The sequence below is a fragment of the Athene noctua genome, chromosome 12, assembly GCF_965140245.1.
Source record: "Athene noctua chromosome 12, bAthNoc1.hap1.1, whole genome shotgun sequence".
Lineage (NCBI taxonomy): Eukaryota > Metazoa > Chordata > Aves > Strigiformes > Strigidae > Athene > Athene noctua.
Window position 1 is genome coordinate 15,577,660 of NC_134048.1, and position 60,948 is coordinate 15,638,607.

The 60,948-nt window shown below is 38.0% G+C and overlaps 1 protein-coding gene across 1 annotated transcript; it reads left to right on the forward strand.

The window, feature by feature from the left end:
• Positions 1 to 6,664: 6,664 nt before the first annotated feature.
• Positions 6,665 to 60,418, forward strand: CLINT1 (clathrin interactor 1). Its single transcript, XM_074916276.1, has 12 exons — positions 6,665 to 6,855; positions 35,146 to 35,250; positions 35,905 to 36,001; positions 37,519 to 37,627; positions 38,503 to 38,667; positions 42,577 to 42,751; positions 47,811 to 48,054; positions 48,565 to 48,646; positions 52,987 to 53,064; positions 57,016 to 57,311; positions 57,979 to 58,183; positions 58,672 to 60,418. Exons 1-12 carry the CDS (start codon positions 6,815 to 6,817, stop codon positions 59,031 to 59,033), a joined length of 1,959 nt encoding a protein of 652 aa, XP_074772377.1. The 5' UTR covers positions 6,665 to 6,814; the 3' UTR covers positions 59,034 to 60,418.
• Positions 60,419 to 60,948: the final 530 nt, after the last annotated feature.

The following is a 60,948-nucleotide window of genomic DNA, read 5'->3' on the forward strand; positions in this document are numbered from 1 at the left end:
AATAAAAATGAGACTAATTTTTGGCTGTTCAAACACTGCTTTCCTATCTCCCTATTTTTTGTTTGTTAGCATGCATCCATGAAAATATCTATGAGACCTTAAGAGACAAAGTTGCTGTGATTTCATTGGCCATGTTTTACCGGTTTACCGAACAGCAGTTGCCCTGGACCACAGCTTGAAGATGATTTTGATTTGCCATTTCTTTTACCTGTTTAGGGGTCTATTTAGTAGTGTCAAGAGGGAAGCATGACTACAACTCTGAGCTCTCATTGTTCACAGCTGATGGAAAGCTATTAGTTGGGGCTTTACCTGATGGAGCATGTAAGACATTTATGGTGTTACTTAATATATAGGAGAATAGCCAGACCAAAGAGAAACAAGGTCTTCGGTGAGCAATAAAGAAGATCTGTCTTCCTATAGTTTTGTGTTTCGTGGTTGGATTCTCCTGTAAGAACAAAGTCCCTCAGAAACAGGAATGCTGGTAATAGTGCTCTCCAAGGGGATTCCTAGCTATCCAACAGAACTCCTACTACAGCCTTTCTACTCCTACTACATGCTTACAGGGGCATTCATAGGGCATCTCTCTCCATACAGCTGTGCATTTTCACAAAACATAACTTCATATCCTTAAGCCTGCCACTCCTGTATCTAATTTGTTTGAAATTGGCCGAATTGCAAGGGGACTGAGAGACACAAATACAGAGACAGCAAGATCTCATAGGCTTTGTATCCTTAGGAAATCAGGCAAACAAGATCTTTCTGGCTTGGGATCTGGCACAAAGCTGAGTGACTTGGACTACAGTCAAACTGACAACGTAACAAATGGGAACACTTACGGGCTGCAACCATACCCAAGAATTCTGACCTCACTAGTCTGGCATGTGCTTCTGGTTCAGCCCTGTTCTGCTACCAGTTTTCTAACTGGCCACTGTCACAGGAATTTTGGAACTTGAAACCCAGACTGCTAACCAAGACAAACCTGTCAAAGGGCTGACTGTTACAAAAAGCAGACAATGGCCTGTCCTTTTCTCCTCCTCCTGTATAGTTTAAATGTGAGAGAGAGATGGATTGTTGTCAGTGGACAAAAGAATTTACTGGAACAGCTGCATAATAACAAATACCAGCAACAATCCAGGCTCTAGATTATTAGAATATACTGGAGCTAAAACAAAAGACTGAGGAATCTGGAGATGAGTTTCTGTGAGAACAATAAAGATACATGATTCATCTGAGAGAAGAGAATTCTAGTCTGAGGATCAGTTCTCAAATATAAACTCCTAAATTTCCCTTGGAAAGTACCACAGGCACTTAAAGGAGGTGTCTAAGGGCATGACAGAGATAGCTGTGACATCAGAACATAATTCAGAGGTGTTTTTCCCACATTTTGCACTTCTAACAGTGGGAACATTTTAAAAACTATGGCTCCAAAATCTCCTCAAGAGAAGTGTCAGATAATGCCACATCATCAGCCTGAAGGAAAGCTCAGAACATCTAATATCATCCATTAGTTGGCAATCCCCAAACCCCACATTTTCATCCTAATTTGGAGCCAGGCACACATTGCCAATTGCTAATGTGGGAGAAAATGAGAAACCAAAAAAACCCCAAGTAGCTCTGTAAAAAGTAGAACTAATGAAGACTGCTTCCCTGGGGACATTTGTCTCACAGTTGATTGGTTTGATAATTAAATAGTAATATTTTGGCAGCAGGAATTCACCCCTTTCTAGACTTCAGGGAATCCACAACAAAGAGCGACATTGTGAATGCCCTAGGCACAGGAAAAGCCAGAATTTACTGCTTACTGGACAATGGAGAACCCCGAGAAGAGAACCTTGACCTTAAATGCTTTCCATTAAGGGCTGAGCTCAGCTTGCACTACTTTTTCAGGAGCAGTAACAATAAGGTCTCTCCTATTCTGTCATTTATTTTCAGGAAACTTCTAAGAATTTTGCATAAATTTGTAATTCACTTTGAGAACTAACCACCTCTGCCTCATCTAAGTGAAATGGTTCAACTGTTTCAAAAGATTGTGAGGAGACGGAGTGAAATCCCCAGTATGGCCACAGTATGGAATCAACCTTCATTTCTTCAGGCTAGAAAATAAAGCAGCACTAGGGCTGAATGCAGACTGATGTTAACATTCAATACAGCCTCCCTGCGGCAACTTCCTGCAAAAAACTGCTGGTGTTCTCTTGGCAGAAGCAGCTGCCTGAGCGGCAGAGTTGTCCTCCCAGCTTCTGAGATAAGTCACCACCTCTGCCCGGCACTCCCAGTGTTCCACAAGCATAACACGGGCAGTTGTAGTCTTGGCTCTAAAGCTTAAAACAGGATCATTTTTACTTCTTAAAACAATGAAGACGTTTACTACCTACATTCCTTTCTAGTGAATCAGACAGGTCCTGGATATGCAAATGCTGTTAGTAAATGGGTGTAACACCTCAGTATAGGGAGAGAGAGGGCAGCGTTAGGAGGTAAAGTTGGAACTGGGTACATCACTGACAGAGCCTCCTCCGCACTCTCCCCCCAGCTTCCACGGGAGGTATTCACTGCCAGTATACCCTGTTACTGCCTGCACCCCAAGACTCTCTCCTTCTGATAACAATGTGATATGGGCTTAGGTGGTGAGTGGGGGAAAATCTACAGGCAGTTTTACAACTATAGAAGTGGTTGGAGGATTTTGCCATTTTTACCAGAGGCAGAAACATTCGGTGGCAGAGCAGGAAGACAGTTTTTGAAACAGCCCACCTAGCAACCTTCTGTTTGTAACATGATACATTTGTGTGTATGGCGTGTGTTACAGAAAGACACATTTGGATTTGGAGAAGCTGCAATTGTTCAGAGAAGCCTGGGACGCTAACCAGCCTACAGACAGAGAACATTATTTCGGTGCTACTTCTGCCCTACTGACTAATTCTTAGAACAAATAGACTTTACAAAATTCAGACTTCAGCTGTGTAAGTGGGTAAAAAGCAGAGCTTTATGAAATCATGAAAACAATTACTGCTTTAAATTAAAAGTTTGTCTCAGTCTGCTGACACCCTCCCCTGCCACAATGTGATCCCTGCCACAATGTGATTTGCCTTGACATTCCTCTTTTTTTCCTACATTTTAATTGTAAATTAATCACTGACTTGGACATCTCTCTGCTGTGCATTAATATGGTTGATATTAACAACAATATTGCTCTCCAGGCGTTTGAAATGTGCACGAAGTTTTGTGCACCAAATGGCCCATATTAACTTCTGGAATAGCCAGGTGCAAACTCTATTGCAGTGTTCAAATTAGTTCAATTTCTCTAACTGCTTCTCCTGTAATTGATGGCTCAAATTATAATAAAGTACAGTTCCTCTACATGATATATGTTACAACTACTACCTGTTATGCTGAATATTGCATTGCTTTGAAACTGCATTACCCTCTACCTACACTGATCAGATCTTTCTTTTAAAGGATCTACTTATGAACCAGAAAGTGTCTTCACATCATTCAGAAATTATACATATGCTCATGCACTTTATCAGCAGCTGACAGAATGGGGATGGCAAAATTACTGTCAGTCACGTTGCATTCAATCTCACATAAAGACCTGCTTTTTACTATACCTTAAAATTGACAATAAATGCCAGTCGTCTCTCCTTGCCCCATTACTGCATCCAGACATAGCTAGTAATGCTTAAAAGATACGCACCTTCATCTTAACTGCTTTTAAATTCCAGCTTCATTCTTTTTTCTGCATATACTCTTATTCTCCTATGCCTGCATCTGAAACACTCTCTCTTTACTATTCTCTTTTTCTGGTGTATGATTACAATGGGTCATAATTTTCTTCACATGGAAACAAAGATTTGTAAAATCCAAACAAACAAATCAACCAAATCCTGATGGCTTACTGACCCCTAACTGCTTCAGTCCAAAGGTCATCCCTGATGGGAAAATAAGGAGGCATGGGTGGATTTGACTTTGGGCGTATCTGCACCTTCAGGTGTGGCTAGAGTCTGGACCCTGGAAACTGCCTCTTGCAGCACATCGTGAGTTGGCAGGTCTGTTCCAGCACTCGGAACTCTGGGAACTGCTTGCAGCTGCTCAAGGAAACCACCACTAACAAGAACATCAGTTTCATTGCACCACAACAGAATCTGAGGAACTTGCAGTTCACCAGAAATGTGTTTAGAAATTTGATTTTGATCCAATATGGACTGAAGCCAAATTTTAAAACAACGTCTAGAAAATTAGAAAAGTCGTGTTTCTGCAAACTCCAATTATAATACTTTATTTCTTCTTTAAACGGAGATTAAAATGTCTTCCATGCCTGAAGACCAATATCCTCAGTTTATTCACAGAAAAAAAAGTGAAGGGCAGATACTGAAGAGCAAGAGTCTGCATCCAGCTTGCTTTGCCAGTTGTTACAATTTGAAATTAAGTATCTCCCTCCTCCCAGTCCATGATGGAAAGGCACATGGCAATATGCCCCATTTTTGTGGGGGCAGCAAAACTGGTGCTGAGTTCAGTTAAACACCAAACACATTCACCATAGATGTTGTGTGCAGATTAAAATATCATCTCGGTGTTCAGCAGCATTCAAAATGGCAAACTGTGTTGAGAACTGTTATGAAGGAAACTGAGAAAAAGAAAAAAAGTATCACTAGGCCGTTTAGTGTCTTCATTACTGCTTGCAGTTCTGGTTCTTCCCCTTTGGTTTCAAAATGATACAGAAGAATTGAAAAGGTATGGCACAACTTCTGAACAAGGAGAAACTAACTATACTGCAGGTCTTATGCACAGTGAAGAAAACAGCACAGTAAGAAATCTATAGATTTCTAAATTCGCAGCTGACAAGGAAAGGAGCGACAGGGAATTGTTATATACTAATTCTTGTAATATTTGAACTATCAATACTATTAAGCAGATGATTTAAAACATGCAAAAGGCACTATTTTTTCACACAACAGTTGTAACACAGAATTTATTGCCATGAGGTGCTGTGTAATCTAAAAGGATTCAAAAACCAATCAGTTCAATTCATAAAACAGAAGTCCATCCAGTGCTCCTAAACAGAAAGCTTTAACACCAGTACTCCAGAACTAAGCCCCAGAAGACTGAAAATGGGAAAGATGTATCTGGGGTTTGATCCATCCACAATCACCAGTTCCTACATTATTTACATGAACATCTAATACTTACTAGTGTTAGTGAGAGAATGCTGGATTTGATGATCTGTTCAGGATGATCTTATATTTAAATAGATTTCACTGAGATGTTCAGGAGACAGAAGCTATGAAAGTACCTATGTAAAAAGATATAATGGGATGTCAGAAAATGGGCAGGTGATCAGTTATTTAGCTCTCCTGAATAGTTCAAAGAACCAACAACTTTTAAAAGAGGTAACCTACTTAAGCAGCAAGTGCAGTTGCAGCTGATTTTTCTCATGCCCTTTTTTGCTTGCTCTGACTAAACAATTAAAAGGCAAAAAGTTTACAGATATATGTTGCCTTCAGGTAAAAGTTTGCAGATGTATATTGTCTTTAGGCAAAATATGTTAATTTATGACACAAGCACACAAACAAGAAATGTACATCAAGAATATTTTATGTACTAACTACAATACCTAGGCACTCTGTTCATATCCTGTGACTTGCAAAGAAATAGCCAACAGACTTTCACTTCTTTTGAGACGAAAATCCTGCCATCATGACTGGTCGTTCAAAATCCACACTGAAAACAAGTTGATAGAGAACAAACCTAGATGTACATAATGAAACTGTCTGACAATCCTGATTGTAAAATCATTGACTTCACTATACCCAGGGAGCAGCGATTCCTGTTCAACACCCTGCACAGGCAATATTTGAAGATTGTCTTGCAATGCTTGTTGTCAAGTATGTTAAAACAGTTAATACACTCATAAGGGAGCTTTAACGTATGTGATTGTTGGCTTTTTGCCAACTGACTTGGTCTTTCTGAAGTGGAGACAAGGTTCCTGCATGTGCTGTGCTCCGATGGACTGTGCTACCTTAGTGCACATGCTATACCCTTTCATGTTTTCATGTGTCATTTCTTGCAGAAATCCTAGTCGACCTGCAGGAGGAATCTGGAAAGTCCACTGAAAATTCACCATAGTCCTTACACTATCAGCAGCAAAACAGCAGTCATAGAATGGTGCTCTTAAATGCAATAAAAGCAGCGTATAAACCCATATTCTAGTCCGATACGAGTTTTCACCAGTATTTTGTGCTTTAATCAGCTGTTTGCATAGATCTTGTCCCTTGCCTGGCTGTGGGTCAAGAGGTTCACCACTGGCTAGACGCGGCAGCGGTGCGATGGTGGGACAGAGCCGGGCTGTACCTGCACCCCAAGCCAAGAAGGGCACAAAGCCTGGGTTCCACGGCCGTGTGTCAATGGCTGCGGAGCCCTCAGGGCGCGGCCGGGCCGGGCCGAGCTGCCCCGCCGCCCGCCCCGAGGGGCGGCCGCAGCACTACAGCTCCCGGCAGGCATTGCGCGCAGAGGCAGCGCCCTTCGCCGGAGACTAAAGTTCCCAGCAGGCTCCGCGGCCGGCTCCCAGCAGCCTTTGCGGAGCGGCCCGCGCTCCCCGCCCCGCCGGCGGGAAGACTACACCTCCCAGCAGGCCGCGCGGCCACAGGACCGCCATTTCCGGGGGCCGCGCCGCCTCCCTTGCCTGGCAGAGGCGGCGGCGAGCCGGAGCGGGCCTGGCTCGGCGGCGCGGCGGCGGCTGCCCGGAGCGCGGCGAGCGGGGCCTCCTGGGGCCGGCGGCGGAGGAGGGCGGTGAGGCCGGGAAGGTCTCCAGGCGGTCGGCGCCATGCTGAATATGTGGAAAGTGCGGGAACTGGTGGACAAGGCGTGAGTACGGCGGGGCGCGGGCGGGAGGGGCAGGGGGCCCGGGGCGGCTCGGTCGTGGCCCCTCAGCCGGGCCCGTGCTCCCCCCGCCCCCCTCACAACATGGCCGCTGCCCCTCCCCCTGCTGAGGTGGCCGCTTCACACCCACTCCGTGCCCAGCTGACCCCCTTCCCCGCTCCCCCTCCCCGTCTCCGTCCCTGCTTCCAGGGTGGCTGCCCGGTGTGGCCCTCTGCTCGCCCTCCCGGCGGAGCTTTGGCCCCTCCGGCAGGCAGGGGCTGCTTTCCAGGTAGTCTGTGGCCTTTCCATTATGGCTGGCTGCTTTCCCGCCCCTCTTGGGCTCATCTGGGCCCTTGCAGCTCTTGGCGAGCTGTGCTGCTTCTTTGGGTGCCCGCTTCTTTGCCGGGGTCCCAGGAGGCGTGTGCCCGCTTTGGTACATGAGCCCTAAAATCTGTCTCTGCAGGATTGGCTCCTGCCATGGCTCCTAGGCCCCTCAGGAAGAAACAGACAAGTCACTCAAAGAAGGAGGGGAGTAAAGAACCACCTGTACAGCAGTGAATTTTTAGAGTGCTTCCGAAGTCACCACATGCTCTCAGTGTTTTCCGCCTCCCTAAGGACAGGTCTCTACTGTAACTGCCATTGACTCAGCACCCCTGGGCCTTTCAGAGGTGGAGCATGGTGGAGAAGTGAAATGCTCTATCCCACCCCTTAAACATTTAAATAGCTTAGATATTTGCGAGTTTATTTCCTTGACTAGAACTTCCTCGCACAGTCAACCTGATTAAGGTCTTGGTTATTGTGATCACTCTGTTTCAGTTTGAGAATGTGACATCATTGTTATGCTTCTCAGCCCCTCCTTTATTTTTAGCATGAGAAAAAATTGATATGGTAATGTTTTGCCTCCTTAGGTAATAAGTTTTTAGGGGCAAACCTGGAGCACTTTTCTGTGAATTGTGGACTACTTAGAGTAATATCTGGCTGAAGTTCTGTAGATGAGTATATGCCAAATGAGATTACGTGGACTAGTAGTGGTATCTAGCCCTAGAAGTCAAAGGGCGAGTCTCTTAAAATCGAGATTCCATTTAGAACATTTTTTATTTTTGTTTCTTCAAACAGTCTTAATGTGGCCTCCTTAATATATTTAGGTTTAAAGACAGCAAACTGAAGAGAAATGGCAGCTTATTCATGATAATCAAGTATTTTGCTTATGGTCCTCTGTATTAGACTGAGACTTTTCTAGGCCAAGAATCAAGTGACATTTAAAAACCACTGTGAATAAGACTTCTCCTGAGGAGATTGTTTACTTTTTACAGCTTCTTGCATGCAAAGTCAGCCCTTGCTGAAGTAGTTTTAATAATGTAACAAATAAGGTGGATAGTAGGACAACCCAAATAGGCCTGTCTCAAATTCCAGCACCTAAAAGGACACTTTCAGGAAAATCAAGTTTTTCTGAGTTTTGCTTGTGTACTTCCATTTGTGTAGGATTACTGATCACCATTGCATTATAACACTGTCACTGTTTAAAAAATGTTCACTCTTAAGGATATGAGCATAAGTTACTAATCCAAACAGTGCATCAAAATCTGGTTTGGAAAAGACATTTGATTTCCAAAACAGGTACAAGGAGTGGACGTTTCAAATAATAAAAAATGTTTTTTGAACAAACTTCAATTTCTGGGAATAACATTATCCAAATAAAGCAGATTGTGTATTTAAAAAAAAAAAAGGGGGGGGGGGGGTGAGGCAGGGGGGAAGTGGTGCGTGCAGAGTAAATAGTATTTAGAGACATCAAAATCAATAGTCCCTTTATGTGTGGTGCAGATTTGTCATAATGTCTTTTGTCTTAAGGCCATGACTTACAAAATTCTGCAGAAGATGCTAAGTGATATTATCTGCCTCATAAATAACTGCTGGTGCTGTGACAGGAACATACTGAACTTTAACAAGAAACTCTTTCCTTAAAAAAGGAATATGATTATATGGGGATTTTGAAAATGTGCAAATAGCTTGAAATTTTGCTAGTTCAAACTTTGATAGGTTTGTAGTGGTTGTTAGTTCTGCATCTTGGTTCCGTATTCAGCTGATACTTATAATCTTAGAATTTCAGTTTACTTGTTTGGGGTTGGTTTTTGTTCCTTATTTGAGCTTCAGGTGGCTGAGAGCTTGGTTAGGTCAGGTATTTCAAGGTGGAGGACTTTTAATAAACAATTTTCAGATGTTTCAGTGTGTGAAAGTTCAGTAAATGATGATACATAGTTATGCTACCATGATTTTTTTTTTTTCAATGTCTGTGAGCTACTTCAAGAGCAAAAAACCTAAGTAAAAATGGTAACCTGTTAAAATTCCTCAAAGATTTAGAACCTAAAAATAATATACCGACTGCAAAATACACAGGAAAAATTCAAGGTTTTATTTAGTATTATTGAAGCATTTGGTATTTATGTTTTCTTCAGTGTGATAGAAATTGAGCAATCAAGTTCGTTAGGTCAATTCTGCTTTCATACTAGAATCACTTCTGTTATTTGTATTGTAGCATTTTCTGTTAACTTAAAAGTATTGATCTGCATAGTTTTGTGCATAGATAGCTATTTTTGATACTGAATTGTAGTCCTACTAAATATGAAATTTAAGAAGAGTATGTGAAAGAGTATTAGATTTAGACTGTTTTAAGATGTGACTAAATACTTTGTGTCTTGTTCTCTTTGTTAACCTCATTGTTCTTAGTTGCTAATATAACTTCCCCCTCCAAATTAAGTGCCTCGATTAGTTACAGTTGAACAGTAATACCTTGTTTCTGACTGGGCACTGTGAATATGTTTGGGGCTTAAACCAAATAACTAATAAAGCCTGTCTGTGCCTAGTGAAATTTGCTTGTCCTAAGCTTTATTCTTACCGTTTCTAAATAAATGTCAAACTTTCACCCTCCAGTTTCTTCCCAGGTACTGCAACGTGTGCAAAAGTTCTTCTAATGAGTTTCTGTTGAGTTTCTCATTAGCTTGTTTAGAAGGTGTAAGTCAACGTGTTCTTATTTCTTCTGGAATAAATTCTATTTCACATTATTATGTGAATAAACTAACTTCAGAAGGCAGCTTTTCACATTTTTTAGATGTTCACTTGTATGGGTTCTTTTTCCCCGGTAGGCCAAAACTGGATTGGAAAGTAAACAAAAGAATTGAAAAATAAATGCAGCCCTCTGTGCTCAACTTGTTTGCTCTGTTTAAGTGGCAGAGGTTTCTGATGGCTCAAGTGCAGGGTGGTGCTTGATGCAAGGTTAGAGAGTCAGGTGGCAGTTCTGAGTCACTAAGTGAGGTAGTAGACTTTCTGTTAGATTCAGTTTTGCCATAGACTTAGGTTAGCTCTGCAGTAGAAATATGTAGCTTAAGCATTATATGCAAGAGGTGGCCCATTTTTCTGACCTAACGAGCTGCATACCAACATCTTAACATGACAGAGTGCAGAGGCACACATCACATACTTTGGATAGCTTGTGAGCGTGTGAGCCATAAGAACATTTGGCAGGTGGGAAGTGTGCTGGTCACCAGCTATCCCACTGCTCTGCTGCACAGTGGGTTTTGCAGCTTTGTCTCTGGATGACCTGGTGACAGCAGTCCTGGATGTTGTGTTCATCCCATAGCAGGGGTTCAGTTACCCCATGCCTGCTCCAAAGCAGCCCTGTAGTTAGAATGAAACTTGAGGGTAAGCATTGCATTTGAACTGTTTGTGAACTATATGAGACTAAGGATCTGCAGGCTGGCCACTACTGTGTAGAAATATATGAGAAATGTCATATTTTTATTGGTATAGCTGCATCTGTACTGTGATAATCAAATTATCAAAGGCCCCAAGCAAGTATCTTCCTACTGTGTGATAACAGAACTGGCAAAAGGTATTAGGAGTCCCCAAGATACAGTTCTGGTGTCCTGGCTACGGAAATCTAGAGTATTGTGCAACTTGGTAACTTCCTTTTTAATCTTATTTGACAAGTATATGGTGTGCTTTGTGTTCCCTGTGAAATTTCTAGGGGAGTTTTACAAAGACCCCACGGCTTTTTCAAAAGGAAACAAGGAATATTAAATTCCATTTAAAACAACTTTTAGCTTGGCAGAAGCAGGAATGTATTAGCTTGGCCTCGTGGCCAAGTTCAGAAGCCAGGCCATCATATCTCTCTGGTTTTGTTGAATTCGCTTTTCTTGAAGCAGAATCTGCTGATTCTTATGTTCCTGAAATGTTAACCTAGTACAAGGTTCTCCTGCTTAAAGCAGAAGACAGCATTTGTGCGTATATAGTTAGCATGACTAGTTGGACTCCTCACAACAAAAACTCCTCTCTTAATATGTCATTGTAACAATGTTTTTGCTAACTAGTTTCTGTCACAGACATGTAGGATATGCAGCAAGCAGGATGGAAGACCTTTGGACGCATTGAGATTAGACTGCTCTGTGTATGACAGTGTGATGAGACTTTAACAGCCACTTTCTTTAAAATTTCATTACCATTCTTAGCTTTTGTGGTTTTCTACATGCATGATGAGAATATGAGAGAACTCATTTTAAGCACCTTCCACACATCAAAGGGTAAGAAATGGTCTAATTAAAAATTTGATGAAGGTTACAGATCTGGATGTAGTAAGGATGGTGTGATCCAGATGTTCATTTGAATTAGTTAAGGTGGGAGAGATGATTGTCACTGAGTTTTTTGAGCTTCTTGGATGTATATTTAAAAAGAGTAGAGAGCCTGTGAGTTTCTTGCCAGTATTAGGAAGATGACAGCCACCATCCTCCTGTTTCTTCCACACCTCTTCCAGTTCAGTTGTTTGTCCGCCTAAATGAGTCCTAACTGCTTTTAGGCACACCTTTCTAGTGACCCAGCAGGAATTTATTTGCACTCCCTCATGTAGAGTAGGAGTTGAATCATTACAGAGCTATGTTTTCATACATTTTGCAAGCATGATGAATTGCCCAAGTATGTAATATTTTAAGCTGTTTTTAAATGGAGAGCAAATCATCTTATTTAGAACTTGTTTAGAACTGATTGTAATGCTTGTATGCATACTGAATGCTGAAAGTGTTTATAACACTTGAGAATTTGTTTGTAGAGTTAGGCACTAGGGTTCCCTGTTATTTGTTCTGATGTTACATCTATGCAAGGAGGCAAGGTGTTGGTGGAAAAAGGATTAAAGGAGCTGCTGTCATCAGCTCCAATACAACTAGGTAGGGGACAAGTTCTTTAGGTTAATGAACAGCATGTTTTCTTCAGTACTTATAATTGTACAAGCTGTAAAGAGAATGGTAAATTATTGGTAAAATAGTGAAGTACAGCTTCGGTTGTCATTGCAGTTCCTAGCTGTTGTAGCCTAAAGCATGGCATGTAAATTAGACCTTGCACTTCAGCTGAGGAGTTGGGCTTTCAGGACTACCCCCACTTCAGTTTTCATCATCTGTGAAAAGATAACTGTGTCAAGTAAACCAAGTCACAGTGAGTTGATAACAGTTAAAACTCTGGATTTGCTGACTTCCAGTCTCATGATGTTGTCTGCTAGCTCCTACTATGTCTCCATTATACTTATTAATATGGTAAATGCATAGCGGTAATTTAACCTACAATTATATGGTGTACAGTTAACTTCCAGTTGCTTATTGCCTGTAGTATGCTCACGTTTGACAAACATACAAGCAGGGTTCTATGTATACTCAGCTGGGGTTTTAAATCCTCTTGCCTAAGTAATTTCTTTTTTTTAATGTGAATGTTATTGTTCTTGTTTACAGGCAATTTTCTTATGGTTCGTGGATTTGTCCACCCAGACTATTGAGCTCTTCTGTAATGAAGTGCTGGTTGCTGGTTTAGTAATAGCAGGTATTATGGTAAATGATCCGTCATACAATATATCCAGTGAAAGGGTAAATAACTAACACTAGTGCGTTGCTCTCTGACCTTTCTGTAAAGTCCCTTGCTCCAGTTCTAGGATCATTTAGTTTTCTTTATATTTAAGATTTATTTTGGTTTGCATAAGCAAGACCTTCAGAGCAGTGAACGCTTCCATCGTTTTATGTAAGGGACAGTTAACCCTCACTGCATGAGTTATCCTCCTATTGCTGCTTAAGAGATGTCCTGCTGGTAACTGCTTTAAGAACAGCATTTTGTATCATTATTACGAGCAAGGTGATGATTATTATCTCCAGCCTGATAAGGACTTGTCCTCTGCCTGGTTACCAGAGACGGAGAGAGAGAAGAAATAAGACTTGGGAACGCAAAGGAAGATTGTATTTGAACATATCATTTGGCTCTGCAGTGTGCTGGCTGCCAAGCACTTGTCACAGCACTTATTTCTTAGGGCTTTCCTCTTGCCTTTAAAAAACTTCAGAAAGAATTTGCTGGTTTTATTAAGGAATAAAAATGCTTGTAGACTTTGGGCCACGTAATTTAGTATTGGTGATAACCATCTTTGAAAGTATTATGCTCTCTTGTCTCATGTGTGTAGATATGTCATTCTCCTATTTGAATATTCAGCTGGTGGAGTAATCAAAAGTAGGCAAATATTACGAGCTGAAATATATATTAGGAGTTAGCATAATGTAGTTGTGACCAAACACACAAGTTTCATCAACACACTCTTTCAAGTGGGGCTTTTGTTAGTGCTCTTTCAAAGGTATTACTGCCATTTTACACCCTGTGGAAGCTAACAATAGTTTGTATTACCTTACATAAGGCTAGCTAAGGTGTTGGCCTTACATATTTTCAGGGAATCTAAATGATGTGTGTATGTGTGACTTCTATGTCCCTGAAGTATTATTAAAATACAGCTCTGCATTGCCTTGCCAGAAGTAAGACTTGGCTTCTGCTTGGGAAGTAAATGAAGCCGGTCAAAGTTAAGAGCCTTACCTATATCACAGGGTGCAACTGTGGTCAAAAGGATCAAGGTGCTTAACTCAGTTCTGTGCTAATTCCTCTTGGTTGTGTTGTCAGCTAGTATATTATAAAATAGTAGCTAATTTGCATAATTATTTCATATAAAAGGTGTAATTACTTCCAAAGCAGTGTGCAAACATGGAACAGACTACTGCTTTTTCTCCTCAGCCTTGCCAGTTTTGAGGTGCAACTCCAAGCATTGCAGGGTCCTAAAATGCAATCTTGAAATTCTAACCTGATTCTTGTATCCCATATCTGCCTCCATTCATTTCAGGTTTTAAATAAATTTCTGTATTTATGTGAAAATGTTAAGCTTTTGTAAAAACAGAAAGATGAGACTTTGGAGAATGAGTGAAGCGTTGCCTCACAGGATGGTAGGTTTAGAACACAAAAATGTGGTGATCTTGAGCTATATGCTTCACTTTGGAACTTTTGGAATTTATCTCATTGGTTTATTCTGAGGTTTGGGATGCAGCATGTCCACAAGTCATAATACAAGAAGTCACATTTGAAACTGGAAAATTCGTCTCCAACATGCAGAATGTGACCTGTTGCTTCAAGTGTGTTCTAAATACTTTGCTGGCATGTGCTTGATGTGAAATCTCCTCTTTCAAATTACCACTGTGTGTTCTGAACTAATATTAAGACAATCTTTAAAAAGAAGGGAGAGGTAGGAAATTGAGACACCTTGGTTTTGGAAAAAGGAGGACAGCTATTCCCTTTAGTTGCTTTTTTACTAAAACAGGTGTACAGTAGCATAAATTTCTGTTTAAAGTTGAGCATTTTACAGACTTTGTTTAAATGCTTATCTGAAAATTTTTTATAAGGCAAAACTAATGTTGGGCAAGAAAATGAAAAACTGAAATGGTAACAAATATACCAAGTGACAAAGTATTCAGTTTTGTGGTTGATCTTTTTCTATCTCCTTTATAGTGTGCTGGGTCTTACTGACATAAGTCAAATATGTGCCCTGTTATAGACAAAGATTGACAGCTGGTGTTATTTTTTCAGTTTGGAGCATGAGCTTTATTTACCTATTCCATTTGGAATAAACAGCTGTGGTATAGCTAAAACTGTATTTGAAGGATGCACAGTGGTGTCTTTAGAAACAGCAATTGTGTAGGAGAGCGTAATTTCATGACAAAACAGTCCCTTTATTAATAGTCTTTGAAAAAATGATCTGATTCTAACAGGGGTGCACATTATTTTTTTTAAGGTACAAGTGTCAAGATAAGATTATGTAAAATTTTTACAGGTTGGTAGATCAGTTCTTTCCAGAAAGCTGCGAAGGTTGTGGTTCTCTGAGTATTTTTTTTTTAATAACAGTGTTAGAAAAAGAATTACTTACACAGCACGTAATGCAAAAATAGTATGGTGGTTTGGGTTGCTGTGCTGTGAACCAGATAGAGGAGCAGATCAAATTGGAAGCTTCCTCTCTGCTTTTGTCTCTCTCCCAAAAGGACTTTGTAGGCTATTTGTTTTTAAGGTAGATTAGTTCACTAGACTTGTTTGCTGTACAGCTGCGAGTGTTTGTGTCGTGCATCTGAGGAAGCAGTGCTGACATGGGGAGAGGAGGAGAGGAGAGGCGAGGCACTGTTAAAGCCAGTGTAAGTGGAGGACACAGGAACACATGGCTGAGTCTCCCCTAGTAGTTGCTGTGAAGTCTCAAATGCCATCGGTACTATCCCAGATATGAAAACATAGACTAGGCCATGAAATCTTAGGTTGTAGTTTCACAGTCAGTGTAAGCGTAGGCTGATGGTAAAAGAGGTTTCACAGCCTTCCGTCTGCCACAAACTGCACACTTCCCTCTCCCTTTTGCTGGCACTAGCATACTTTCTGCTTGATGAGAGAATCTCTCTCTCAGACTAACCAGTTGTTTTTGCCAATTAAATTCTCCACTGGATCGGTTCCCTAGTGTAGTTAACTCCATGGTCACACAAATATTTGTACTGGTGTAAAGGAAGGAATGGTATTTGGGTAAGAATAAGTGGCTGGGGGCAAAGAAGGGCAAGGTGCAGGTTTTGTGCTTGAAGTACACTCTGAGCATGTGGTTTCATAAGCAGGTAGAGGTTCTCTAAGATTATTCTTCTACTACAAGAGAATGTCCCACTTTTATACCTGTCCATTCGCTGTCTTTTCTTCCTTATGCTGCTGTTGCGTAGTTCAGTATTTTCTTGTGCTATCTTGCTGATACAGCTAAAAAAACCCAAGCTTTTAGGGTTCATCACTGATTTGGCAGTGTGCTGCATAAGAAGCTGCTTATGGCACCACAAGTACTTGTGTTGGTAGGGGAAAGGACAGTAAGATAGGCTGGGACCCTTTTTTGATGATAATACGTTTTTATTTAACTTTAATATTTGAAACTGGACTGTTAGTAGTTTGTTAGCTGCAAAGCTGCTCTAAAAGATCACAAATTCAATTTGTAAGCTTAAATTTCTTAAGGTTGCTCTTCTGTTTTGTGTATCACTACTTCAGGCTTCACTTCTGGGGGATATGCATCAGTATTTCTGGTTCCACTCTCAGGTCTCAAATTTGGGAGAAAGGCTTTAGGTTGGAATATAGTTGTGTGTCTTGTATGGTGCTGCTTTGAATGGTTTAGGCTGGCAGAGATTTCAAGATCCAACAGATCTTCATATGAGATGCTTTCAATTAATTTAAAAGTGCAGCTAATTGTATTAGAAATATTGGTGGTATAAATTTCAGTTGTTAGAGTGGTGAGAGTGGTATATTCTCTCTAGACTGTTACTTTAAATAGATTAAATCTTTCTGGATGTGTTTGGTTTGCCAGTGGAAATGAAACTAATGTGAGCACACAGGTATTGTATGTACTTATGTTTTAAGGAATCTATCTCAAAGCTGTTGTCCTCTTCCCACCCCTCATCCAACTAGTGCATCCTGTCCTAACCAGTTAAATATTAACTGCATGCTTAATAGATATTAATTGGTTCATTTGGGATACAATTAGGAATATTAGTATATATTCAGCTTGTTTAATGAGACTGACCTGCATTTTGTTAATCTGTTGTAATAATAATGAGGCCTCTTGGGAGTTAGAGTAGGTTTTTTTTCTTTGCTCCATTCTGAGTCATACCAATAATTTCTTGTTGGTTGCTTTCCCCATCCTGTCAAGCTGTTTAGAAGCATCCCAGTGTACTTTAGAGACTGTTCAGCATTTCCTCTCAAGACATTACTTGTTTAGTAAACAAACACATCTGACGTGATTCTTGGGAGGTGTGTGTTTTGTGTTATATGAGATTACTTAGTTGAAGGCTTCTCTAAGTTTGTTTTGAATGTAAAGAGAAGAAAAATGCTTTTGATAACCTTAGCTATTTTATTGGAGTTTCAGCGGGTGGAGGCATCTTCTGAAAAATAAATCACATTTTTGGTAACTTACATCTGCTAATAGAGCCGATACCTTAATGATTGCTGTCACTTTTTAATTATTCCTTGTTTTGACGATTATTTATTTTGTCTATTCTTCCACATGATCATGCAAAGAGAGGTGGGGAAAAAAACCCTTTGTTCAAACGTGTCTAAATGATTTAACTTCTATCACAGTGGTCTATCCGTCCTTGCTACCAAACGGATGATTGCATTTCTTGAGACAGCTTGAAAACTTAGTGCTAATAGACTTCTAATTGGAAAGTAGAATCTCTTAGTCTTTAAACTGCCAGTGTCAGGTTTTTGTTAATTACATGGTAAATGTAACTTGTGTAGCTGCAGACATTAGATCATAAAAATCCAGTAATCTTATCATTAGTGAGTAAATAAATGAATAGTTCCTGTACTGAAACGTAGTAAAATTGGTTTGTTGTAAATATACAGTGTAATTTGAAATTACCATCTGTATGTGGACAGGAACCAGAAACTGGGGCTTGGAGGCAAATGAAACAGCTCTTGTTACCTTTTTAGGACATAAGAGTTACTTGATCTCCTGGAGGAACCAGTTTAACAAATGATACCTATGAAAGGAGAGGAAGCATCATTATACTCCACAAATAAACATGGCTTGGCATTTTGAAAGTTAATTTGTATGTAATTTGCCATCCTCATTCCACAAATGAATGCTTGCTTTGAGTAAAAATGCATGTTTGTGACCTTGCCGGTTTTCAGTTTGCCAGGCTAGCCTTTTTATTTAATATGAGATACCAATCTGAAAATTTTAATGAAATAATGTTAATATAACATTGATATCATAATACTTAATAGGAGTGGTGTGTTCTTACTGCTTGTGCCCATTTTTGGATGCTCTGCTGTGAATAGCTGGCCTGACACTGACATTAACTGTTAGCCAAAGTTACTTTGTCCAGCTGCTTAATACGGTAGTGGAAGGATTTCTAGGTTGTGACCTGCCTTCATAGAAAAGTGAATGACAAAAGAAAATAGGTATTAAGCTAATTTAGGATTATGGTGACTGCTTTTTATTCTTAGATACACTTATAGCAGGAAAAAACCATAGTAGGTCAGGTTTATTAAAGGATGAACAATCTGAGTTAGGAAAAAAATAGATTTTTTTTTTTAAACATTTTTTTTTTGTTAATCTACTGGCTGCTGTATAATCTGAAAACTAAATAATTGTGTCATTCCTAGAAACTGCATTTGAATTGATTGAAATTTTGTGCCAGTATTCTTTTCCCAGTGTGTTCTTGGAACAGTGATGTTTGCTTCCCTCATGCACTTTTTTCCTTTTCCTTGCAGTAATAATTTTGACATGGTTTAGTGATAAACTTCAGTTTTGTCTTTCTGAAGAATCACCTGAAATCAAAGACTTGTTTATGACAAACAAGACTAAAACATCATACCCCAGTAATAGTTCTAGAAGACACAGTAAATAATAATAAAACTTGACAGGAGAAGAGGCAGTGGGCACAAATTAAAACACATTAAATTGCATCTGAACAGAAGAAAACACTTTTTTATTGTGGGGGTGGTCAAACACTGGAGCAGATTGCCCAGAAATGCTGTGGGGGCTCCATCCTTGATATTCAGAACCTGTCTAGCCATTGTCATGGGCAATCTGCTCCTACTGAGCCTGCTTGAGCAGAGTGGGTGGGCTCGGGGATCACAAGAGCTCCCTTCAAGCCTCAGCTTGAAGTTCTCTGGTTCTGACTTACCTCTCTGGAACCATAAAAACTCTTTACAGAATACTAAAATGAAGATCAACTAGAATATATCAAAGTGTATACTGAGAAGGTATAACAGCCCTGTATTTCCTAACACTCAGGGTTTTTGGGGAAAAAAACACTTTACAATTTCTGCCAGCAGAAATACCATGAGTGACCTAAAGTGCATCATGCAGTCTTCTACCATGGAGAGCAGTGACTGGTGGCATTCCTCAGGGGTCCATACTGGGTTAGTGTTGTTTAACATCTTTGTTGGAGACATGGATGTTGAGATGGAGCATACCCTCAGCAAGTTTGCTGGCAACACTGAGCTGTGTGATGGACATGCTGGAGGGAAGGAACATCATCCAGAAGGACCTGGACAGGCTGGAGAGGTGGGTCTGTGCAAATGTCATGAAGTTCGGCGAGGCCAGGTGCAAGGTTGTGGTGAGACAAACTTAACCCTATCCTAGCTGAACCAGGACAAAGGGCCTGCACGTGGGTTGGGGCAATCCCAAGCACAAATACAGGCTGGGCGATGAATGGATGGAGAGCAGCTCTGAGGAGAAGGACTTGTGGGTATTAGTGGATGGAAAACTGACTGTGAGCCACCAATGTGCACTCGCAGCCCAGAAAGCCAACTGTGTCCTGGGCTGCATCAAGAGAAGTGTGGGCAGCAGGGTGAGGGAGGGGATTCTCCCCTCTGCTCTGCTTCTGAGACCCCACCTGCAGTGCTGTGTCCAGCTCTGGGGGCACCAACATCAGAAGGACACAGACCTGCTCAAGCGGGTTCAGAGGAGGCCATGAAGATGATCAGGGGGCTGGAGCACCCCCTGTGAGGACAGGCTGAGAGAGTTGGGGGTGTTCAGCCTGGAGAAGGGTCTTGGGAGACCTTAGAGCGGCCTTCCAGTACTTAAAGGGGCTACAGGAAAGGTGGGGAGGGATTCTATCAGGGAGTTTAGTGATAGGATTGAGAGGTAATGGTTTTAAATTGAAAGAGGGTAGATTTAGGTTAGGTATAAGGAAGAATTTCTTGACTCTGAGGGTGGTGAGGCCCTGGCACAGGCTGCCCAGAGAAGCTGTGGCTGCCCCCTCCCTGGAAGGGTTCAAGGCCAGATTGGACGGGGCTGTGAGCAACCTGGGCTGGTGGAAGGTGTCCCTGCACATGGGGGCTTGGAACTATATGATATTTAATGTCCCTTCCAACCAAAACCGTTCTATGATTCTGTAACTTTATTATGATCATACTAAATTAACTTCATCAGGAGATAACTAATTTAATGAGAGTGAGGCCTCCAGTTGGTGAAGGGAAAAATTTTTTTTTTCTAGGTCTATTGTGTGAGATGTACATCTGTTACAAAGGGTATCTGTCTTGGTATAAGACAAAGTTTAGGAGACTGAGAATAAGGTGAATCTTGAAATATTTTTCTTTCAGAAAGTTTTGGATAAATCTGTTCTGTCAGTGTCCCATTTTAAAACAGCATGGTTAGCAGGACTCTGTTATAGGCTAAGCACAAAATAACACAGGCACGGCTGAACGGATGAGCAACACGCTGAAGAAAACCTTTTCAGACCAAATTAACAAGCAAACTGTCAACCAGTCAGTCCCAATGAACTGAAGATTCAGGACTAAAGGCGTGAGAACAGGAAGAGAACTGAACTGTTTGATACCCTCCCACCCCATGTGGATGGTGGAGAGGTGATGTGGGCAGGAAATGTGATAGCAGTGGGTGACTTCATGTATCCTATGTAGGTTAGATACACATTGCATCAGCATCTTATACTGAGGACAGTACACATTGAAATGTTTGGTGTTTGGTTCACCAAAGAGATAGTGAAAAAGGCAGAAGTGGTAAGCCTTGTCTTGATCCTGAGCTGTGCATTGATTCTGCTTCAGGGTATTACTCTTAGAGCCACTCTGTAATAGTGAACATAAAGCACTTGAATTAAAAGTATTTTTGTGAGCAACGGAAGCATAAAGAAAAAATACTTGGGGGTACATTTTTCAAAAGATTGCTTACATAAAAATTAGGAATTTAATTTAAAAACCCAACAACTTCCAGGGACATGCTGAAGAATGGAATCCTCACAGGTGATGTGTAGGTACCGAAAATGCTATATTGGTGGCTTATAATAAAACTGTTAGCACTTCTCAAAGACAGTGATGAAAAAGAAACATCATTGGTGAAGAGGAGGGTTAAGGAAATAATTCAGAGCAAAAACATGTCTTTCAGAAATCTGAAATGTCCATTTGCAGAAAATTCAAAGTTCAGAGATGCTGGTCATTCTCATGTAAAAACAAAAACAAAACAGGTGAGCAAGTTGGAAGAACAACTTGTGAAAAGCATACAGCCTAGTTCAAAACAAATTGGAAGCACAAAGTCTGAGAGCACCTTCAGGGCCACAAGATGCTGAAGGAGCACCGGGCAAAAGGTGAAGGCATAGCTGGAAATCCCCCTAAATTCTTTGCCCCTAGCTGTAAACTGTTGGATGCTCACAGTTTACTCTGCAGAATTATCACTGCATACTTGCCTTTACTGTTTTTTATACGATACAGTACGCATCTTTTGATACTGTCAGAGATTACGATACTGAATAGGTTTCCCACTGCACAGCCTTGCTTTTGCTAAAGAAGTACAAAGTATTCACCGGGAGACTGCAAAGTCTTAATTACACTTTAATTTTACAAGATGTTGAATTTCCTGTACTTGCTAGCAAGGTGAGGTGCAGGGAAAGGCTTAGTTTTTGAATAACTTTTTCCAGGGAAAGGAAGATAGATACTCTTGGAGACACTGAAACAGAGTTTAAATTATGTTCCTCTTATGGCTTTGTGCAGTGGAGTTAAGGTTCTTGCATACAGACATAGTCCATGTAGTCTTACTTAAAGACAGTGTCTTCCTTAAATTGACAGATATAATGGTCTTTTCTCAGTGGGATTTTTGGTATTAGGTATGAAAGGCAACACTGCAGTGTGGATTAGAGCTATTGAGTGTAGCAGGTATTGTAGTGTTGCATGAAATAGTTCTTGCTTTCAGAAGCTCTGAATAGTAACCAAGCAGACTGTAAGGAACCGATTTTGAGAAGTCACCTTCTCTGTAGTGACATCAATTATTCTTTTCCTGATTTGATGTTAATTTTCAGGAAACAGAAGGCCTGAAATCTGATGCTAAAGTTGTGGGATTTTTGCAAACATCAGCAACTATAGAATTAATTCCAGTGTGTTTAGCAATAAGATCAGTAAATGATAGTGTGGTTCACTTCAGAAAAACAAAGATGAAGATAGTAGTCTCAAGTGTCTGTCTCTCCTACTGATTACCTCCTGCATAGTAGTTCCACTGAAAGACACTTGAACAAATGAAGGAGAACAACTGGTTATGAGCCTGCAATTTGATAGCTTTGTGTAAACTGTTGCTTCCTCTTCCTTTCTCCTGCTCTGAAAAGTGCAGTGCAGCTTCTGCCTCAGTCTTAAGACATTTTCCAGAACACAAGGCCATATTAAAACAGCAGCTGAAGGTTTTCAGATAGTGAGTTGCTTCACCTGCTACTTGGACCATATGTCAAGGTTCTGTTGTTGATGAGATAGAAATCTCATGCTTGGGTAATATGATGTCAGTGCTTTGCAACATCACAGATGAAATGTGAAACTGTACAGAGTCATAGCTCTGGAGTCAAAGGTAGAAGGAAACTGCAAGCCCTTTAAAGCTAGTCTGGGTGTTAGGGATAGAGTGCAACTTGTGTTGTAAAAGTTGGGTGTGTTTGACATGTATGGGTTACGTGCAGTTGGGATGTTGTCTGACTCATTGCCTTGAGCCTGAAGGGGAAGGGAGAGGAGCTGGCAGGAATTAGAGCCCTTGGACAGGCTGGAAGAGCAAGGGTAGTGCTTTCAGAACAGGACTCCAGGCAGATCTGGTAACCTTACCTGTACCTTGCCTCTGGATCTAATCAGAGAAGTGCTTGTGAAGGTGCTTACTGTTGGTTTAGAGGAGTTATCTGTACTCAGGTTTATTCCTCTCAGAAGTATTGCAGAACATGATTGATGTTGCGAAGTACAGGGGTGCATGGGATGTCACAGTGCCAAAATGATTATATAGTAGCAGAGAATGATTGGTTTGTGTGTTAAAAGCTTCAGCACCTGCATTGTTTAAACTTTAATCAGCTCTCCCTAGTGGAACTGCTAGCATGTGTTTAGAGTAATGCTTAATTTGTAATAAATTTGGAACTTGGGCAATGCTTTAATGATACTCAGTTTGCAGTAGAAGGATAGCTGAAACTGTAAGGATCATTAAGCATGGTCCATTAATGTTGGGGGTGTGTGGTTTTCGTCAATATTAAACTCCATGTTATTGCATGTGCATTCTTCTGTCCACATCAAATACTCTGTCAGTTCACAAATATTTGAAGCAATTCTTTGAGTAAGGAAATTTGGATGATTTAGAATGCAGTGTGACTAGTAACACTGAGTAGATCTATGCCATAGCTCTTATCTGTAACTATTCAGCTAATATGCTTCAAGCATGCATAGAATTGGGAGGTTTCCTTGACCAGTTGTTGCATTACCATAAACTTACAACTGTTACATGCTCTTCATGGTGTCAGAAAACCCTGGAATCAAGTTTTTTGATGAATACGTTTATGAATAGTGAGTGAACAGTTACAAAGTGCAGAATTGCAGAAGCTTTATAGAGGTGAGGGGGGCTTATCAAAGGAGTGGTATCTTTTGGGGATCATGTTAAAACACTAATAACACAGCTCTTTTGACACTCTGAAAACATTTGTTTTGGGAGTAGGAGGCATGTCTCAAGTATAGAGGTCGTTACACAACATTCTGGAGGGTGTCACAGCTACTGTTTGAGTATTCTCTTTACTGTGAGGTTGGTTTTATGGTTGTGTTTGGTTTTTGTTGTTTTTTTTCTCATCTTACCCCTCCATCCAAGGTTACTCAAAAATTTTTATGGTCAGAAGTAGTAAGTCTGAGGTACACAACTACAGAGTTTCAAAGCTTACTGTTGCCTCATGTTGAGTGTAACTACAACTTGCTTGTCCTCTGAAAACTTACCCTTTTATTTCTTGTTTTGAAAGAAGGGTAAGACTTCATTCTTCTTGTAAATACTTTCTCAACATTAAAACTTTGGGCCCCAGTCCTGAAAGCTCACTGACTGGTAGTACTTGTGAATCTCTTTATCTGTTGAAGGGTTCTGTACACACTTAAAATACTTGAGCTGTGGGATTGGAGTCTTAATACTTTGTGTATACAAAGAAGGAACTAGCACTAGATACCTTATTCAGAAGACAACTAATGTAATACATTGTGAACACCTGAAAGAGCATTCTATTTTCAGGGAAAGTTACTCCTGAAGTTCTATGAATACAACAAATTGTAAGCTATGATGAAGAGTGTTTCAGTCTGTCTCCCAAAATAATGTATTTAAATTTTAGTTTTATGTTATTATGGTCTAGCAGTGTTTATCAGGATTGACTTTTTTGTGCTGGTACTTTGTTCATATAAAAAACTCTACAGAAAGTGTGTTTTTAATTAAATTTGTCTTGCTCCTTGTCCTACTTGGTTAAACATTTGTTTTCAGTGTAAGTCATGTTACCTGATTGGATCACAAATATGGAAAAATTAAAGATGCAGCACTTGACAGAAAATGCACAGTGGCTCTTGCTGAGTCTTGAAGGAGGACATGCAATCTGTCTGAATTCTTAAAGAAATGTAGGTAACTGTAAAAAAATATTTTTTAAATTATTGCAGCTTGTTTGTTACAGAAAAAATCTGAAGTATAAGGAACAGAGTAGCAAAGCAAGTCTGAGGACTGAGCAAAAATAAATCCAGCCATGTGATTACAGCATACAGATGGAAATCTCTTTAGTTCTGCATTTATAGAAGGTTATCCAAGTTTTGTAATTCCCCTTCTTTTTTGACTGTGTGGCTGCTGTTGTTTAACCATAGTGTACTGAACTTTGAAAGCAATTAAATCCACAGGAATAGGAGCTATGAAATAGTGACTTCAATCTGATATGCCAGATATGCGCTCACGTGAGTGCAAGGAGACTGAAAACTTGCACAGGGCAGTAACAGTGTCGCCTTTCTGTCTGAATCAAAACCAGAGTTGCTGTTTTAGCATGTAACTATCCCACCAAAGTGTCAAATGTTGCTTGAAAAGCAGCTTTTTTCCACTTGTTTGTGAAATTGGTTTTCATGCTTAAGATTAATTGGATTTGTCACAAGAATGGTTTAGGTGTAATTGTATAATTTCTACTAAAATTTGAAATTAAAAAATGTGACTTTAATACTGAAAAAGTGGAAATGCTGTTGTGATCTTCTTACATTGTAAGTTGAAATATTTTAATTCATTCTACTTGCTGGTGTATAACATTTTGGTAAGTTACCTTTTAAAGAAGGTTTTTTTGAATGAAGTATAATAAGCAAAATGACAACACTTACTAAGTGGAACTGTGGAAATGTGTATTTGAACTGAAGGTAGTCTAATAATCAAAGATTAGAGGATGCTAACTGAAGAATGTTAGGTTGGGTGTTTGGAACCAAAACATCCTATAAAGAGTGAGGAAATAAAGGAATGGGCCTGGGCTTTAGATGAAGAAAGACTTTATATAGAGGTGGTACAAAATCACAGTAGACAGTATTAACACAGCAAAATCCTTAGTGAGTTTGAGAAGTTATTTACCACCACATATTGCCACTCTACAATTGTTGGCAAATTAAGATATTTAAAGCAGCCATTTATCTGTTGGTGTAAACCACAAGGGGTGATTTAATATAAGAATAGGAAAGTATGGACACTTACATACTGCAGGGAATCTGCAGTAGGAGAGATGAAATCAGTCTTAAATCAACTTGGAGGGTAAGTGTTTTTTCCTTTCACAAATATGCTTTAGAACTACCAGTTGTCTGATGTTCCCAACATCTGTGAAAACTGCTTCAGCTGTAGCATAGTGATTACAAAAACATTAAGAATATAGCAAGCTGCAGTTGGGTAACTTGGGGGGGGGGGGGGGAAGTGATTTTGAAAGGGAAAACTTCAGCAATGTTCAGTGGTTTCTGAGAGATCTTCTCAGTTTTCTTAACAGGCTTCAATTTAATTCTTAAAGTCACTGTTCCTTTTGAAAGAGTGTGTGTGTGTGGTGGATTTGGGGTTATCTTGTTTACTTGGTAGTCTTTTGTGATTAGAAGTTGTAAGGCACAGGAAATAGCTTTATAGTTCCTTCCTCCCACAAGTTGTAATTCATTTGTGGCCATCAGGATGTTTTTCTTGGCTTATCTCTTTCTGTGCAGTTTGTCTTGCACATCTGCCACATAAATTATGAAACTATTAACTTGAAAAGCTGAAAATGTATTTCAGATCCTACTGTATACCATAATGAAGTTGGTATCATTGTTCAGAAAGAGCATAATTGCAACTTGCATAGAAGGTCTGCAATAATACCTCGTATTCAGGTACTAAATTGACTGGTGTCATATTTGTAATGCTTCTGAGGAGTGGCCTAAAAATAAGTAACTTCAAATGGTCAAGTATCAGCTACTGTTACACAGTTACCTCTGTGTAACCTGAGGTATTTCACCAGGCATTTTGGCAGATGGGTACCCATCTGTTTCTTCGTTGAATGTGGACTGCTGGCTTCATATTTGGTATCCATATGTTTCATCTGTAAAGCTCTGAATCTAAGCTGCATGTTTTATAACAAAAGTGACATTACTGACAGGAGCAAAATGAAAATGCATTAAGTTTGTTACATATTTTTTAGTTAGTTTGTCTTCACCAAGCAAGGAGAAAGATGCTGGCTAAGATTCAATATACACCTTCACTGAGGAGAAGAGCAGCACCATCTTTATTTTGAAGGCAATTAATGTCTTTTTCTCTGAATAATTGTGAGTAACATTAGCTACACAAATTCTTGAATGTCTATTATATTGTTTGGGAAAACAGGTGGATAGATGATGTCTTATCTTTCTGTCCTCTGTCTGTGAACCAGTCAGCATGTGAGCTTTCGAAGGTAGTGACAGACTGTCACAGGGCAGTGAAATCTGGTGCTGAAATGCATCTTTCAGTTTGACTTTGTCTTAAATCCTTTCAGCTTCTTGAAACGCAAGTTTGCACCACTGATCAGCTTTGATCCCTCAGAGCCTGAAGGAAGTGATGGTAACAGAAATAAATGGAGTTAATATATGATGCCCCTTTTTAGGAGGTGCTGCTTGCATGGTGTGCAGGCCCCCAGTGTTTTGAGCAGTGGTGCTCTGTGGGTCGGGAGCGTTCCTTTTTTTAGCTCACCAATTCAAATGCTCTGTTGAAAGTATTTCATGCCCAGATGGATAAGTATTAAATGATTTTTTTAATTGGAAAAAATGTTTCTGGAAACTAATTAACAATTTAATAGATGCCAAGATTCCCACATCTGGGATTGGGGAGAAGTATCCTGTATTCAGACGAGTTGTTTAGCTTTTTTTATTTACTGTGTACTCTCAGTAGTTGAAACTGACTTCTGCACACAGTTTAAAAATGGATCGTTTAATATTAAAATAACTTTTTAGCATTCTCAGAAACCTTTCCATCTTCTTCCAGTCCTGCTTTACAGGAACCTTTTAATCTAGATACTAAAAATAGTTTAGATGCATGACTCAGAAAATGAACGGTGGGGATAAAATGGTGTGTTCTTTCCCCTCCAAAGGCTTCATCTTAAATGCATGTGTGTCTGTGCGTGGGGGTCTTTTAGATAACTATATCGTGAAAATGTTACCGGAGTCTGCCTTATCTCGTCTCCAGATGTTGAATGTTCATTTTGCTCACTTTATTGTGCATTTGTTCGTTCTTTAAAAAAAAAAAAAAAAAAGAATATGGATGCAGTCTCCAATGTCTAAAAGCAAAGCTACATTATACATATATTTTTGCCTTGAGTTGTCAGCCCCTGTACTGATCTTTGGGAAATCTGAAAATAAATTGCTGCTGTTGTCTTTTGATAGTGTTCCTAGAACATGCACCATGGATGAGATGAACAATAGCCAGTGGGTCCCTATCTTGTCTTATAGTGGAAGACTGCTAGCTGCTCAGCTGGAAGGGAGCAGACAGCCCAACTGTTAGGAGAAAATAAGCTGCTGGAAGACAAAGCCAGCACTTTAACTGTAGGAGCAGAGCATTAGCTCAGCCTCCAGATGCAAGTTACTGCTGCCTTTGTTCAGAGGTTTACGTTGAAGCTACCCTATGAGAAAGCACTCCTGTTCTTACCTATGTGCCTTTCCATAAAAATTGGAGCAATGTTTAGATGGAGATATGCAAGATGTATAAATAAATAAATGAATAAAAAACTGCATATGTTCTTCCTTATTCAGTTAGAGTTAAAGCAAACTTTCCTTATGCTGCAATTTAACGGTTTCTTCACCATTTATTTTTCAGATGCCATTTATGGTCCTTTCTGGTTGGACAATGCAATCTATTCATTTTTAAATCCAAGAAGCACAGTGTAGAGCTGTGCAAGTATATTCTTACTGGGTTTTGTCCATGTGGACTTCAGAGACTGTTACTATAACGTTCTTCTTTGCTATGTCACCAAGTGAGGTGATGGGTTTTTATTCTGAGTCAGTAACATCTGTTCTGTCATGGACCAAATTTAAAGTTTGCTTTGCTTTTATTCACTGTGAAAGTCATAGGAACTGTGGAGAAGACTTTCTAAAAATACAGCAGCTGCTAAGAAAATTACAGAAAGAATGAGATTGAAGTATTAATATATGAGACTAACTATTGAAAGGATAATGCTTAACACATAATTATTTAAACGATGAAATGATGTTGTTCTATTTTGGCATCTCAAATAACAAAAGGTTAAAATATTTGTTTCTTGCAAGACTTTGGTACCACACTACATAGTGCTGTACAGTAACAGAGCTTTTGTTGTCCTCTGTTCATCCAGACCCCTCCCCCTCTAAGAGACTTTTTTCAAAAAATATAATTTCTTTAGTGTTGCTATTTGTTTTGAATAGCATTAGTGTTCAAACTGTATGTATGATAGACATACATGTGTGTAATGCTTTTTTTTTTTCCTTCTGCACTTAGTCTTTAAACAGATATTTGCAGAATGGTGTCTCTTTGGAAACTGTTAATGGTGGTAAAATGTAGAAAGTTTCTCATCTCAGCTTTAGTATTTTAGTGCTCCCAGTTGTAAAATTAAAAAAAGGAAAACAGAAGGTGCATAATCCAGTGATGTCCTTGGAGTAATAGTTAAAGGCATAATATTATGCACATAGGAGTCCCATGTATACATGATATTGTAATTGGTTTGAAATATACATTGAAAAAAAATTTTTAACTGTGTAACCAGGTTTCTTGTTCCTGCTGCTCAGTCCCTCAGCACAGTGGGCAGCTTCCCAGAGGTTTGAGAAGTGTTTCTAATTAGGCTTACCCTGTCCAATCCAATACCTTTATCATCACTATAAAGAAACTGTTGTAATGTACCCTCTCTGTGACTTCTGTTTATTTTAGTTTTCACAAGATTAGACATGGCATTTCACAAATCTTCTGTGGATCTAATGTCCAGAGTTGTACTTGTGTCCTCAGTGACACCACCCACATCAATAGCAACTCTAATCCTAATGGTGCTTTTAATGGAGTGGTCTGATTCCTGCTCCAGGGCATATTCAAGGCTTTTAAGTTTGTGCAGACTAAGATCTGTTAGGCTTTCTGATGCCTTAATATGTTTTAAAGTAAGTTCCATTCTGAGTAGATGGATGAATAGATATTTAGTATTATTTCATTACCTTTAATGTATAAATATCTTCTTTTCTCATGGCACATATTTGCTCTATTGCATGCTTCCTATGCACGTGCTATTTAAAGGTTTCTGCATGTTTAAGATTCTGTTGCTACTTGAGCATTAATACCAAATGCTAAGTTTACACGTTGTTTGAAGATCTGAAACTTTGTGAGATAGAGCTCTCTACCTCTTTCCTGATGAACACTTATTTTGGAATGCTTCCTTCAAAGGAACATTGCTCCCAAAATCTAGCAGTGAACAGTAAGCTTCCTTTATGAGCTGTGATTTCATGCGCTTGAACATGTTGTCAGGGTGATGAGGGAACAGAACACCACTGACCATGGAAAAAGCCTGCAAGATAGAGGAGATGCCAGGGAGCATGAAGTAGAAATATCTAAGTGTGGTGGTTTTTGGGAAGTCTGTGGACATTGAACTATTTTATTTACTCTTGCTAGTGCTGTGTGCTGCATCCAAGGTTCTAACAGAAGTGTTGAGTGACTGAACAAAGACAAGCATTGGTGTGCCTTTTTCTTTAGCAGGTTTGCTTGTAGTGTATGTAAATCACTGTTATGAAATGTTGTTTGAGGGTCAACCATAGAGTTTGGTGGTTAATTTTAGAGTAAACTGAGAAGAGAGACTCCTTCCATTTGTGTTGCTGACTGTTCAATTTTGTGTTTCTACATCCATGTTTCCAAAGTGTTCCTGGTTCAAGAGATATGATACAGAGAGATTTAGGGGTTTTTTTGGTTTTTTTTTTGGTTTTTTTTGTTTTTTGTTTTTTTTTTTTTTTTTGTTTTGTTTTTTGTTTGTTTTTTTTTTTGTTTTTTTTGTTTTTTTTAGTTTGGAACCAGCAGTGATTGATGTGGAATAATTAGTTCAAGCACAACAAAACTGGTTCTAATGTTACCAATTGGAAGCTATTACTAGAAGCAGTATAGTTACAGTTGTGTGATATTTTATAAGTGATGATAATCTCCTAACAGATAATTGAGCTGACTTCAGTTACAGCATATGAATTTGTAGAAAATACCTTGTGATCTTGAACAATGAAAAATTTTCACTCTAAACAAAAGTTTCAATTCATGATGTTGTGATTATTTAATTTTTTTGATAGAATGTTGGGTGGAAATACAATGATTTCACTTTTCTGGCATAAAAGTGATTTTTTAAAAAAAATCAGACTGGAAGAGGAAAGGTTTCAGTGTTTATTTTGTGGCTATTTAATGGAAAAAAACCACTGAAGAAGTGCTGATATGTTACTGAGAGCAGTGTACACCTCATCCTCATTAATATTGTCCTTCTGAACATTAGTAGCTTGATTCATGTATTACTATGTAAGGTCAGAAGCCTGAGCAGAGTAGCGAAAATACATCTATTAGAGCCATATACTGGAGTATGTTGAAACTGAACACAAATAGAAGTTTTCTACAGATAGATTTATCACTTGTGTGTATTTATGTCCACATTGTGGGTTACATTCAGTATCTGCTGATAAGGGAGGTGGAAGACAGGACCCCTCGGAAAGTGTGCCTTTTCTCTATGTCATCCTGTGAGTTGTTCCATCAGTCTGTAAGGCTTTATTTTCAAGCAGGCCTTCCACAAGCTACTTTTCATTTCTGCGCTTTAAAGAATAGTGCTCAGAGGACAATCTCAGACATGTAGGATTTTTATCCTCTTATGTCTGAAAGCTAGAGTGCTTTTTGGACAGTTGAAACTGTAAAGGTACCTTGGTGCCTTCTCTGATCCCTAGTTTTATATGGATTGGTACAGAGCTTCTTGTCCCCTCTTGTTTGTCTGTTTGCTCTCCCTAACACCAACTAAACATTATTTTTACCTTAACATATACATTTGTGTGGTGTGTTCAATACTTCCTCTCATCCCTTACACCCCTCTCTTCTCCCCTTCTTGCATGTTTTCTGTTTTTTAGTATGCTATAGGATATGGCACCTGGATCCAGATGACAGCTTTATCTCAAATTTACAAATCTCAGAACAAAATTTGAAGCTATTTACAATTGTTTGAATTTTTTGAAAGATTTTTCTTTGAAAAATGCAGACAAACTTGTGGACAAACTAGCATTTTGAGGGTGTTTCATCTGTGGTACATCAATTTCAAAATATGTTAAAATTTAGTTTATAAAATGCAACGTACAACTACAACTTTTTCTTATTAAGAGGAAGTGTGTCTTACTGCTTGATGCAATTGGAGGTGCACTGGCTTTTCACTAGCAGTGTCCATTTATTCATGTGGAGGAATTTAGTCTCAGAATTCAGCTACCTGTTCAGTGTTGTTATAAACTGTAGATACAACCACTTAAAGTTGAGTGTTCTCTTGCAAGAAATTAAAAGCTGAAGTTTTGCTCACTGTCATCGTGCTTGCTGTTTCATAGAGATGTGACAGTGCCCTCTCTTGGCTTTTCTGAACAGTTTTGGTTTTTTTAAAAGAAACAATACTGAAATAATTTCTGAGGGGTACAATAAAGAGTAAAAATAATCTGTTGACACTAGTCTGATTGAATAGACTTAAAAGAAATGTAAGACAAATGGAAAAGAATGCAACAGTTTGTAATGTTAATGTCAACCCATTTATTTGCTGTGCCTTTATTTTGTATGTAACTTTTAAAATACACTTGTGTTTAATGTCTTTGTCCATGTCAAAGTTTCTGTAAATGTGCTTGTCACAAGATTCCAGTTGTGCAGGATTTCAATTTACAATTTGGGGTAAATCCAAATGTAGTTTTGCAGATAATAGGGTGTTTTAGCACTGCCTGTAAAGATACTTTCTGTCAGTCTTGCCTGTTGTATGTCCGTGTGTTTGCAAATCAGACTGTGTCCATGCAATCTATCACGATTCCCTGGAAGCTGCCCAGTATAAACTAATCAGAGAGCCCCCCCTGGTGTCTGAAAGTGTCCTCGGATATTAAATTTATATCAATCACAGGAAGTCTTGGCAATCAAGCTAGTCACTTTTTCCCTTCACATCTGGACGTAAATTATTTTTTTGTTGCAGAGGTCACAGGAATCATGGGTAGGGCATGGAACGAGGGCCATAGAAAACATGGGAAAGGAAGAATAAAACTGTATTTCCACCTTTTTAGAAATGGTTATTTTTAAGTGACCTGGAATGATGCCAAACTATACAACAGTTGTGGTTTTTTTTTTTTCTTGAAGTTTACATTTGTTGCTGAATTAAATGCGGCTTAAAGATACTTTGTTTTGGAACGCTTTGTGCCATTAGATCTCATCTTGGCATTTATGAAAGAGCTTTCTTCTAGTTGCTGAGAACAATAACTTTACTGCAGGAGGGTTTTAGAAATAGAAAATGTTTCTGTACTTAAAGGGGTTTAACTGCACCTTCTTCTTTCTTTTGACATTTAATTTCCCTGTTTTCCTTCCAATTCCCCCTCTCAACCCAGTGCTGCCTTAGCCATACTCTTTGAGCTCTTCCATAGCTAATGCTGGCATTTTTTTTTTTTTTGCAGTAAGTTTGCATCTTTTCATGCATTTTTCCATTCTTAAGTTCTTCGCTCTAAGAAATTAAGGAAATGCTTCATTTTATGTTTTTCCCCCAGCTCTCCATCAAGTCTCTCAAACAAGCGCTTAAGGAGGGGTTATAAAAACAAACAGAACCTTTCCATTCAACTCCCTGCCTTTCCTTGCTTCGGACAAGGGAACTAGTGTGCTGAAAGCTGCAAAGCGCTGAAGCTTGTAGCTTTGGGATTGTGGTTGTTTTTTTGTTTTTTTTTTTTTTCAACGTTCCGTGCATATGGGAAATAAAGATTGAATAGTTTACATTTGTATATATGGTAAAGAAAATGTCAGAAACAGAAGCTTGAGGTGCATTTAGCATAAATGAATTTGTAAAACCTTAATTGCTGTTGTTCATAACTACTGCTGTGTTCCTACATGGGTTTTTTTATATAGATAGGTTCTGTTAGCTTGCTGATTATTTATTCAGTCATGTAGCTTATGCTCTCTTTAGACACAAAGTTGAATAAAATCATACATCAGAATCTGACAGCAGGAATTCTCATGCTGAGAATCCAAGATTAAGTCCAGGAATTTTATTCTGTTTTAACAATTACCTTCTGTGTCCCCTTTCAGACTTAAGGGGATCTCGTTCTTGTTTCTGCCGTTTATAACTCCCAGTTCCAAGATCTTTGCTATCCTTATGCCAAATAAAATTGAACGAGTATTGCTTGAATGCTGCTTTGTGCCAACTCCTACAAGGACAGAGGGATGACTATTAAGCATCTTGGTGGTGTTTTTTTTTCCTTATCCTTTCAGGTTCAGAGGAGGTTTTTAAGCAGCAAGTGCCTTTTCCACATTGCATTGTAAGATCATTAGATCTTTGCTACAGTTTAATCAGTTTGACTTTATGGGATGATTTGTGTTGAATGCAGTCATCTTACAGGGATTTTTTTAGCTTCTGAAACCAGTTGTATGATGTAATTTTAACAGTTAAGGAACTTTTGATACAATAGGTGTAAACATGTAATTTCTAAGTTATTTCAAATACACTGCAAAGTATGTAGGGAAAGCAGAATTCACTAGTTTTCCTTTTACCGATGTTTTAATTACTGTTGTGTGCTGTATTGCTCCTGAGCTAGAGAGCTGTTTTTCAAACATTCTCAATATGAATGATGTTTTGGGCCTTCTCACTTAAGATATATGGAAAATCATTTTGTTATCAAATGTATCTGGATGCTTTTAGGGGCACAAAGGAGATTGCTGGGCTTATAGTTGAAGGTTACCAGTTTGAGAGACTAATTTACACACACACAAAAATAGTCACATATTGACAATTTAAATATGACTGATATCGAAAAATTGCTTCCTTTTTCCAAGTCACATTTTTCTGTGAACTTTTGTAGAGACAGACTGAGCTACTTACAGTATTTGCATTGCTTTAATCATAATACGGAGTGCTCTGCAGCTTTTCTTCTTCTGTTTTCCCTTAATTAAATAAATTAGAGTTGATAAACAGACTTCCTGGTGAATCTCATCTCCCTTCAGTCTTATGTGTGAATTTAAAAAAAATTTTTTTACTAACACCTATTTGGTATTGATATTCTTGAGTTTCTCTTGCAGCACTCATTCAAAAAAACCCCAAAACGTGCTTCTGATTGAGTTATAAAGCCTTTTGCAAATAACTACTGTGCACCATACCAACCTGTAAGCAAATTGTATCTAGTTGGGGAAGCTATCAGCTTTGACTCTAGTCGTTCAGTTTGGATTTTAATTTGACCAAAACCCATTTTTACTGGACTGAATCCAGCTGTAATATAATCCCTCATTTCTTATCTGTATTCTTGAGGACTAATAGAATAGTAAAACCTTCTTAAAGATATCTTAAATGTGTTGGATAGTGTCCTCAGGGTAACTTCTGCACTAAAAATGTTTTCTTTCCCACCCTGTAGAGGTATCTCATTAAGTGAGATATGCACTAGTGTCATTATTAAGTTTTCATGTGTTTCTCAGTTTTGATGCTAATCTTCATGTGTGTTAATTTTTTTCCTTTGCAGCACCAATGTGGTTATGAATTATTCAGAAATAGAGTCTAAGGTTCGAGAAGCAACCAATGATGATCCATGGGGACCTTCGGGGCAACTCATGGGAGAGATTGCCAAGTAAGTGATAATTTGGCTCAGTGATGAAGAAAAGAAAGGTGCATTTTATACAGCAGTGTGAAATTTGCTGCTAAATCAACTCTGCAGTATGCTGACTGATAATGCTGAAAAGTTGCTGTGAATCAAGTGTTATTTTTTTAATGCATAATCTTATGTGTTGAAAACTGACCAAAAAATAAAGTCCAATTATTTTTTAAATTCTTTATTTTTATTTATTTATTTAGCCTGATAATTTATTCAGTATATCTGATTTCTTCAGAATTTTTATATTCAATCTGCTTTCTTGTGACTTTCCAAATAGAGCAAAATGTGTCAAATTTTTCCTTGAACTTTTATGTTAAAACGAATTTGGAAGTTGCATGTTTGACTACTTGCAGTAGTTATTAGGGTATTGATGTTAAACATTATTTTCATTATAAATTAGTGAAGGTTCTCTTACCGCCTCAGATTTCTAGAATTACTTTTCTTTTGTAGTACTGGCATGTAAGTTACTTCTATTAAGAGTAAGAAATAGGGATAGCTCTTTACCTTGTAATCAAATGTGAATGGGTTTAGATCAAGCCTGCCATCTACTGTCAGCCCTGAGTCTTAACAAGCTATTGTGGGAAACGACGGAGAATAAAATTTCTTTACTCCTTTTGTTTAATTCTTTAGGGCTACGTTTATGTATGAACAGTTTCCAGAACTTATGAACATGCTTTGGACTCGAATGTTGAAAGACAATAAAAAGAACTGGAGGAGAGTTTATAAGGTGTGTATGTGTATGAGCTGGAAGTATTGAAGACTTTGTGGTGTTCTATGAAGGACGTAATGCTTGTTCCTAATATAATGGTACGATGTATCTTGTTTTGATACTGCTACATCACTCCACTAGCAACCTGTAATTTCTTTCCTAACTATATGCTTTATAATTGTTACTCAAGTCAAAGATGTTTTTCAAATGCTGTATATGAAAAAACCAAAATTCCTGGTTTTAGAAGTGTTTAGGTGCTACTTAATGAACATAACAGAGCAATTACATTTTGTTGATACTCAAGATTTGGATTAGCATTTACATTTTAAATCTACCCAAAGGAGTTGTTACGGTGCTTCGTGAGAAGTAGATGTTAAGTTACTGTGCTATCAGAAAGTTGTTTTTGAAGGAATTCAAGAATATCGGAAATAAAGTGGAAACTAAAAATTTTCTACCATTTCATAATACCCCAAAAAATTGTAGTTTAGCTTTGAGTGGACCAAATATTATTGCAGATATTATCATATGAGACTCATGTCCTACTTGCATTTTGGAAAAAGAACTGAATCATTTGCATTTTTTCTTGTCTTTGGCTAATTAGCATGGTACAGAAACTTTTTGCTTAAGATTATATCATGCTGCACTTAAAGTGGTGTTCAATGTTCACTGAATTATGCAAATATAACCTCATTTTTTTTAGAACTGATGTACTAGACTAGCTTATATTTTGTTTTTCTTGATGCCAGGATTGTAACAAGACAGAATTAATTCTAAGGCATGGTTTGTGCTTTTCACAGGTGCTTGATGTTTTGTATTCATAGTAATTGTTTTCCCTGAAGTACAATATAAATTAATATTTAATGCTATCACACATAGCTACTTAATGTTATAAAGACTGCTTGGAATTTATCATCAGGTTTGGATAGGTTGAAATACAATGATAGTTTTATCTGATAAAGGCACTACTTTGGAGAAAGTGCATTAATTTCTTTTTCTAGATAGAAATCCTCAGCATAAAAAATTGCAATTTAAATACTATTTAAACTTAATTTGGTTTGCTGCTTGTTTAAAATTTGTATATCCATTGCATCCCACAGAAGGCATCTTAAATTTCTGTAGGAGTTACTTTTCAGTGAAAACTGTTGGAAAATTGTGAATAAAAGAGGCAAAAGAAAACGCTTCATTTATCAGGGTTAACTTTACCTCTTAAATTACTACTGCTATCTTTTAAAATAAGAGTGGCTGATGAAGGTAACCGCTTGTGATTTAGTAATGACAAATTACAGTTTGACAAATACAATTTAGAATATCAAATACAATTTGATATTCTAAAGAGCAAAAGGTACATGTGGGGAAAATGTTGTGTTTTTTCTGTGCAAACCTATATAATAAGCACTTATTTAAAAGGGGAAAGTCTTATTACTTACTAATTTGGGGAGGGGGGTAGGTTTGGTTTTCTATTGCTTTTTTTTAAAGAAAAAAAAGAAGATAGAGCTTTTGTTCATGCAATCATAAGGTGCTTTGTATTTTTATAGTCTTTGCTGCTCCTAGCTTACCTCATAAGGAATGGATCAGAGCGTGTTGTTACAAGTGCCAGAGAACACATTTATGATTTGCGATCCCTGGAAAATTACCACTTTGTAGGTGAGCAATAGAAAAATCTTATAAGCAAATTAAAACAGTAGTTGGAGTTGTCAGTCACCTGAACCAGCTTAGAAGCTTCCCCAGTCTAATTAGAATGTGACTGTTGCCAGTTGTGTGAAGAGTGCTGAATCCAAGACGTGGGACCCTAGAGTATTAATTAGTGAAGACAAGAACTTGCAGAAAAGACTGGCTAATAACAACAGAACCAACACAACATGAGTGTTCGGGTTTATATTAAAATATGCACTAGAGACTGGTCCCCTGTGGTGTCCGTAAAGGAATAGCTTTAATCATATGGGAAGAAAAGGTTAGAGCTCCAAAACACACACATCTGTTTGAAGCTGGGGTTTTTTCCTCCCACCAAATAATATTTACAGTGCAAAGGCAGCAAAGCCAGTGTGTGTTTTGAATGTGAAAAAGGCTGGGAAAGGAGCACATTTAGCTTGTAATACATCCCAACTGAAAGCAATTTTTTCAAAAATTCAGTTTTGTAATAAGACTGAGTTCTTATAATTAAACTTGCAAAGACAGGAAAAGGGGTTACATTTTGAAGGGTTAAAATTGCTCAAGTGGGGAATATCGTTTCTGTCTCAGTCTTTGTTAATCTTCTCCATGTTTTAGCAGCAGTTAGATGTTTCTAAATACACCATTCAGTGAGAACCTCTAATTTATATAAGGATGAGAACTTGTGTTGAAACAAAATATTTGGTGCTTTTTAAACAAGTGCAGTGGACCTTAGTAGCCATAAGATCTGACTGCTGTATTCGTAACTCACATTTTCTCACCAGTTAGATGTTCAGTATACCTGCCTCTGATTCATTTTTTTCCTTTTTCTCCCTCTTGCATCCATCGTCTATCCTGCATTACCTATAAAGATGAAAATGGTAAAGACCAAGGTATAAACATACGCCAGAAGGTAAAAGAAATGGTTGAATTTGCTCAAGATGATGATCGACTTCGTGAAGAGAGGAAGAAAGCAAAGAAGAACAAAGACAAATACATTGGGGTTTCTTCAGACAGTGTTGGAGGGTTCAGATACAGTGAGTACTAGGCTTTCTTGGTCAAGCATTGACAATATTGACTTTTAACAGCTTAGATAACACAGATAACTGAAGGAATTTCTAAGAAGCTCCTTTAGATGCTTTTTTTAATATTTAACTGTCAATGTTACTATTATAAAAGAAATCTTGCACATTTCCCCCCCACATACAAATTTAAATTAATTGCTTTAAAAATCTTTGTTAGTCTTTTTTAGATAACTGACCAGAAACCTATACAAATGACATCAGTGCATTGGCTTAACCAAAACTTACCTGTCTTGTTTTTATACATAGACAGAGTCTCACTGTGAAATGAATGCTGCTGTAGCAAAAGTAGATGAATAAATGCCCTTGTAAGTCAGGGTTTCTTAATCAGTCTTTAATTAAAAAAAAAAAAAAGGTGGTGATACTTTCCACCCACCACAGCACAAGAATTGCTTCACCTACTCCTGCCAACCTTCTTTAGAACCATTGGTTAATTTGGGTTAGGGCTTTTAGGGCAGAGAACTGTTTGGGTGAAACAGTGTAGATATTATATGCTGTTAGACTTTCTGGTTTCCCAAGTAACACTATTTGGATACTTGAAAGATTATCTGGATTACCTGTATGGATTCTAATGTCTGTCAGATCTGACTTTAAATACATGCACTAAGTACATTGTAAGTGATGGAGCTTTTATTTTAGGAGCTTACCAATACAGTTGTCACTGTCTCGGCTTGTGTGTTTTTAAAATCTTTTTTATTAGTACTATGGGCCTCGTATGCTTTTCGAAGGAGGGCTCTCAGACATAACACATCTACACAAAGTAAATTTGGTATTAAGCTTGCAACTGGATGTTGGTTGCACAGCAGACCTGTATGCAAGCTGGAAATTTGGTGCACCAGTGCTCATCCCTAAATCCTAGGGAATTGCAGCTGCCAGTGAAGAGGTAACCAGAAAGAAAGTTTTAAACTTTTTGTTTGTAAAAAAGAGTATATATTAAAAAGAGGCATGTGAAGAAGCACTTGGTCATCTGCTCCCTCTTAAAAAAAAAAACCAAACCCAAACAAAAAAAACCAAACCAAAACCCAGACAACTCGGCCATCATTGCACAAGGTTCCAGTCCTAACTTGGGTCTGGTACTTGCAATAGGACCTTCATTACTAAGGTCCTTTATGTAAAAGCATACACAAAACAAAAAACACAAAGACCCCCTAAACATCTGCATGCTGTTGACAGGTAGTCTGATGTACCCTGGCTTCTCAAAATAAATACATGCGCTTTGCTTAGGCAACCAGTGTTCTTCATGTGTACAGTGAGTTCTGTCAGACTATTTGCAGCTACAGTGTAGTGTGTTTGTAGGATCTGGCCTTGGAGGATGTAATGCCATCAGCTTGTCTTTGTTTAGAGAGGACACAGTTTTCTGACAGCCTTGGTTAGATAAAGGCACACAACCAGTTCTGTTTTGCTTATCAAGTCCAAGTGTGCAGCTTCCTCCTTGCTCCCAAGTCTCTGCCATAATGTGTAGCAGGGATCTGAGCTTGAACTGGCTTTTATGTCTGATGCAGCCCAGCATGTTGTCCGTGATCCAGCTGTCAGTCTTGAGACGTTTATCTGTGTTTTCTTTGGCCTGAGTAAATCCTTGGCTGCTTTTATTAAAGGATGACTCACAATGGCACGAGGCTGTGGTTTGCTACAGCCAGTGACTTCTTTGAGAAGGGTTTGGTGTAAGATCTAAGTGGTAACTGTGCAGGACTTGAACTTCACCTGTTCCTACTTGGTGCTATGTATGTCTTCTGCTCTTCTTCACTGTGAGCCTTAAACTCAGATTTGCTCTCTTCTGGTTTTGACAAGTTAGTTCTCTGTGTTCCTCTGTTCTCCCTTTTCCTCATATGCAGAGTAGTTGAAAAATCTCCATGGCAGAATGTCTTGTTTCATTATATTCTTTTAGGCTTTTGCTACCTGCTTGGAATTCTGGTAATTCTCTTTTTAGGAAATACTTATGAGTCACTGCATTTGTACTTCAAGTACATGTCCCTCTGTTCTTTCACTGAGCTTATCTTTTGACTTGCTCTGTACAGAGTCGTGATCTATCCCTGTATGCTGCGTATAACTCATTCTCCATATGCTCTTTAGTTATCATTCAAGTTTAAGTTAAAGGACTGTCTCCTTTGTCTTGTATTTCATTTTTATGGTAAAGGATTTTTAATTATCCCTTCATTTGTTGAGTAAAGTAAAAAAACCCAAAAAATCCTTCTAGCAGCACAAAACAAACTTCTTCTCAGGTCAGACTTCTAATCTAAAAGATTCTAGTTATTTAAATATAAAATGCTTGTATTTTCAGAGATTGCCTTAATTCTTTTTGTCCAGAAAATACTGAGCTCTCAGGGATTTTTTTTTTAATTTAAAATTCCTATCACACAAGGAAACCTTCTAATGGAATCTATATTAAAATGCTTGAAAGCCTGACATCAACTGAAACAAGGCCATTTTATTCTCCTGCAAAATTTAACACTAAAACATTTCTTAGCAGTTTCTCCTTACTCAGTGAGATCTTTATAGTTGAAAATCTTGCTGATTTGTAACAGGTTCCCTACTTTGAAAAAGTTTGTCTATCCTTTATGGATCTAAACAAATGTCATTGGAGACTTGCACTTATCTCTTAAGAAAGCAAGCACATCCTGTGGCATATGATATTATTGGATGCATATAATTCAAATTTTGCACTGTGTAGTGTTGGAATCCATAGTTTTTATTAAAAAGGCTTAATTGAATACATCTTGAACATTACTTGAGCTACAATATAATTTGTGTGTGACTTGAAGTAATGAATTTTTCACCATTCTTCCTTTCTGCAACTCAGTTTGTCAGATTAAGTAAAAAAATTAAACTAGTGGTTCACATTTTTCAATAGTACAAAAAAATGCCTCATTTCATGTGTCTGATGGCCCAAAATATAAAATGTTTGTCTCAGTGTTCCCTAGAAACTGAGTTATATTGGGTTGTTTTATGTACCTATATTTTAAGATCCCAATACAAGTTTGTAAAGTGTGCTGTACTACTTATAGTTAAGTCTCTGTTTAAAAGAAAAAACAACACTTATTTTAACTCAGGTTTGCTGTGTGTGTATAAATAAACCCATGCTCTAGTTTTTTAGACTTTCTTAATGAGATTGTACAGCAAATATACTTATTTCAAGTAACTGTCAGCTGATTGTAATCTAAGATACCGGTATAGAGGTCTTGAATACTTGATTAGAAAAAAAAGTCTTGATTTCTTGATAATAGTGTTTTGTAAAGATGTTGGCAGTACTCAGTGGCTGCTGAAGAGGTGAGTTGCTTCACTGCCTCTTCTTTTTTCATCTCTTTAAAAATATTTTTTTTTAAGCACTGAGTGTGGAAGCGAAGTAACAAAGTTATCATACATTATACACTTACATCTTCCAGTATTTTGGTACTGTGCATTTGTGTGTTCATAAATGCCAATGTATATATAAAAAAAAAAAAAGATTTACCTCTGAGCCCACAGCTTGGCCAAGAGTGGAATATCACACGTTAAGGGACTGTTACAAAACTGGCATGTCCCATTTCCGATAAGGTGGTTATGTAGCCAGGGTTGATTGTGCCTCTTGTGCTTCTCCAGCAGAGTCCAACCAGTATCCTGATGTGCTGTGCTGTGCAGTGCATTAAGATTGTGTTGTTGTCATAAACAAAAGTCTTTGAATCTGCATTCCTGCCACTTAATGATTGGCATTACATGCTGTGCCCTGCTGTAATAGTGTTGATTCAGCACTGTGGGAGCTTTCAGTTTGCTTTGAAAACTTGTAAGGTTTATGTATGTAGGGCAGGGGGGACTGAGACAGATTCCAGAAAGACCACAGGCATTTTCTTCTGTTGTCCTTAGTATTTCTTATCTTAATGCCTTACACAGGTGAAAGATACGATCCTGAGCCCAAGTCAAAATGGGATGAAGAATGGGATAAAAAAACAGCATTTCCATTCAGCGATAAGTTAGGTGAGCTAAGCGACAAAATTGGAAGCACGATCGATGATACCATCAGCAAGTTCCGAAGGAAAGATAGAGAAGACTCTCCAGAAAGGTGCAGGTACTAGAGTTATTTTAACATTAATTTATTCTGTGAAATTGCTATTATAAAGCTCTTTGGCATTGCTGATTCTTAATTACAATACTCTGCCATTCTTTTTGTCTGTATGGAAGCGTGTTTGGGTTCAGTACCTGCTTCCTGGACTTCTTATGCAGCTCTTACAGGCCTTGGGGAATAATGTAGCTCTGTCAACAGTTAACTGCTCTTGGCTGCCTTCCATTACTGCCCCTAGTTTAGATAGCTGCTGGCAAAGCAGGGAATTTGGCTGAAATTTCCTAAGCTTTTCCTTGTCTCAGCAAATCAGTGGTCTTTCTTGCACCAGTATACTGGAGGCTGCCATTTAATGCTACAGTTACTCTGAATGATGAAATGTCAAAGAAGAGGGAGATGTAAAGTTGCTTAGACCTACCTTGACACAGTGCTTCTTCCCTGAGCTGACCTCAGGAAGAACAGATTGCATGTGACTTTAAGTCATCTATTTCAGTTGAACCTTCTCAAGAAACTTTTACTTTACATATGGCTGTTAAATTTTTTCAGTAAGGAAGAAAACCTACCCTGCTTTCCCTGCAGAAAGAACTTTAAATACATCACACTTCAACAGGTGCATTGAATTTTATTATCTGGAGATGAAATTTGTACTTAATAGAATATGAAATTGTGATAGAGAAAGTACTCAAGTATATTGAAATAATTCCCTTTTGGGAAACAATTCAAATTTGCACTGAGATTTAATTCATATTTTTTACAGGAATATCTTCAGATACAGTCACACACTTATTTTTATTTATATATGTATGTGTGTGTAAAATATACATGTACACATGTGTATATATTACAAAATTCAAGCAGTTATGCATGGAAACAAAAAATAATTATAATGGTAGCATTTCTAAGAAAAAGGCAGTACGATCTGCTTGCTAGGGCATTAATAAATCATAAAACTGGTATTCTTTGCACACATCAGGGTTCCCTCTTAGAACTTACTATCAGTAGACTACAAAGAGAAGGGATCAGAAGAAAAGTAAACAATTTCAAATTTAACAATGGTATATTGCTGTGTGCTTTTCTGTACTTTCAAAATCAACTTGTCACATGACTTCTGTAAAGCTCACTATCCACATTGCATGTAGAGGATGTACAGTAAACATTTCCTTAAATCTTATTTTCTTTGCTTTATTTTTGAATAGCTCCTGGTCTCTTACTTGTGCTGGTATAAAGTTTGGAACCTTCCAGTGTTTTTTTTATAAAAAGCAGCTTATTTTGAGGACTCCTCCACTGTACATTTCTATCCCAAGTTAATGATGATCTTTTTTTCTCTGTCTAATACTACATTTTTCATTTTAGTTTTGCTCATGTTACCGTTGTCCCTTTTTAATTTTTCTTTGACTTTCTGGTAAATGTCTGGTGTGGTATTTGTCTTGAAATTTATGAAAGTAATAAACTCAGGACTTGAAATGAAAGGAGGATTTTTTTGGGAACATAAGAAAAAACAATTTGGTAGTTGCAGGTTATCCTGCCGTAAGAAGGAATCCAGGTTACACCAATATGGCTTCTCTAACATTGCTTCAGCTCCCAGCTGAAATTTCCTTTTGGCTTCTCTTGGCATGGTGATTAGACAATAATGGAAGGTATTTTATCAGAGTGTTGAAATGAAGGGGTTTCTTTCCACAGAAGGCATGAGGATCCAAGAAAATTAAACTTAAGGTTATAGAATGTCTATTTATACTTAGATACTGTAAATACAAACCTTATAATTCATGTTGTATTAACAGAATACTGTATTTTGCATGAACTTAAATATTGAAACTGAAACATGAAATTTTAATTATCATGTGACTTAAGCTCACAACAGCATAACATTCTCTTGTAAATGCTTCATGAAATCCATGCATTTCTGTGTTTTCACACTTCAGCAATTTTCTTCTAAAAACACCAAAAAATGCCTCCAAAAATTGTACTAGCTTATTTGTAGCCTGCTGCTATATAATAACATTGAATTAAGTTGCCATTTCCCTTGGAAAAGTGACTAAATGGTGATACTCACTCAGCTGGCAAATATGCTGTTATATATTCTATTGTTTCTATCTTAATAGCTTTATAAATCATTATTACTTCAATACTGTAAAGCCAGTAAAGGTCTTGAAGCACAATAATGAATGTGACTTACACATCTTCACAGTGAGTGGTTAATGGAATTTGGATGACACAATCTTTACCTCCAGTATACACACCAGAAGAGCTTGGCCAAACTTATGGATTTCTAACTCTACTTGCAAAGCTAGTAGTTTGCATAGAAGGAAAAAAAAATAATGCTTGAAGTAATCTTCTACGCTGAAGTTCTGTTTTTTTAAATTACCTGCAGATATACAGGGTTTTTTCTGAAACATTGTGCTTTTTTCATAAGAATTCTTAAAACTCTGTCAATCCGTGTTTTTCCAGTATTTCCTGTGATATAGCTGGCTTTAGTTTACAGTGGATTTCAGTGAAACTGCAGTTCACGCAGCTAACTGGAGAAGCCTAGTCTGCTTTTTTTTTTGTCCCTTTAGAAGAAAAATGTTAGTACTGCTGGTGGGCAATTAGATTATCCCCTTGGAAACAGAGAAGACCAGAAACAATAACCCATGGAATGGGAAAACTTCTGGTTTTCTTTCATAGTGCTTTGTTAGTTCTTAGGTCTTAGGCAAATAAACCAATTGCTGCCAAGTCTAGCCTTCTACGCTGAAGTTCTGTTTTTTTAAATTACCTGCAGATATACAGGGTTTTTTCTGAAACATTGTGCTTTTTTCATAAGAATTCTTAAAACTCTGTCAATCCGTGTTTTTCCAGTATTCAGAAAGGTAACAGAATAGAAAGGAAGCCAGATGTTTAGTGTACACCCATAAAAGGATGCCACAGCCATGTTTAAAGGCAACTTCCATGTAAAGGATTACTTCTGCAGTAGGGTATAATTCCAATAGTCTTAACATATTGGTAAACCATTTTTATTGCCTTAAAGAATGTTTTTTAAAAAAATCCCCACACCACAAAAACCTTAAGACAAAGAAGAGCATGTATCCATACTTCGACTTCTGGAAGTTGAAACCACGTACTTTCTTTGCAGAAGTTTTTTTTAATTATTTGGTACAAAGTTAGCTATAAGTTTTATTTTTAAGTTCATTCTGCAATTCTCAGATGAAGCACTGCAATTTTACTGTTCTGAGCACAGTAAACACACTTAAAGGGAACATTAATCTGTAATAATTTCTTTTTTTGTTAATGTGACCATTAAAGAAAAATAAAAAACTGATCTCCTGAGACAGTTTGGAAGCAGTGCAGGTTGTCATAGAAAATAGAATATTGTAATATTTGTCCTGCTTTCTGGCACATACATTTAATTTCTTTTCTCAAAAGCTTTTAGTCATTTGTTTTGCTGTAGATCACTAAGGACTCACTTTTCCATTCTTGCATTAATGAGATTGATCTCGAACAGTTCTGTAGCAATAGCTCCATTGATCAGACCTCAATGGTTGTCAATCACTTAACCCACAGAATGTGTATATGGACTAGGCAGACTGTAGTGATAAGAAATACACTGCAGCAGGTTTTAAGAGACTGAGCCCTAGTTGTGGATGTCCTGGTCTTAGATACTTTCAATACATACATGTCTAAATGGCAACATCATCCACATGCCTCTGAGGCTCTGAGAATGGATGTACCATGTATATACCATGCTAATGTGCAGATCAGTCTCCTCTGGGGGCTTGTGCTAAAATCCTGATGTCACAAGTGAAAATGTGGTTAGTAGTACTGTCTGATGTATTTGTGTACATAAGTGGGCTATCTGCAGCAATCCGGAGCTGGAACAGTAGGCCTGTTGTTGCAAGTCCGGGTTGAAGTGCTTTGGGAGAGTAAAGTTAGGTGCTGCCATGCAAGCTTACTTGCCTATGGCTGGCTCAAGCAAATGCCAATAGTCACTAGGTTGGCCAGCAGCTCTGATAATTTACTTTTAAAATTAAAAGATTAAAAAAAGGGAGCGATCATTTATATTCACTGATGTTAATGAATTGAGCCATCCCCAGTGGTGAGTGGGTAATATGCATAGAGGAAATGACACATGCAATGTATTCCAAAAAGCCCACTATTGTTAACAGAGAACAAAGGCTACCCTCCAGAGTATATTGCAGTTACTGTCATATTCCCACTGACAAAGGGACGGCCTTTCTTAAATTTTTGCAGCTTTAGTATTCTAGTGCATTATTAAAATATAAAAACCTTCCACTTTTAACTATGTTGCTAAGGGAATTACTATTTCAAAATACATTTCGATGTATTTAAGCTTTCTCGACAGCAATTTTCACTGTTATGTACAAATCTTATGTTGATGATAACAGGCAACATGACGGGGGGGGGGGGGCAATTGGTTTGTTTGTGAAAGGCTTAAAATGTAACAGATTAAATATTTCACAGTGACATCTAAAAAGTTTTTCCCTAAAATGGTGACACTTCTGTTGTTCTACATTTTAAGAATAAATGTGTGTTCTGTGATAGAAAATTAATAATATCATTGCATTGCATAATTCTGTAAGCATTCTTTTTCCACAAATATTTTAAAGAATATAAAATACTGTTTCTCTGGAAAGGGAAATGAGCTGAAACAGGAATGGAATTCTCAAAATCTGATAGCACCTGTATCTGGTTCACTGCTTTCTGTCTCTTGGTGTAAGTACTGAGCAGACCTGCCAACTTAACTTTTTGTTGTTGAAGTGTTACATAATGTGTGGGGGCGTTCCTGTCAGAAGGTAATTAAATGTACTGGATTTAAACACTGATTTCCTATTATCCTCTGCCGTGGACTCTGCAGTGAATGTTTAACAAAATAACTTGCTTTTCTTCATCACTTTGGTACAATAGGTGCTATGCTGTGTTCTGTAGATGCGTTATGTAAGGGTATTTCCTTTCTCAAATGTAGGAAGAAGCAGTATTGTTACAAGGACCTGCGGTAACCAAAACTCTAGTGGCTTAAGCCACATGTCCATTTAAGTCCATCATGAATTGTTTTCCATTGCTTTTGTTTTTCCAGTGACAGTGATGAGGAAAAATCAAGAAGAGGTAAATCTCCCAAAGCTGAATTTAAAGATGAAGAGGAGACTGTGACAACAAAACACATTCACATTACACAGGCTACAGAAACTACCACCACCAGACATAAACGCACAGCAAATCCTTCAAAAACCATTGACTTGGGAGCAGCAGCACATTATACAGGGGATAAAGCAAGTCCAGAACAGAATGTTGCTGCTCATACTGCACAGCCGACAGCAAAGGTGAGACAGCAGAGCACAATAAAACATGACTTTGGAAACAGTTTTCTTCTAACCTCTGAGAATTTCTAGTTTAGGATAGAATTTTTGCTATGCAGCCTTCAAGGGAACTATTTTATCAAAAATGTTTAATTGGGGTTTTCAGACGCAATGGGACAGTTTAATTTCAGAATGCCTTTTTGTGTGATTGCTTTAAGATGTAGAAATTTTAAACTTAGTCATTACTGTGTTTTACTCTCTTCAGGAAAGCAAAGATAAAATCTTGCCCTGAAGTGTGAAGGATTCATTGAGCCTGCGCACTTACAGACAAGTTATCAAGTTCTTCAATTATCAGAGAAAAAAAAGCGCCACTTGCTGTTTGATTTGAAATTTAGCCAGGTTCTGGTGATTCAAAAACAAATCTGCCATCTCCAAAAAAAAAAAAAACACCAAAGTACCCCAAAAGTGCAGAAAACTTCTTAATGTTATTTAAGATGAGTGATCTGACAAGCTGAAAACTGATTTCTTCTTCAGGCTTCTGTACCATCTGGCAGCAAGTCATCTAATGACCTGGTTGATCTATTGTTTGATGGAGCTAGTCAGCCAGTTTCAACAGGTAGGCACATTTTGGTTTAATAATTTATTTTATTTTTTCACTTATTTTGAACCATTTCTGAGGTTAACCTTGTTTGTTGTTATATAGAGTAGTAGATTGAGAAATGAATACTCAAAAAATTTAGAGTTGCCTAGAACCTTTTGTAGCAAGGTACTGTATGTGCTATGCATAGGACTAATAAATGATAGCAGCAGCATAAAGATTAACTGCCAGATCAGTCTGTCAGAAACTGTGTTTGTAATGCAGTTATTTATAATTAACTCTAAAAGCGAGTGCAATCCATTCACATTCAAGCATTTCTCATAGTGCAATTCAAAGGCTAAGGCACCTGGAGATGGATGATCTTCATATAAGCTTTCATCTAAACTATATGGCAAAATTGTTTTTTATCTTATTTTGTCTTGGTACTTGGTTGATCCCAACCCTAATACCAAAAAGTAAAAGGAAATAATACCTAAAAGTAAAATTATTCATTATGAAACATATCCCTTCACTCTCTGAATGTGCAGTTGAATTTTAAGTCCATTAACCTTCATATGGAGTTACCCTTACAGTCTCAAAATGCACTTTCTTTTTAGAAGTGTGTTAAATTTCAGTGCATTGCGTACAGGATTGATAGATGGGCTGAGGGGTTTGGTAGTTTGCTTTACAAAACGTAAAACTTCATAAAGATTTGTTATTGTGCTTACAGGTTCTTAATATCAACAGTCTTGATAGCATGAAATAGAAAAAGGACTTCCATGCACTTGTGGTCTAAGGGCACAGCTGGGAGAGAGTTAACTGTGGGCAGAATTTTTGTTTAAAGATCACTTTCAATAGCCAATAATATGAGCCTTTACATAGATAGAAACCTTTCATGCAACTACTTTCCATTACAGATAAGCAACTTCTCTTTATTATAAATGTATGGGGACGTACACACGTACACTTCTACAAACAATGTGAATATCTTGAGGACAACAGATACTGAGCTTCAGTCTTTCTTTTAAAGACAGTGTAAAGTCACAGAGCCTGTACCAAAAAATGGCAGTCCAGAGTGGGTGGAGACCCACTTGTGTGGCAAGGTGGCCGCATTTATAAATATGTAAAGACTGCTCTTGTGTCTGAACATACACCACTTCTGGGTGTATTGTAGCGGGAACCCCTGTAATATGTTACACTAGGTATTTTTATTATAATGTATGAGCAAAGTCAGTATTATGAGCACTCTGTGCAACGCAGTTCCTTTCATCACAGGCTACCAAAATGCTACCCCTGTAAGTATTTAATAGATTATAAAATACATGAAAATTCTATTGGAGTAGAGGGAAATTGTCATGGTAATTTAGTGTCAGAGATCTGTCCCAATCTTTTCTTCCTTATTTCTGGTAGATCTTAAAAACTGTTCACCTTTATTTTGGGGAGAGTAGATAAAGTTTATGTGTCTGTTCTGAAATACATGTTAATTCCTAATGGTTAAGGAATAAGATGAATTTCATGCATCTGTTCTTTTATGCACGGATTTAAGGAACAACCTATTTTGCGTTATTTTCTGATTTTATTAACTTCATATGCAAAGGTGTTCATTGGAGTTACCACAGTGCTGTGGAATTTTAAGATCCTGTATCTGAACCACTGCCCCAAATCAATACTGGGACTTCTATCCGGTTCTAATGGGAAAAGAGATTAGAGCCTTTTTTAAAAATTTATATACACATGTATGTTTTTATTTTTATGTATAGAAACAAAATCACATTGAGAATAGATGTTTCCACTTCAAAGTGAGCCTTCCCATATTTCAAACAGAACTATGGCAGCTTCCATATTACAATATATTTGAATCTTTCAGCAGTTTAGTTCTTTGCTGTAGTAAGCCTTTTTTCTTTTTTGCCTTTTTTCTTCTTTTTCAAAAGCAGCATTTAGAAATAGTGTTGAGAAGAGGCATATTACCAGCTGGTCCTGCTAAATAACCTCTTTGCTGACCTGGGAAGGCAGATGGAAAGGGTTCATTTGTAGTGACAGATCTCACATGGGAATCTTTGAGGATAACTCATGTTGAGAAGATTAGCACTGTCCTTCACGTGCAGGTCACTTGTTATGACCACTGTTCCTTGCAGCACAGGGTGTGGGAACATTCCCAGTGTCAGGGAAGACACAGGGAAAGGGTCAAATGCAGCCTTTGATCTGTCCTGTGAAGAAACTGTCAGGGAAGTCATGTGAATTCAGGGAACTCAGAATTTGCTTATCTCTGTATTTTCAGGTGCAGAGATGTGGAAGAAGGGTGGGGAGGCTTGGGGGGGTTTACACATTACTAAAGCAACACAGTTTGTAGGTGAGGAGGGTTGGTTGCCATAAAGGAGCAATCTGAGAAGATGTAGGATCTGTGGTTAGACCTGCTGGAAGAAATTTTTTGGTGTTACTAGAGATGAGATTCTTTAAATTTAGCTGGTGATATGTTTCTTTACAGAGTTACTGTATTCAGCTTAAGCTCTGCCACTGCGCTCTGCAACTCAGTTTCATTTGAAAACAGGCAATAGAGGTGGAGGAAAAGTTGACTTGACTGAGAATATTAAGGGGTTATTTTGGTTTTGAACCTAGTTCTGCTTTTAAAATTAAATTAATCCCTAGATACTTTGTCAAACAGCCCAGGGATAATAGGCATAGCACATGAGCAGTGATTTTTTTTTTTTTTTTTTTTCTTGAGGATGTGGTCAAGAGTATGTCATCTGTGTTGCTCATTCTGCATATAAACTCTCAAGCCATTAACCTGTTCTGAACTCTGTAAGGACATGTGATGAAAAAAATTGTTTGAAAATGTTCATTGCAGTAGGCAGAGTAAACAGGATCAGAGCAGGTTTTTAGCTTGATATTTCACTGGCTTATCTCACCCTTCATTTTCAGGTTGCATTCAGTATAAAATCCACATATAAACATATGTAAGATGCTTATTGGATACTTCAGAATTTAAGAAATGTTTTAACTTTGTGTGAAATCTTTTCCTTCTTGAAAAGGTGGTAAAAGGATTTCAGTAGTGCTGTATTTCTGAAAATGTGAAGAGACCATCCTTGCTCCCTTCTCATGTTTTATATCATATGTTACACACTCAGCAAGAAAAGACATTTCCCCTTGGAAGAACAGTCGCCTTCCTGGCAATGTCTACAGTAAAATAACATTAAAAAGAAATACAAGTACACATGTATTAGAAAGTGAATGGTTCCTTTTATTACTGCTAGCCATTTATTAAAAAGGAGATGGTTCTAGTTTAATTAACCCAGTTGAGAGTAGCAGATGGGGCAGAATGTCTTGCAGCGATAAGACAATTCAGAAATGGCACCAGATGTTGGAAGCTGTCCCTGGTGATGTTTGAGTGCAGCACAGATGTTCCAGTCCCACCTGGCTAGTTTCTAAGCACTGCAGGCTAAGCAGCTGTGATGTAACCTATATAATGTACACATAACACTAAAAGCAAAATAATTGAACTGCTGCAGCTTCTTCTAAGGGTGGGACTTCTTGGAGGTGAAATCTTTGAGGACAAACAAATAAGGTCAACTTCTTAGTTTTCCCAGGTCAGTGGAATACCTACTTAAGAGCTTATCAAGGATAATTGGATGATTTTTTTGTAAATGGCTTTTATTCATTAAAAAAAAGCAGCTTTCCAATATGGTTCTTAAATCTTTCTTCTGTTTTTATACCTTGGCTGTATTTTTTTGTGAAAAATTGTTACTATGCTGTATTCAGAAGTTAATAATTTATATGCTGTATACAAATGTCTGGCTGGAAAACTTAGTGTTCCTGCTGTCGAAAGGAAGAAAACTTATAAAATAATGAACACAAATACAAGCTCTGTCCTTGAAATCCCAATTCAAGATCATTGCAGAATCATTCATGCTTTAAGTAACACAAAAACTAAATATAAAGCGACATGCAATTTTTCATAGTAAGAATAATAAATTAACTTTTATACAGTAAGAATGTTTGGCGTTCATATGTTACACTTCCAAGTTTTAATTTGACAAACTGTCAAACTAGTAGCATACCTCACTAGTTAAAAACTTGATAACCTTTTTAATCTCTCTACATTTATATTTAGAGATAGCAAAAACTTGCATCTTTTAGTTCTTCCCTAGGAAAACAAAATTGCAAGATTGGCAAGCTAGTTGGAGAGAATCCAGTTTATTGTTGCAGGCTTGTATAAATATAGTATGGTGATGAAGAGGAAAACAGTGCCGACTTAAGGAGCAGAATCAATAAAATCCATCTTGCCAAATACGGAACAGCTTTTCTTCATAAATCCTGCATGCAGTTATTGCAATGGATCTTGCACAATCCTGTAACAGCATTTGGCTTCCTTCTGTTTCTAGGTGGATCAACTGACCCATTTGGAGGATTTGCTGATTTTAGTTCAGCTGCTGCTTCAGCAAGTTTCCCATCATCGCAAGGTAGGATTAATTTCCAGATTAAAATGCTGTTTAAGGGCAGAAAGAGAGGGGGAGATGCCACATGGCATTACTGAAAGTCCCTTCCCTTTCCAGGGCAATTTGTGTTTATGCAACTGGATGGCAAGTGCTATACTGAGTAAGGAAGAATCCACTGTCTGGCATGTGTCTCATTGGACCTGAAACTTGTAATGCACTTTATTTCAGAGAAATGTTACTAGGAGTTAAAAATATAACCGTGTTCACCTAATAATATAATATAAGCACATAATAAGACTTAAAACTTGGCTCCAAGGATAATTTTGAACTGCACTGAAATAAGATGTGACTTCTGGAGTGGAAAAGTAAAACCTGAAACAAACAAGTGTGGGTCTAAATGCAGGCTGAAGAGTGCTCACTAAACAATTTTTAAAAAGAACCTAGCGCATTCCGCTTTTGCACTTGTGGGCAAAGAACTGTATTAATTGGAGTTCTACAGTGATGAATGCTTCAGGATGACAGTATTTGTGTTTCAAAAGTGATTGGAAAATTGACTGTAGTGATAGGACCATTCACATTATTAATCATCATAGTCTTTCCAGTGTTTAAGGTTATTCAACTTTGATTTGCAATAAAAAGCAGTCATTTTTCTAATGCTTCAGCTAACAGTTTGCAAGTTGTTTTTTTAATAATTAATACCTACCTGTATCTGAAAAAAAGCTAGCTGCTCTGGTGGGATAAAAAGACTTGTGTGAAGTGCTTGATAGTTTGGTTTGCTTGCTTGTAGTAATGCTATGAAGTGAAAAGTTGTTAGAAGGGTTTTGTGCTGCTCTTTATAGTTTCTGAACATGTGCATAAGGTCCAGATCAGTCTTAAGAACTTTAATGTTATGGACAGGATACTGAAGTAAATGGGTAAGTTGAGCAAAACCAAAAGATGAGATCATGTTCAGTGGAAAACAGCAGCCCACCTGTGCTAGAAAAACGAGTCCCTAAAGATGTCCTCAGCTCCCACCTGTCACGTAAGATTTAAAAAAAAAAAAAAAAGTCTGTAATTGTTTAGAGAAACACAATTATGGTGGCCTTGTCATATGGCATAATGAGGGGAGCCTGAGACAGGCTGTTTCCGAAACTTCAGTCTGGGTTACTACTGGAAGGCATGGTATGTTGGAGCGGAATTTAGTCAAGTTTGTCTTCCATACACAGTCCAACCTCACTGATGGCTTTTGAAGTTGCATATATTCATCTGTGGGATGAAGCTGACAACATTTTATTTTAGCTTGGCTAAATAACAATTTGTTCCAGTCCCTTTCCCTTTTAGGAGAATCCTATTAAATAAAAGATATCTAGATCTTTTATAAGTCAGGCATGAACTGACTGATCGTAAGAGCAAGACTTTAGTAATGCTTGTTGGGACAGCACTCAGTTCTGTCCTTGCCTGGTTGCAGGGCATGTGGTTTAGAGCTGTCATGTGGCCATACAGCTGGCTCGGTGCACGTGCAGTCATTTTGCATGCAAACACACAAGCTGTTATGTAGACATGGCCACCATCTGAAAAATGTTTCCCCTTAAAATTGGACTGAAAAGAAAATCAAATATTCTGGGAAGCTGCCTAAAGCAGTCAGCTTCTTTTCATGGAGTGGTTTTGGGAGCCTACAGTGCTACCCAGACAGGACAGTGCTGCAAGCAAATGTGGAGTGGAGGGAGCTGAATGGCTATCTTCTGTGAAGTTAATTTGGGCAATACTGGTATTTTTGACTGGGGGTTCTCAGCCAGAGTGTAGAAATAAGTCCAAAATGAGAGAAGAATAGCAAAGAGGTTGATCAGCAAATCTACCTGCAAGCCAGCTTTTAGTCAGCATGTTTATATCTCTTCCTTTATTTTGCTGTGTTAGAAAAGCTGTACTGGGCGTGGATTAGTTAATACACCTTTAATTTGCTTGGCAGGAAAGAACTGCTCTATTGTTTTTACAGGCTTTCTTAGTCAAAACCAAGTTGTTTTGCAAACACAAAGCCGCCTACTATGCAAATAATTTCTGTGTTAATACAGTCTAAATTGATACAATCCTTTATCTGCATTAACATGATTAATCTATTCCAATCACCATTATGCAAGGGACAGGGAGTCCTGTGAAATGATTAATCATTCCTGAACAGCATAAGCCCCTCTAGAAATCTTTTCCTTCTTGATTAATCATCTTTGAAGTTCTACTGAAGGGGCAAACCCTTATCCCTTTTACCCCCACTTCCATTATTGGTGCTCAGTGCACAGGTCTGAACACAGAAGGAGCATACTCAGCATTTACTTATCTATCAGGAATATTTAAAGTAGGTTTTAATTTTTAATATGTAATACTAATTGAAACATTCTAATATAGCACTTCTTTGTGAGGGAGATCAAAGCAAATGTTCTAGTAAGGCCCTAAGCTAATGAATATTAGTCCACTTCATGCACTGAAGTTGTTGGCCATGCTTGGATTTTGTGAACAGATTTACTTTCCTACTGTTCTTTAAATTCTGATGTATTGGTAAAGATAAAGATGACTAAAGGTTGAAGGTGCATGTGGATAAATATGTGTATGGAGTGTAAGAGGACTGCAGTTACCTTCTGAGTCGGTAGAATACAGCTGTAGAAAATTACTATGGATGGCTGCTAAGAACTAGCCATTGCATAGGTCAGGACGTGGAAACTGGCACTAGATTCATCTACCCCAGCTTTATGTGTTTGAGTCTTCATTCACTCATCTAAAGAAATTCAGCAGATTATTTAACTGTTCATTAGAACTCACATTTCATTTTGTATGGCAATGACATTGGTTGTCACTTAGCTGAAGTACCAGAAGTGTATCAGAGACATAATCAAAAAGCTGACCTGCACAATGGCCCAAACTTCACTGCGTAGTAATGAGGGCTGTTTAAATGGCATTGCTTTTTTTTTTAGCATCTCCTGTAGATGTTTTTCTAAGCTTTTCTTCCCCTATCACTCCTGTGAAGTAACCTGTTCCTTGTTAATACGAAAACATGTGTTTTTAAGGTAGGTAACATCTCCCACTTGACTCAAAGGTTATGGCATATTCTCAGGTCACTGCTTTATGTCTCTGGACATCTGTGGTCCTGAAATAGGTACCCTTGCAGTTGTCTACAACACATAACTGTTAGGCTTCTCTACAGAAAGCTGTAAGTTACTGTGTTTTGATTTAAATGTTTGTCTACAAAAGCCCTGGTATACTGAAGTGAAACAAAGTTTAAGTGATGAACTGAGAGGTGAGCAAAGCTTTTGCCAAGAGAATTGCTAGATCCAAGACAATTTCTGCTTCAAGCCAAGGCATTTAGTTCGGGAATCAAATTTAGAAAATTTAATCTGTTTTACATGAGCACTTCATGGGATGGGAAGAAAGTATTCCTTACCACCTCAAATAAGACTTCCCTGGCAGCCCACTTCCAGAGTTCTGTATTTTATTCCCCTCGACATTGTTTTATAGAAAGAGTTACTAATTGTATATCAACAAATTTTGAAGTAGTTGTCTTTGCTTTATCAAGTGGCTTATTCCTGACAACTGTTCTCTCAGCAAATACCAGAGCTCTGAGATAAAAAGTTGATAAATATTATCAAAATTCTAGGTGGTATTTTGACTAGAGCCTCCAATCTACTCCTAAGTTATCTTTCAGTCATATTTCAACTAAAGAAAACCTGTCTCTACTTATCTTGCATCCACAGGTGATGTTATCAAACATCCTCTACTTTATGTGCATGGGTGTTTCATATTTCCTTTGCTACCTCGTTAAAATTGTTGGAATATTCATGAGAGGGAGTGATGTCCAGATGGAGGTTCTACCTGCAGATGTTAATCTGGACGGACACAGATCAGCTCTCGTTTGTTTCAGTTCATAGAATATGGCATTTGCTCAGTGCCTTTCTCTAAATTCTGCCTTTCTTCTCTCTCTTCCTTCCTGCTGCACTGTTGCCTTTCCTTCAGGTACAGCAACAAGTGGAAATGGAGATTTTGGTGACTGGAGTGCCTTCAACCAAGCTTCTCCTTGTCCCAGTGCTTCATCTGGAGAGCTCTTCAGCAGCACGGCACCGCAGCCAGCTATGGAGCTCTTCAGTAGCTCACAGCCAGCATCTGGCCAGCCTCCAACTGCTTCAAATTCTACTGATCTTTTTGATTTGATGGGCCCCTCTCAGACAACCATGACCTCTTCACAAAGTATGAATTTCTCTATGATGAGCTCCAATGCTGTGGGCATCAGTTTACCCATGTCAAGGTCACAGGTATGTGGCTATTTGTACAGTTTGCTAATGACCTTCCTCAATCTTTTGCCTTCTCCTTAATGACAACATTGAAAATTAATCCATTCTACTCCTGGAATCTATACCATTGCCTGGATGTTGTGATCAGCATTTTGTAAGAAAGTTATGTCCAAAAATGTTTGAGTAGCCTTCTAAAGTGTCAGATATTCTTGAAAAGCCTCTTTTTATAAGCTAGTCTTCTCTGAGAGGGACTTCGTGGTTCTATGAAGTGTTGCTGTTTTGTTGGGGAAGATGAGGTGGTTAATATTTTAAATCTTAAAGCCACCCTCCACAGAAAGTTTCCAGCTTCAAGTAGATGGAGGCGAGGACCATTCTATTCTCCAGTGGAGAGTGTTTTTGGAAACCATAACAGGTCACCTTGGCTTTTGTTCACAACTTGACTGCAGGGGATCAATGTCGTTCCACATATTGATATGGGAGCTTGTTGCTAGCTTACAAAATACTCTTTTACCCCATTCTAATGATGTAACAGAACATGGCAGCACTGCTTTGGAAGAGCTGAAGTTCATGGCTAAAAATCTCATTGGCTTTTTATTGTCTTCTGTGGCAAAATTAACACTTATTCTTTAGTCCTGATTCTTATTGGTAAATTGTTTCAAGTGGATCTCAACAGACTTTTCTTTTTTAGCCTCTGCAAAGTGTGAACACTATGATGCCGAAGCCTAACCCTCTTTATAATGCAAGCACAGAGATGGTGCAGAAGAATGCAAGCAAAACTCTACCCTCAACTTGGTCAGATCCCAGTGTAAATATCAGTTTGGACAATTTAGTACCTGGGATGCAGCCTTCCAAACCCCAGCAGCCATCACTTAATACCATGATGCAGCAACAAAGTAAGTGATTATTGCACTGCTTTGCATGCACACTGAGCCCTGTGTGTGTTTAGTAGGCTGCTCTTGAGATGGAGTATTCTGTCAGTTACTGGTTTTTTACATTTAGGCATAATTGTTTCTTAAACTACTCCGATGGTTCTGACACAAGTGGTATTTTCTAAACAAAGGCTGACATGCTAGTAGGCTGGTATCTGTACATTCACTGTAGAGTTTGCACCATTGCAGTATCTTGATTTCAGGCTTCCTAATCTCTAGAATTCCTCAAGAATATGCATGGTAGCATGTATTCTTATAAAATGCTGTTTAAAACTGCTACAAAAGTTTTCTGAGTCTTCACACAGAAAGTAGGGAAATGAGTGAAATAGCTGCCTTTTTGGCCATCATGTCTTTGTTCACAGCAGTTAACACGTAAGTTTCTTAAAATACATGAGCACCTTCAGCATCAGATTCTGATTAATGATTTTTGCATCCTGTTGTCTCTTTTACAGATATGCAGCAACCTATGAATGTCATGACTCAAAACTTTGCAGCCGTGAACCTCAGTCCTCAGCCTAACATGATGCCTGTTCGACCCCAGACGAGCCCACTGATGGGAGGGCCCGTTCCTGTGGGGATGGGAATGCCCAGTGTGATGTCAGGTACGATGGGAATGACCTCCATGGGACCCACGCCTATGATGAACCAGGGAATGATGGGAATAAACATGAACATGGGAGTGCCAGCTACAGGCATGGGTTTGACGGGCACAATAGGAATGGGGGTACCCAATATCGCTATGACCTCTCTGACTCCTGGGACTGTGCAACCCAAGCAAGATGCCTTTGCGAATTTTGCCAATTTTAGCAAATAAAGATTGTAAAATAAATAAATAAAATGATAGAAAAAGAAAATAAATGGGCAGACTGAATGAAGGATTTTTAGCTGCACAAATAGAGCTGGGGAAGGGATGGAAAACACCGATCAATACTTTTCTTTTTCCTTTATCCGTTAAAGTGTCTACATAAAGAACCAAAAGCTATTTTCTAAGTGTTGAAATAACTAGTGTTCAAATTCTGGAGAGGAGAAAGGTTCTTCTAAGGAATGTGTTAGATGATTTTGCAAAATTATTTGTATTGAGACATCAAAAAACCTTTCCTACGCAGAAGAACCAATTTTATCTTTGAGACTTGATGGAAGACTGGAATTGGGGTTGGGTAAAAATGTTTGAATCTAATTTTATACTTTTCTTTTTTCTTGAAGAGCTTGACTTTCTTTTCCCCTCTCTCCCTGATCGCTTTGTCATAATTGGATCATTCCTTTTACTACCACTGAGTCCACAATTGAAGTCACTCAAGTACTATGATCAGTTTTTTATAAGAATATATATTTTTGTCCAAAAATGGCTTACATATGTGATTATGGCTAATTCAAAGGGACCTGGAATGTATATATACTTTTGCTAATGTTCCAGCCACACTGCTATATTACCCAAATTTTTATTGTGTAAATCCTCTCTCAGCAATTTGGTGATCAACAGATTTTTGGGGTCTTAACTTGCTTCTATTGTTATAACTGATATCCAGTGCAAGTCCGGGAGAAGCTTTATCCAAGACTGCTGGAAGGTTTCCTTTCAGAAAACTCCAGAAAATGCACTTTCTTGCAGTTCTTTTACAGTGGCACTTGGCATCCTTTGTGCCACCAATATCCCTATGAAGCCACTGGTTTAGAGCATCAGGAGCAGTCATAAGGCAAAAATATTTATTTTTTGCATCATTACAAACAAATAACAAGGTAAATTACACTTGAGTTATGTAAACCTATAACCCTACCTAATCGAACAGCATTGGATCTTAGCTTTTATACAACATTTGGTGATTCTTTTGTGTAAATACAGCATTAGCAGCTGTGGAATCCAATAGATGAGTTAAAAAATATATATATATTAATAAAGGAAACCTGTAGCAGTCAAAGATTTTACTGATTTACTGAAAACAAAATGAATTAAGGTTTTTGTTTTTCCTTCTGTAATTCTGCATTTACGTTCACATCATGATTCTAGAATCTGGAACACAGACATTGTTATATTCACAAGCTGAGAATATTGTTAAGAATAAGCACTATACTATAGGTATGAAATTTATTGCCTCCCTTTTCTTATGTTGGATTTCTTTTTTATTATTAAATTGATAAAACTTTGTTTCCATTGTATTCATAATGTTCTGTTATACATAACATTAAAATGTTCATTAAAATCAATGTTGGGCTGCTTTTCCTTTCATTCCATTTGACGTTTATGAGAGCATTTGGGAAAAAAAATAATTATAATTTGGGCAAAGTAATTTTTATAAATAATTTAAAATTGTTTAATGACTTCTTATCTGAAGCCTTTCCTATCTGGCTCTACTGTTAGGAATTAAAAATGAAGCAGGCAAGATATCCTGACCCGCTCCAGCCTTGCTAATGCTCCATCTACAACATTTCTAATTAGGCAGAAATTCATGTACTTCAGCTAAGTGGTAATGAAAAGTGATTCATTTGCTGAATAAGAGATGAGAGTGAGTGTAATTAGCTGACTGCGGTTTTTAATCTTTCAACAATTCAATGTGTTTAAATTAGTTTCAAAGAATAGAAGCTTTCAAGTGTTGTTACATCAAAGTAATCAAGGCAGGCTTTAACGGCTGAGTAGGAGAGAGCGCTCTGGTTCCTGTTCTGAAACCTTTAAACTTATGTGGAATAATCATCTCTGAACCTCTAGTTCTAACAGATGGGAAGACTCAAACTGGTTC

What these genes read in the sequence shown, in the direction of transcription:
- CLINT1 (XM_074916276.1), top strand. Translation starts at nt 6,815, where the DNA reads ATGCTGAATATGTGGAAAGTGCGGGAACTGGTGGACAAGGC. An exon ending in GGAAAATTACCACTTTGTAG is followed by an intron (nt 37,628 to 38,502) that starts GTGAGCAATAGA and finishes TTACCTATAAAG; the next exon opens with ATGAAAATGGTAAAGACCAA. An exon ending in TGTTGGAGGGTTCAGATACA is followed by an intron (nt 38,668 to 42,576) that starts GTGAGTACTAGG and finishes TGCCTTACACAG; the next exon opens with GTGAAAGATACGATCCTGAG.